This window comes from Betta splendens, chromosome 22 (genome assembly GCF_900634795.4).
Source record: "Betta splendens chromosome 22, fBetSpl5.4, whole genome shotgun sequence".
NCBI classification, from domain to species: Eukaryota; Metazoa; Chordata; class Actinopteri; order Anabantiformes; family Osphronemidae; genus Betta; species Betta splendens.
In genome coordinates, this window is record NC_040900.2 from 12778631 (window position 1) to 12850719 (window position 72089).

The window sequence follows — 72089 nt, forward strand, 5'->3', positions numbered from 1 at the left end:
CAAAAACTATGGAGGCCTTAACCAGTCTTTTACGAATCGTGTTTTGAACATTCATTTCAAAAATCATGAATCACTTTAAACAATGTGTAAGAAGTAAAAACTACCTGGTTTTGTTCCAAGTTGTTACCAGGTTTCTTTAAAGCGGTGAATATTTAATTGCCACTGGACTTCGAGAGCATGAGAATCTGGAAGTGTGTCATGGGTGAATTTGTTATTTTCACTCAGTCCGTGAGCGTTAGCAGCTCTGACTCTGAAGCATCAGTTCTGTCCTCCAGCATCATGCAGCTGCTCCATCACTGCGATTTAAACAAATTTCACACTTAATGACTTGACTCTTATCTCTACCCCACCTCAACAAAGACCTCTAAACCTCCTGCTTCATCCCCAGACAACATAGGAAGCAGAAGGGAAGAGACAGAGAAAAATGACTAAACTCCATATATTAAGTCCTGGCTGGAGACGAGAGTGGAGAGAAGATGTCACAAAGAGAGAGGAAGAAACTATTTTTATGGTATTTGCGCTTGCAAAGTCCCTGAACGCCGCTGCTCGCATCAGCCATGGGGGAAATGCTGGTTTGATATCCAGGAGAGCGTTTCTCCACACAACACTTGGCTCCGAGTCGAAGTGTCGAAGCTCAACTATCACATGAAATACTTCCAAAATATGGATCTGTCATCATACCACGCTTAGCGCTGCTGCTCAGAGCTTCTGCTCCTTAAAAGAAAGACATTCTAACGTGTTAATGTTACGTTTGTCACAATTTCAGCAAAAAGTAAAGTTCAAAGCCAACTTTTTAATTATTTATATCTAAATATACAGTAACAACACAGTAACTAAGCAGAAACAGTGACAGCTGTTTTGCTGAGTCATGTGACCAGACCTGTAGCATTAAAGAGTCATTTGAATCCATTTTCCACCAAATAAAATCTGCCCCGTGTCATAAAACCTACTTGACAAAACTTAACACTGTCTATAGTTTAAGCTTTATGTCCAATAACTGCGGTGTTTTGCTTAAATAAACAACAAGAAAATGTTAATAATAACGTTAATAATAATAATTATAATAAAAACATGAATAAATAAAATAAAAATATAAATATTGAAAAAACTGAAGCATGAATACGGTGGAATCAGTTCTGCAGATATGTGCATAATGCTCAATTACTAAAGTAACCTCCACCCCCTCAGTGATGTAAACCTTTTTAGTTACATTTGGAAGACAAAGCAGACTCAACCTACCACAAAGTGAAAACAATACTTCCTAGTTTGCACTCAAACAAAATTTTGGACAAGTACTTTGAGTCTAATTAGTGAGGATGGCTCACATTCCTCCGTTGCGGCCCCATGCTGTGATCTTGGCTGATGAGATGGATAGATTTTAACATGAGCTATTACTTCAATCCATCTTCCTCCTTATATGCTGCCTGGAACAGCAGAGGAGCAGGTTAGGTGGAGACAGGCCTGCTGCTTCCTGTCCTCGGAGAGCCAGAGAGGCTGAAGCGCTGATAAGTGAACACACACACACACACACACACACACAAACACACACACACACACACACACACACACACACACACACACACGCACGCACACACACTCACACACTCACACATTTTACTGTACAACCACACTATACATCACAGTGAAACACTTCGTAAAATGCCTCCTACACACGCAGCTCATGGCGGCATTTCCCCAAACACTGATCTAAGGTCTTCAGGTGCTGTAAAACAATTACACACACCATCATTTCTCTTGTAAAATGTCAGTAGTAACTTGTTTTTAAACACAAGCTGCATGATTTAATAAAGGCATCTTTCTGTAATTGCAGTCATTAAAATGTGGATGGACGACTCCATGAATCTTCTATGCTTTTCTTGTGGTAGCAAATGTCTGTAGAGTATTAACTGCTCATTATTATATTTATAGATACATATAATGTTTAGAAAATATAGCTTGTATTTGATTGATAAATTCAAAAAGAAAAAAATCAGTATAAGTTATAACATTGACAAAAGCAGGTGACTATAGTGTTAAAGTTGACCCCTTACGGCGTGGCCCCACTTTCATCCATAAGAATCAATCCACAGTTATTATTTCTAAATTCTTTCTAAATTAATATTTATACATAAGTCTACACACCTATTAAAATGCTTGGTCTTTGAGATATAATAGCAGCTAAATCACTTATTCACTAATCACTAAATAATGTGTCTGTCTATACGTCACTTCTTGAATTGGCTAAATCATCATCATCATGCTGTGTGTGTAAAACTGTGTGAATGTAGAGTCCCACAGCTTCTACTCCCACTGTCCAACTTTTGAACCAGTTCCTTTTCCACAGGCAGCCCCCCCCCCCCCCCCCCCCCCCCCCCCCCCACTATGACTTTTCACTCTGCTCTACTCAATTTAATCCATCAGCACAGTTAATTCCTGATCTTTCTCAACTATTTGAATGACCCTTCCAGCTGCCTACGACCTCTGCACCACACAGCCTGATGACTGATCTATTGCCACTGCCACACTTCACCTTTGGCCCAAACCCCCAACACCTTTGCATGCTGCTCACCATGTATGTACAGTAACTGGGTTAGCACTGGCCTAAGGTTACCTGCCTCTTACTTACAGTCAGGCTGCGCGGGGTCGACCGGGGCACAGGTCCTAGGCAATGTCCTGTTTTAAAGGACATCCATATTCTCTGCATTGTGAAAGAGAAAAGAGAAGGGGAGGGTGACTAAGGAATCAGACTTCAACTTGACCCTGACACCCTTCTCCCTGGCTCGATGATCAAAACACAGAACCATCTGCCCCTCACTGTGGGGTTGGTGTAGAGCGCGGGGTTAATATACACTTAGGGAGCACATTACAGACAGCAATTATGTTTTATTCTCAGACAGAATCCTATTATTTGATACTGGAGTTGCAACAGATAGAAAGGGGGCAGTCACATGTCTGTCTGTTATTCCTGTGCAACAACATTTCGCAGGGCAGGGCAAGCGAGGTGGAAGATATAATGGTGAGAGAGGGCACAAAGGGATTATGAGAAAGGGGACGGGTGAGGCGAGGCTGCAGGGTTGGGAAAGAAGAGACCTGAGCCAGAAGGGGCCGACTTCCTGCTTCAATATTCAATAGGGAGGACAATGTGTTTGAAGGCATAATACGAAGAAGCAGTACGATATATAAAATATATATCTAAAGAAATGCAGGACCAAGAAAAAGCCAGAACCTCTGATATGTTGGAAAACCTCTTGTCTATTGGTAACAGATTGTTCCAGTTGATTATGGTGGAGCACCAGGTACTGTCCAATCTGAAACGAGGGGAAGAGGATCTTGATTTATAAACTTTAGCACACTTACTAGACACCATGACCTGGTGAGATGCCGCCATCCTAATTATACTCAGTGGTTTGTCTCAGTCTGGAGCAGAGGAACCAGAATCGTGGGGGCAGATGGATGTGTGGTGTGTGAAATGCTTGTGATATGTTATTGTGAGACAAGCTGCCTGGAAACTCTCACATGTTCACTGGAGAATATTCAGATTTCATGACATGATTCAAGCTCAACAAGTAAGAACTGAAGGAACTCACCAAGGACCTACAATCATTGCCCTAATTATTAGAACGCCGACTGTATCCAGGCAAAACGTAGCAGCTGAAGTCTCAGCAAATCTCTGGGTGATGTTTCTCCTTCAGCTTCTCATCTCCCACACATTGCTGAAAAAGAAAACCTAGAAAATGTATTGCTTAAGGAGGCTGAACTTTAAAGATCATCATTTACTGTGAGCAATTTGGAATGGAAAGCTTCATATTGTCAGAACAACCTTATATATGTTACACAGATGAAAAATCCTTTATAATCCTTTTCTTTTAAACATTTCATTTAATCAGATTAACCTACAGTAATCTGTGACGACCCACAGTGGACAGAGTCAAAGTGCGGCGGTTTCTCAGTATCACACGCCCATGGAGACTGTGTCTGCTCCACGACTACCTACAGTACGTCATAAATAGGCAAAAACAGTTAAATGTTCTGTGGCTCTGTGTCTCAGAACATGTCTCAGTGTAAATGTCATTCTTGTGGAGCATGTGATGTGCTTTTCTATATACAGTGTAATGAACCTTCCAGGTTAAGAAAGAAGAAAATGGAGGAATTCTATCTGTAGTTTTTAAAGCCTTTAAGCTTTAAAGGATCTCTATTTTGCAAAATCAATTTTTTAGACATTCTGGTTCAAAATTCAAACCATTTCCTTCCCATTGTTCTAAAAGTGAATCAAACAATGGCCTACTAACTGTAGCCACGTCTCATTCTGAGCTCTGGGTTCAGCATTTTGAGTTCTATCCAGATCTTCTCTCCAGTTGACCACAACAGCTCCCGTACTGGTGCTGGATCAAGAGTGTCTCACCATAACATTGTTCTGTGGCCTTGAGGTGGGACGTTGCCTGGGGCTCCCCACCGGTCCTCAGTGTTGGCTGAATGAGCACGGTCTCCCTGTGGAATCACTGGCGACCTCCTCGTCCCAAGTACAACACAGCAGCCTCACTCAAAGAGAATACTGCCCAAGGCCGGTTCACCATCGGGACCCTCCTGTTAGATTCAGACAATCCCCCCCCCAGGGCTGACTGTCCTGCCTTAATGGCACAAATGTTCTGTGGGTCTGAAGCATTAGAAGAAAGTCATGTTGTGTCAGAAGGAGGTTGGCTTGGTTGTGGTTGTGGTTTCTATTGAGAAAGAAACAAAAGGCAGCCAAATAAGCTCAGAAACTAAGTTTGGTTCATTCACAAAGAGGGTCAATGCAAGTCCCTTAGTGCATACAACAGTTAGCAGCAGTTCTGTTGACTAGGTTCTTTTTTTCATTTTATTACAGATATAATGAAATAAAAGAGCTAATGCTAAAAAGAAGCACATCATATTAAGACTGAGCACTGATGAACATGTCCTGTCCCTGTGGACACTCTGCTTCCTTTGGAAAAGGAGTGTGAGCGATGAAGCCGACAGTCTTCCTGTTCTTTTTCCTATCATTCCAACAACAAATACAAAGACACACACACACACATACTCACAAGAAGAACCAACAGGGAGATTCTCCTATTTCACTCTCTCCGAGAAAAATAAACTGATAAAATTAAATGTGTGTACATTTTATCATTCCTGCTATCGTCTTTGAAAATAGCAGGTAGTGGAGTGTTTAACATTCTCTTGTCAAGCGTCCTCCTGCTGGGACAATAAATGCCTGTCCAGTTTTGCTCACAGCGGCAGCTGCAGATTACAAACAGCGGGAGCACGCCAGAGTCTGAACACAATACCGATAAGGACTCGTGTCTTAGCGCCGCCGCATTGGCTGGCGTCTCCTCATGCCAGGACCCCGCTGCTTTCTAATATTTACCCAAAACTAGAATGGCAAATGTAGCATAACCTCAGCCGCACGCACGCACACCTGGAACCAACATGCATGCGTTTCAATGTTTTTGTCTTTTGCGGGAGGGAGGCTTAAATTACAGCACGCCGACAACACAGTGAAATTTTTATTGCATCTTTTCATCGAGGAGTTTCAGGAGGAGGTAGGTGTGGATGATTGCGACTGCTGAAGAGTTGTTATTGTACTTTTCGGGGTGTAAGGTGGCCGAGATTGAGTTTTCCCTTTTTTTCAGATGAGAATGGAGGGTGAAATGCAGATTTACTGTCTAAGCTGTGACAATTGAATAGCCAGGGAATGTAGCAAGCCACAGGAGGAGGCCACTGACACAGCACATTACTCACAACGGCAAAACAAAGGCCATGTGATTTAGATTTAAAATGAATGAAAAGGAAAAGTGTCTTATTTGACTGTTTTATAGCAAAATCTCTGTGTCATTACAGAATATAGAAACAGAAACAGTTCACATTACTCTGGTATTGTTTTTTAACGATGTGTCAGGTTATTTTTGTCATGGTGTTGGGTTTAACCACTTATAAAAAAGAAGTTTTTTCTTTGTTGAAGAACAATATATGGATTGTTACAGTCAGACTTTTATGCTGAATGTGTTTAGCTGATTTCAGATCCTGCAGGCAAAAATGTTTCCCTTTGGCTCGGTCTCCTCCAGCTCCTCTTCAGGGGGAAAGATCTCCACCATGTTACTGTAACTGAGTTCTAGATTTGTGGCACCATCCAGCCACTTTCTCCAACTCAGTAAAAGTACATATGCATTTCAAATCAAGCGGCATGCTGTAATCTAAAAAGGAGGCGAGAACATGACCTACAACAGGTACAGGGCGCGTGGATTCCCTCCGTGGCTCCGTCCGCCCACACTCAGCGTACAAACAACCAACGAAGAAGAAAACCAGTCGGATGCTGCCGAGGTACACGGCGGCTCTCACCCCAGCAGCTGTTCAAGTCGTATGCGACAACACACAAAGTCCTGAGACAATGCAGAAACGTCACAGCTGCTGCAGATTTGCATCGCTTTCAGACGCCTCCACTGCCTTTAATAGTTTCTTCTGTGAACAGTTGAAGTTTTTTCCAGGACTTTAGCTCCAGGTTTATTCATTCAGAGTTGGCAGTGAACCAGCCATGTTTGCAGAGCGCACATGCTGCATTGGCAAGAACGAACGAACGAACGAACGAATGCATGAATTAATGAATGAATGAACATCCACCCCGTCTTTTCCTTTCTGTCTACATGCTGGACCTGCATGAAGCCTGACCCATCAGCACCTTAAGCTTCACTTAGAACACTTTGGGTCCTTTCCTGCCCCACACCATCACAATAATGACAATTGTCACAAACACAGAAAACCAACTGCTTGGGGAAGCTGTTATCAAGTTATTGGCCCGTGGTCCTGCAGAGGGTTGGCATCTGTATCATGAGAGCGGTGGTTAGGCTACTGCTGTGAGGCTTTCACACTCCACCAGATCACCAATCTGTCCCCAGCAAACACATGGGCAGCAGCTGCCTGCCATGCCAGCCGACGGCTACACATCCACGCTAAATGACAACAGGCTGGCCGGGAAGAAAATGTGTACCTCCCTCTGCCAGCAGAAAAGATGGTAGTGTTGTGTTTAAGTGCTGCTGTGGGAGCATAGCTGTGGCGCCCAAGAGGTCAGAGCTGGAGAGAAGGTGGGGTTGCAGACAGTGTGTGCGTGTGTGTGTGTGGGGGGGGTCTTTACACTTTAAGAGGCTGAAACAATCAATAGCAAGCCACCAGCCACCACAGGAGCCCCTGAGGCCCCAGACATAACCAGAATTACTGGATATGTCTTCTTTAAAGGAACAGGAAGGGAAGGGGGGGTGGGGCGGCCTGTTCCCGGTTTATTAGGAAGGTGGCGGCACGTAGCCATTGCGGACAGAGGTGGATGAAACGAGAGAGAAAGAAGAGAGAAATGCCCCGATGACGGTATTTAGAATGGGACTGGGTCAGGAAGTCACTAACCACATGCAAAGTTAAACTAAACACAACACTAATCTGTGTCTGTTTTAAAACTGTCAAAGCTTACCAGCAAACTAAAACCTACATTTGTTTTATTTTGATTACACTGCAACTCAGTAATGACTTCAAACATCTTACAATGACATTTAAGTTTTGGATGTGAGGTCACTTGATAAATTATGAACTGCAATATGCAGACAGACTCACTCTTATAAATGCTATTTGTATTTTTTGACTGCAAATATGAATGTTTTGGTAACCATGTAAAATGGTGTTTCAATCATGATCAAAAAGCCAAAGGTAGACAATATAGTTTATTACAGTGGATCTGACTTCATCAAATACATTTAAACATGAATATCGATTGGGGCGTAACAGGCAGAGGCTCACACAAGGTAAAACTTAAAAGTAAGTGGCAGAGAAAGCAAGTGATGAGTGCAGAGTTCAGGGTTCAGGGTTTGGTTTTCTTGGGTCTGCCTCTGGGTTTCTGGGCGAGTCCAGGTGACGTCTGAGTGCCCATCTCTACCAGTCTGGATCTGGGGTCACCTTGTGTGGCACTGCTGGCCGCTTTTCTTGGTTTAGCAGCTTTTTTCGGACTCTTCTTCAACCCATTTACTTCTGCAGGTTAAAAAAAATGGTTGAGCAGGACTTTAAAGTACTATATGACACAACAATCGCATCGTAAAGCACATTTTGTCAAACCTCACTTTTCATTAACCAAACTTAATAAATAACTGTTTTTTTAAATACAGTCTGATTCTGACAATTAACAAATCTCTATTAGGGGGAAAACACTGGCCAGTTCAGGAGCTAGAGCTCCTAATGATAGGACAGCCAAAAGGAAACTTGCAACAAAGACACATTTTAATTCTAAAGTATTGAAATGTTATAAAAAAATTAAAAAACTGTTTGATATGGTACCTTTTTTCTTTGAGACGCGTGATTTCTTTTCAGGAGTTCCATCAGTCTCAGTCTCTTCATCTGCTGCTTTTTTTCTCTTTTGCACTTTCTGGAAGAAAAGAAGTTGTTGCATCACTTCAATGCAGTAATCTCCAACAGTTACTAAATACAAGTGTAATATGTTCCTCTGAATTAACTTAATTAAAAGCAGAAAATTCATCAAAGCTCAAAGCCAGTAGCTTAATTTACCAAATGAAGACAAGGCCTTGACTTGGAGCGGAGGTAAACCTTGTGTGTTAAACCCAACATCCACCAAAAACTCAGACATTACAATATTAAGATATTTCATTCTGTTTTCCACTGTTTTGAACACAAGGCAACCAACAAACCTTCATATGGTGCAATGAATGTTTTAAAGGTGGGGGGGTCACGGGAGGTTTCTAAAAACTGCTGCTCACTACAGCGAAGCCTGTTCCATTAAATGTGATTTTATCGCTGTACATGTAAATGTTAGCCACTGTGTTGACCTTTGCAGCAGCTGATGCAGCGTCTGATACAGCCCCAACAGCAGGTGTGAACTTCAGCTTGCCGTCATCTTTAGCCTGGATGGCCTTAAGTCCAGACTGTAGGATGGAGCGCAACTTGGCATAGGGTGGTTTGTCTTGGTAGCCCAGAGATTTCACCTCCTCCATGAACTTCTGAATTTCATCTGCAATGCATTAGAGATACACTAAACCAAATGCCTACAAATATTTCTACATCTCTTAGCATCAGTGTTAGTTCATCAGATTAGACAGATGTGTTACAGAACATAAGTCCATTAACAAAAAGTAATTAGGACAATACATATTCAGTAATCAGTGACTAAATGAATAATATATACTTAATAATAAGTATAATATTAATATAATAATAATAACTATAATAACATACAACTAACCAAAACCCCCAAAAGTGATTACAATAATAAAACATTTAGGCCACATTTTCTCACTCCAATCCAACAATATAATGTGTCTCTGTGACATCTGGCCACAGGATGTTAGCAGCAGATCTTTGAAGTCAATGAACATCCCACAGTTTACAGATGTAGGGTGTTTGGGATTTTCGTGTCACAATGGCATCTGCATTAGCCGGAGCCCAGGTTTCCTAGCAGAACAACGTCAAGCTCATCTTATGTCCAGGTAAGTGATGCACACACACCCAGACATTCATTGTAAACCCTGCTGAATGAACTGTAAATAAATTAAATTGAATTGAATGTGTGTTTTTCTTACCTGGCTTGTCTTGAGAGGAGAAGCACATGGTCATAAACTGGGAGATGCTTTCTTGACATCTGTAAGACAAACAAGTGAAATAATTTATCCAACAAAGACAAACTATTTAAAAATGTAACTTGTATACTATACTGAAAGGATAAAGTTGCTAAATAGGGTTAAGACCAACACCTGACTTTGGAGTCTCTGACATAAATGGGGTCCTGCAGCTTGTCCTCCCATGGCAGCCGACCACAAAGCCACTGAACCATGCAGTAGCCCAGTATCTCCAAATCACTTCTTCTGCATGGAGCTAGAACAAAATCACCATCTCATGACAATTTCACTTTTGGTAATGCCCTTAATAACAATACAAAAACTTTTTTTTGAATACAACTGTAGCTCAAGATAAAGTCTGTATTGTCTTACATGCTCCTTTGTGGGCGTCAATGCTTGTGAACTCGATGGTACCGTCGTGACATTTTTTGGGGTCTTCCTTGTAGTCTTTGAGGACACCATCAGGTGAGAACCTATATGCCAGCCCATAATCTACTAAATAAACCTGTTGTGTACACAAACACCCAATAAACTTTAATGTTATTTAGTGTGCTGATTAACTACAAATGACAATTTTTTTTAAAAGACATGCATTTAATTCAGGGCGTTTAAAGAAGCATAATTAACATATGTAATAAGTTATAATTCATAATTACTTACTTTAATTATTTTACAAATTACCTTTAATGATATAAATTACTGTGGATGAATACATTAATTTACTTCGCACCAGCTCATCTTATTATCATACTACTGACCTGATTGGGATCACTGTGACTCAACATGAGATTTGATGCTTTGATGTCGGCATGCACATACTCATGGTCATGGATGTACTCCAGAATGTCCAGCTAAACAAAGAAACCATTTTATACATCTGATCAGACTTCCTGTTTTCTGCCCAAATCCTTAATTCAAAAGGAGCATAAACTATAATTTGGTTTATCCCACCTGAGAGCCAGTGCCAATTGTCTATAATTATATATATAATTAAATTAAAATAACCTTTTCTATAATTTAGGATTCAAAAAAAATAGTTATTAGTAGAAGATTCACAATCATCAATGATAATTGTCTATAAGCAGATATTTAAAAATGTTTTTGAATTAATTATGGGGTACAACTCTGTTTCCAGGGACCAATAACCAATTTGAAAAAACAGTCTAAAATAATTGGTTACCAATCATACAATATTGTAAGATATTGTTGGGGATTAACAGTAATTCAGATAACAAGGTTATCATAACTGTAAGTAATACCAGTGACTTTTTAATTAGTAGTGGATTACACTATATCTAGTGTGTGTTTGATCACATGATTCTTACCTCTACACACTTTTCTCTTAGTACTTATAGCTATTAACAGCTAATGCTAATCAAACAACACACACTTTGGCTCTTAGCTGCCAATGATATTTTAAAGCAGCCTTTGTCTGCTACACACAGTTGTGCTTAATCAATCACAAATACTGGATTATTGTGTATGAGTACAAACAAATATTACACAGCCTCACACGGCACCAATTATGTTGGAAACAGTAGGAGCACGAATTAGAATAATTGGTATTATGCCATCTGAAAGGAGGTATATTAAAATGTTTCCAACCAGGCGAAGGCCAAGCTGAAGAACCAGTTTTCTGGGAAATCTCTTTCCACATTCTTCAAACTTCTTCTGCAGGTCGGTGCCAAGTCTGTCAATAACCATGAACCTGTACCTAGAACAGACAGCGACAACATCTATACTTATCTTTAATAAAAGCAGTAGTCAGGTTATGAATGAGCAAAAAAAGAGGACGAAAAATGGAATCTGGACCTTGACCTTTTGGGTGGTCCTGATCAACATCTTACCTTTGTCCTCCTTTTTCATGAAGACCTGAGCCCCAGTAATTAGGAACACCAAGATTTTTCAACTTGTGAGACTTCATCCAGTTCTGAACTGCAACACAGGAGAAAATACACAGACATTTTTTTGGTGAAACATCCTGTGAACAACATGCTAACTAGTGCTGCTATTAAGTAGACGAAGGCCATGATGCTCCATGTAAAGTGTAAAAATCCACCGGGGGGGGAGCACAGTCGCAAGCTTTTCTGCTGCTGGGACAAATATTTACCAACAAGAAACTCCAGCATGAATAAAACATAAGCCTTTGGTTGCTTAGTAATATAATCATTAATTGTCAGGGGAGATTGACATTTGTATTATTATTATAGAAAATGCAAAGCTGTGGCCTGGGGGCCAGCAGAGCTGTAACCAAAAGCTTCCATCCTCCACAGGGTCCCTTCATGCCTCAGCTACAGGATCGTCTTCTTTAATTAACAAAGTTCGTTTTCTTTTACTTGGTTGCCCCAATGGTGAGAGACTCTGCCATGTGATGATCACAAGGGTAACACCAGCCTGGCGACATGCAACTAAGAGTGTGTGTGTGTGTGTCTGTTTGTGAATTGTCTTACTCAGTTCAGGTTTCGCAGCTCGCATGTAAAACTTGAGCTCAGAGAACAGTGGTCCGTTGTCACTGGGCTCCTGTAGACAAACAGGAGAGATTCATGTTTGTTTTTAATGTGTGTAGATAAAAATTGTTTGTTCTGAACTTGCTTGATAATCAATTTAAACATATCAGAGTTGCACAGGTAGGTAAAAGGTGGAGGTAAAGAGACATGGACGCAAACTGGAAGCTGGTAAAATGTGCTTTTGCTAGTTACGGTATAACTAGGATGTAGCAACTAAAGGATTGCTTGTCAAGCTAATCAAACATTTGTAAAGTCATTTGAGTTAGCTGTTCTTGATTATTGCTCAAAATTCCCCAAAACTTTGATAAAACTTAGGCTGACATTAGAAGTATAATTTCTACAAATTCACTACTGAGCAGCAAGATAGATTAAACCGACTGTTTCTGAGTCAGCCTGTCACGAATGAGGAAAAGGGTAAAAGATTAATTGACATGCTGTTAAAACAGTTTAAATTACTTAATTATTGTGTGAATGTTTCTTACATCTTTCTTACTACTTACTACCCAGATGTTAAGACATGGTGGCGTGCATCAAACTGGTTGGCTGGTCAATAGATGCAGATGACAATGTTTAAATTTGCAGTTCTGTAATCGTCATGTCACGCTGTTACAGCTTTTCTCCCGCCCACCCATCTAACCATCAGTACAGTATTAGGTCTTTTAAATGTGCAGTCAGTGGCATTAAGTCAGGTCTGTAGCATGTCTGAAATGTAACGTTTGGGTGTTTTCTGATGATTGCAGGGTGAGACCTTGGGGCGAATGTGCTAGAACACCCACTCCTGGGAAGACTGGCAACTATACATCTTCTTTTTCTTGCACTGCTTCTTACCTTCCCACACTTAAACCGGTGGTTTCTTCCATTAAAGAGTTTTTTTTCTCTCCACGCTTCCCTAAAGTCTGCTCATCCGGAATTTGTTGTGCTTTCTATATAACTGTATTTTTGAGTTCTGTAAGGTCTGAAACCTTATCTTGTAATGTTCCTTGAGATGCTATAGTTGTGATCTGTTGCTATGTAAATGAACCAAATTGAATTCCTCACTGTTTAACACTGAATTCACTAAACACTGAACGTTTTACACAAATTGTAATACTGATGAACGGCAATAATTGCTTTACTTAGACTATTACTTTTTATATTCCCTCTCGGCATTGTGTTAATGTACACCTGAATGTTTCAGGCTTGCAAACACTAGAAACATCAGCTTTTATACACATGTGTATACCAACTGATTATTAATCAAGGCCTGATGATTGGCAGCACCTAGCTGCAAGTCATTCTCTTAAAACTGTCATAGAACCAGCTCATTACAAGAAACACATAATTAAAAGAGGAGGCACCAATAGAACTAGATAATAGGTATGACAGAAAAGAGACGTTTACATACACACTAAAGACGGAAGTTCCTTACAATAGTTTTTTTTCGTGAGATGCAGATTAAGTGGATGTTAATATTCTATAAACTAGACATTTTTCCACTTTCTTCGTAGTGGCCGTGCTCCTGCTGCTTTCCTCTCTTCCTTTGACTCTGCTGTTACGTGACTTATAGCTTCTGAACACACCAGACCTATATATGCATTCAACAGAGTAAACCTCATCAATTGCTCACTGGGGTCTGGGGCAACAATCAGAGAATACTTTTTCTGTAAACTGTTTTGCAGTAATATTACAATTAAGTGGTGGAATTACACAAAGATGCCCTGCGATGGACTGGCGACCCATCCAGGGTGTACCCTGCCTCCCGCCTATAGCCAGCTGAGATAGGCTCCAGCACCCCCGCGACCCTGCATATGGGATTCAGCGGTTTGGAAAATGGATGGATGGAATTACACAAAGATCAAACGCAAAGAAGGAACCTTACCACTTTGATGACGTAGCGTGCATTAGCACCTACAGGTTTTGCAGAATTCTCATCAGCTACATAGAAACAAAACAGATAGAAAGTACTTGTAAATACTAAAATGACAGATTTGCAAATTTCACCAAGTTTCTTCACTTTTACATAACATATGATCTACCTTCACCATAAGCATGATGTCATTTTCAAAACAAAATCTGCTACAATAATAGTAGCAACCTGATAATAATAACTGTCAGGTTCATAAAAAACATGCCATGTTCATTTGCTCAGTCAAGAATGTCAAATGACCAGGCTCTTGCATACTATATGTGCCTCGAGAATGCTGGGGAAATTTTATAGTGGTGGGTGAGCAGCCTTTGGTTTGTTTCAGTTTCCTTTTCTCTTGCAAGAAATGAATCCACATAACAGACAGTTAAACTTTGTTCACTCTAACTGAAAATATTTTTCCAACAACATGCCTCAATGATCTGCATAATGTGAATGAACTTTGCGATCCCTGACCCAATTATTCTTACCCAAATATATAAGACCAAAGCCTCCCTGGCCAATCGGAGCCCCCAGTTTCCAGGCCTTCTTCCCAGTGTCAGTCAAAACCTCTCCAGGAGGGAACTCCTCTGCCAGTTTTCTCTTAGCCGGAGCTTTTCCTTTTGCTGCCGCCTTCGATTTGGGAGGCATCTGAAATAAACAGTCCACAACAAAACCACAACAAGACAAAAGTTAGGTTTTCAAAGCAAACATAAACAGGGTAATCTGTACTACATACACATTATTGATGTCCACCCAAACCCTGCCTGCCCCTGGTAGAAGACAAAGAGAGCTGGGCGCTACATAAAATCATTCTAATATTGATGGTACACACAACACAACAAAGGGCAAATAAGAACTAAGAAAGTGAAGTTGAATACAGAGCAACATTTTCTTGCATAGAGAAACACTACCATGGATGAATGTCTGAAAATGTGAAGTCCATGTCTACTCTTTTAGGAGTCTGCCCCCAGGTACAGGTGTCTTTCAGAGACACCTAAAGGTTTCCTCTTCAGCTTTTCATGTGACACCTCTAGGTTGTAGTACATACACTCTTATTACTATGTCTCAGTCTCATTATTATGACATCATCTCACTTTAAGTCCCTTCTCTCTTCAAATCGACCCGTAAAGTAGGTTTGACATTTTTGTGTTTCTTAGGCTGAGCTGTCTGTACGACTCTGTGCCTGTATACAGGAATGGAAAAACTGTTCAATACAGTACTAGATTTAAACAAACAGCATTTTACTATGATTATCCAAAAACCAGCCTTAGTAAAAACTTTGTACAAAATCTGTTTATTATCACATTATCAGCACATTATCACAAGAACTCCAACAACCTGCCATATTTGACTTTCTATCACATACAGTATTGCAGTCATAGCAATATATATATTACTTACTTATAATGCCATTCATAGCCTGGGACACTAATTCTAGTAATGACAGGAACAGGTTTTATTCAAGAAGTTGCACAGTGAATATTATCATACATCGGAAATTGTGTGTTTAGTACTCTGACTTCACCGTGGAGTGAGTCCAACAGCTCTTTTCATCAGCATCAACACTGTTACCGTAAACATCGTAACAATCTCGCACTTTTGTGATGGCGGGGTTGACCGCGGAAATGCAAACGACAGCTCACTTGACCTCAGACAAATGACGCCATCAGCGCAGGATTAATTTATGTGAACGACAACTACGAAGCACAAACACAGATGCTACCAACTACACTGCGTTTGCGTATTCTATGTGCTTTTTTGTTATAAAAGTTAGCCAGGACACACAAAGTTCACTGTGTGCTACTACTCACCTACACTGTTCAGACACTGCCTTAATGTTTATGTTTGGTGAATACGTCGTTGGTTAATGCTAAAGATCTGTATGTTCAAGCTACATGTAACGGCCTCAAACCTCCAAAACAAAAACATGTGGTACGTCGAAACTGATGTTGAACTGTAGAAAAGTTGGTTTCTAGCAATCAAGCTAACTGCGAAGGTCTAAGTACCATCGATCTCTTCCGTTAGCATTAGCTGCGTACCGACGCACAACAACAAACTGCTGAACACCCGCTAAACTAACCGTTAACTCACCTAGTACGAGTTCGACTGAAATATAAGATAACGACGTACCTTTTCTTGTCGAATGCTAAAAGGTTATGACGAACAAACTTCCCGCAAAACTATCGGTCCGGAAGTGGCGTCGTGACACTTTGCTACTCTATTGGTCATACGCTGCCTACGTTAGACCACAGACAGCCACCAACCCTAACAAATCGTGCCTTCGCGTAGCCGGAGTATGCCCCGGCTGCAGACATGACAAGATGGCGGGCGACTCCTCATAAACCGGAAGTTGTCTACCTCCAGTTATCATAACTGATTTATAGGGCACACCCTGTCCCGGGATTTCACGAGTAGGGAGAGATGGAAACTTAATTTAGCCTTTAGCCGTATGAATAATGATTTAAATATTACTTGTGAAACACGTAGAGTGCTCCAGAGAAAAGACATATGTCAAAATTATGTACAGCACATCTATTTTAAAAAAGAAACTGAGATATGTGCAACTTTTTATTTATTTTGTTTATTTTATTTATTATAAAAATGTGTTCACTTTTTATGAAAAGTATACAGTATATGTAAGGTGTATCATATTACGTAAGATGTATTTTGGAGCAGTTTAGAGCAGTGTAACTTTATATACAAATAAAGAAATGTGCTTGTGCCACTATTTACTGACACCGTTCATCTGATCTGACATGGTTTTCCACAAAAGAAAAACAAGTAAGGCAATATTGCACATTAAACCGGAGTAAAGCAGTATTTTTTATTTACTATTCCTGACAGTCTTGTTCCTAATTTATTACTGACTAGTATGGAAATGCTGAACCTCAACAGGTATGTGTGCAAATTCTAAATGTGTCATATGATACAAATATATTGGGTTTTGCTTGCAACCCAGCACTCGACTCATGAATAAGATATTGTTCCTTTAGTGTCTTGTTTCTTCCAAGTGCCACAGAGTGAAGAGAGCAGCACTTCACATCGAAGAGAGCTGTTAGTGCAGCAGTTGGTGCTGTCAACTGTTGCACACATTGCTGCTCCCTTTTTAAATCACAATGACTTTAGAAAGTGTTGCCATGGCTCCAGTCTGGAGATACTGCGGTTTGTTGACATGTTGATCTGCTCTCGTAATTCTGAAAACCCTACGGTGGCGTGCTAAACAGAGAGATGACCCGCTGCAGTGACAAAGAAAATGAGGGGCTCAGTGATGACGGAGCGGAGAAATCAAACGAGAACCAGAAGAAAAGAAGCAAAGGGGAAAAACGTGTTTCCTTCCCACCAGATGAACACATTGTGTCTGGCTTTGCTGAGCAAAGGAGCACAGACCCAAAGGGTGAGCTGCTGTTAACTACCTATTATTCTTTTATAAATAAGAAGGTTGATTAGTGATAATATTCTTGTCTCATATTGTAAGAACCTTCACTTACACTCATTTCAACAAGAATGCCAAATCGTTACATACTGTAATGCCGGTATGTCCACAAACTCTATGAAAGGCTTCTCATTCTCAAGAACATTTACTTTGGATAAAATGACTAATTCTCATACTGATAGCATTCAGCCAACTACAATTTTAATTGCAATGCAAATGCAAAATGCTTCAGTGGGCACGTGGTTGTGTTGTCTGAGGAACTAGTAAGTGAAAGCAGATACCGCGGGGAAACAGTACGGAATGGATGAGTTCCTGAACAGGATAAGGGCCAGAGTGTAGTGGGTTAGTAGGTAGACTGGAACAGAACACATGTAAGAAACACTCAACATTGGTACAACACCAAAGAGAGACCAAGGCTTCCTGTCTGTTTGGCCCAAAAACCTTTAGTAAATGACAGCTCAAACCCTTTTTTGCATGCAGTTAGGTTAATGTACAGGTTTAATGTGGCGCTGTACAGTATACAGTATGGTTATTTGTCTATATCTATTGGCTCTGTATGTGAGACCTGTCCAGGATGTAACCCCACTTTATGATGACCAACATAATGAATGGATTGATGTTTTTTAATGGAAATATTGATGTTTTAATTTTTTAAATCCCTATAGTCTATCACCTAAAATTGTTTATCCCATAAAGCTGTGGTTGATAAATGTAAATGCCTAATTAGTGGATTTATTGATACTTATCCACTAATGTCTTTCATGGCATGTTTCCCACAGAGTGAACACATTCTGGCATATCTGAGCCGCCTAACCATTTCTAAATGTTGCTTGTGGTTCATTGGGATGCAGAGACATTAAAGCACTGTATGGTATTATCCCACTGCTTTAGCTGACAGCTGCCTCACCTTGACCGAGATAATGGCAGCCTACCAGAGGAACTGCAGCATCCACCAGGTTGAACCCAAACCACACATCCTGCAGCAGCTCCAGGTAAGATGTTGACATGAAATGAACATGAACATGTGTGTGTGTGTGTGTGTGTGTGTGTGTGTGTTATACTTTGAACTGATGAGCTGTTTGATGTGTTTTATGTTATTAACCACAACAAAAGGTAAATAAGAAATGTTTTTCATATCTAAATAGTGTGATCTCAAGTAGAAATGAAGAAGGTATTTAAAGGCCTATGTCTAGTCAGCGTCACAGTGGCTGAGGGCCAGCAAAAGGGTCAGTCTGAAGTTCTGCTGGTCCTTGTGTACTTGGATGATGGAACAGTGATCTGTGAGGTGTTTAAAGCTCAGACTTTTCATAGTCAGTCTGGTGGTGTATTCACAGATGCTTTGTTCAGCTTCTACAGCTTCAGCTGTATTTATCCTGAGATTAAACACGGGAATTCTAGTTAGTACTAATGAATTGACCTGTGAAAGAAATGGTTCCACTGGGTTTTAGTTTAGGGTTGGCAGAGCAAGAAAGATGAAGACAAGTGCACATCACCACTTTTCAGAATTGCACAAATGAACAAAACCAATTTCTACCATTTATTAGTTTCCGTTTCACTTCAGAATTATGTGATACATTGTGTTATCACATAAAATGCATTATCACGTGTGTTTGTGATGCGACACAATGTGCAGGCAACTGTACATATGCGTGTCTGCTGCTGCTCTTGTTTCTGCCTGAGCATCGTTGCCCTTTGAGTGAACATACGCCTGTCCTTAGACAGAGTCATCTCAGTGGCGTCAAGGTCAACATCAAGTTTTTTTTATTGTTGTTATAAAATCACACAGGTTTGAGAAAATGACGAACTGTAATATTAAGACTCATTGTGGAATTTCATATTTGTCATGGTTTACACCAACAGGAAGCTGACCATAAAAGAGAAAGACAGGTAGTGGGTTCATGCACCAAACCTCTGAAATAAAAAAGTTGTGTGTTCAGTGCAGCGCTTGATGTCATTCCCTGGGGTAACGTTTAAATTCACATACGATCTTTCTATTTTGTGACTAAATAGTTAACTTAAAACAGCAACAACAAACAATAACTTGACTGAGACACTTTTCTCAGAGTATTTTATGGACAGGATTCACACAAACGTGTACATTGTTTTACCGTATATGAGTTTCGGACTTTATTGACTGTACTGTAGATGCAGTGACTCTCTGTGACATGGCCACATTCCATCTTTGTCTCCCTCACACCCAGCGTGATGCTCTCTTATGTCCCCGTACCGCACTTGAAACCCATATTCTCCCATTTATAATTCATTTTGTGTACATACTTTACTTAAACCAGGCGTGTTAAAACACGCTGCTCTCTCTCCTCCCTCACCTCCCACATACCCACCCCACCCGGCATAAATTTCATCAGAGATCAAGGGGAATTATTTGTAGAGAATTAGAGCCTTGGCAGTGTTTATATTAAGCATAGAGCCACTGTATTATCTCTGAGGTGCTAATGAATCTCGCTTTAATGGAAACGAATGTAGGTGGTCCTCCTGAAAGAGTAAAATATGTACGGTTAAATGGTTAAGTATTAGCAATATTTATACCAAAAGGGCTGCGAGTGAATGAATTCATAATAAGACCACGCAAAAGGAAAAGACGCCTAAAGAGCAAATTTATTAAATTAGGTCTTTTCAGGCGAGGGCGATTCCCTGAGGACTGGCACTGAAGACTATTTAAAGCAGTTTTATTGTACCCTTGGGCTCCTTTGCTCCCCTTTGAAATGTTGTAAGTGAATAAAACAGCATTGCTGTTGGTGACATCTTCATAGGAGTGGTAAACAATAATAGTTTGGAGCCAGCAGGGTCTAAGGCCACAACACTTAAACTCTGGAATTTAACTGTGCAAACTGTGACGTCTGTGAGATTCTGTTCGTCTCCACACGAATGTTTTGGCGAGAGGGAACTGCTTAACTGCAGCCATTTACATTCAAATGGGCAAGTAACTGCGAGACACAACGGGAGCCACATGTGGTACTGTAAGAGAGAGAGAGAGTCGGCCTCGAGAGGTGGCGTCGAGTCCAACTCATCTAGATGTCGTTACGCAGCTATGAAATAATGGATAATGGCCATAAAAAGCAGATCCTAGTGAGAAGAAGTTCACGCTGATTGTGAAGTTTCTCACCCAGTGTTTGGGAAGTAACCCGCTTCCCATGGGTTTAGTTAGGCGACTGTGGGTAGTCAGACATGTGGCGCAGCGTCGGGCTACTGTTTGTATAGGTTCGTGTCCTTTGGCTGTGTTCGTCCCTCGGGATCATCGGATCCACCCGAGCTGTAACTGTTATGATATGATTCAACTGGACGAGGCAGCAGAGATGTAATGATGTGAAGGCAGTTTGTTAGCGTGGTCAATGACCGTTCTTCAGCCTGTTTTTCATCTTTTGACCACTCAGCAGTGACATTTCATGAGGTATGACTCACTGACTCACGTATCACTGATATATTGGACTGTTCATCACTGCAGGATTTAATTCTTCAGTTCTTTTTAGAATAAGCACCCTTTTTTCTATTCAGCAGCTGCCCGGCCTGAATATCTGTACTGTAGCTGAAACTCCACCAGATACTGTCAACCAGCAGCTCGTCCTGTGCCGGTCGGTTTGAGATGTTCTCCAGGTGACATAACTTAATCTTCTCCAAATACTATCACCTAGAGGATGTTTGTGGTATTGACAACAAACAGACCACCTTCATTTTCAGGTCAGTGAATTCACAGCTGATTTGTCGGTGTCAGAGCTTCATCATCTTTCAGAGCCTTTAAAAACACGCAAATAAAAGTGTATTTTAGTTAATCTGTTCTAAAACATTAACAAACCACATGAAGTAGATTTTAGTTTGTTAAAATGACAAATATTTTAACAAACTTTACTTTTTGTTTAAACCTCTTTATGTGTATCACACTTTACAACGTCTTACATTGTTCATGCATCGGTTTGGTTGGAGTTACAGCAAAGTTACTTTGCTAATGAGCTTGTTGCTTGTTTATTAATTGAAAATGTATTTTGCTTTGCAGATAAATAAATCTAGGCCTGTGTGATTTATAAATTGATTTAAATCAAGTTAGCTTCCACCCCCTGTTTGAATTCTTTCTGTGATATTTGGGGAATGTAAGCTTGGAATTAGTTGCATGTTGGCAGATCTTCTAATGAACAGCTTTACGGTTGTTTCAGGTTGTTGTTTCAGGTTGTTGCAGATTATTCAGTTGAGTGGACTGCAGAGAAATCAATTACCACAACTTAACGTTCCTTTTATTCAGCGGCTGAAGTGAAAAACAGTATTACGTGACAAGGAGTTTCTGTTAAATTCAAAAGGGTCAAAATCAATTTCCCAAAATGTTTTTTTCCTGGGATAAATCCCCTGAGGAGGAGGAGGGGGAGGAGGAAGAAGGAGGAGGAGGAGGAGGAAGAGAGGACATCTCCAGAAATGAAAAGACATAAGAAAATGTGTTTTTACAGACCACTGCTGCTTTCTCTGCTCTTTTGATTAGCATTAATGCTGCACTGAAAGTTTGCCAGCACAACTGTAGCACCCCCCTCCCCACACACACACACACACACACCCACACACACACACACACACACACACACACACAGGAAGCTATATCTCTCCCTGCCGGTGTGATTCTGAAGGGAGGATTTTTTTCCTTTAAATTAAATGCATGCTGATTGTTATTGCGGCACCCTCCCGTGTGTGGAATAGTCAGCAGCGAGGTAAATGTCACTAAGTAAGTGCTACACTATTTTCCTTAGTGGTTGTTAGCGGTGTCTGCATGCAAAATAAAGGCACAAAGAGAGCGGGAGAGGAGGAGGAGGTGGAGGAGGTGGAGGAGCGTCTGAACGTGGGGGCTGATCAGAAAACAGCGGGGGGACCGGACATATGTTGCTCCTCTCGTTACAGGACGAGGCGCCAATAATGAGGCGCTTTAGTGGCACATCTGAAATGGCAAAGAGCCGCAGCCGCAGCCCATCGCTGGAAGAATCAGAAAGAGAAGCCGAGGCCTAATGGGTCGGGATGACACTCCGACTCCGACTGTGTCGCTCCATACGCAGCGCTGCTTTAAGTCACGCGGGGAACAGGCGGAAAAAAGGCAAAATCTTGTCCAAATGTACGAAAGTCACGTTTACATTTTGCGCCTATTGTTGAATTGTGAGCAGTCGCAGTTAAAGTGACAGATGTATGTGATGCACTACTGGAGGTGCACTATATGCCTTAAATTTAATTTGCACACCCGGTAGGTCGAACGCGTGAGATGAGTGGGTTTTGTAAGTGGGATAATATCACAGGCCCAGACTCAGTGACAGCTCACACACACAGGAGACGACCTGTCACCAGCCAGGCTTTACATCTGTCAGTCTCATGCATATGGAAACAATATGCTAATGGTGTGATTTGTGCTCACATTTGAATTATTTGTAACGCTGCCTTTACTCCATAATTACTCCAAATGAATGCATTTGTAGCATATGCGATTTGGAATCAGCCACAAATTCGGCATTTGAGAAGGAATCTTAGCCTTTTATGACACAAAGCGATTCACACATGACCATTGTGACCTTTAGGATGTACGTTCACACCTCTAGGTTTTTTGTGGTAGTTGTTGTATTTTATACATTACAGTAAATCACTCACTCATCATCTAAACTGCTTCATCCTTGTCACGGTTGCAGACAACTGTCACTCATCAATCATATTATCAAAGTTAATCCACATGAGCAGAAATTAGTAAGAGATGCTTTTTAAAAAGTGTGTGTAGAACTGGGAATTTAAATATTACTGTATGTATTAGGGGCTTACCCTCCTGCTACCTGGTAACTCAGCAGTCAGCGACATATGTACCAAGATTGTCCAATCTCCAGTGTTTTCTCCTAAACACACATCCTACATTCAAACTTTTCAAAATGTTCAAATTATTGGAAATTTTGAATTCTCCTATGCAAAATTTTTACATCTTAAATTTCAGTGGAAATATGTAAAAATGTATTTTTAATATGGTATGTGAAATGTGTTTTGCATTATGTGAAGCCTTGCATTTTCAAAATTGTGTTATTGTTATTTTAATAATGTTTTTTATTTCATTAGTCATCGCTACAAAAATCGTAGTGGATGATTTTGCCAGATTTATACATTTGTGGCTGTGTGAGGACAGAACTAATATGACCTGTTTCACAAGTTTTCATTATAATTTAAACAACTACTATTCTTTGTATTTCTTGTAATCAATTACAATAATAGCAAAGGAAGATGGGATATCACCCACCTCTGCATCTTCAGCTGCAAGTTAAATGGAGCCAACGCTGTATCTACACACAGTGAAGCACCAAGGCTGCAGTGTTTGTGCACATACACACACAACATTCCTGAACATTATATGTATTTAAGGAGCAATATGTTCTATACAAAGTGCCATTAATTAAGTCACTAACATTGACTATCAACAATATCAAAAGTACTGTGGACAAAAAAGGCAGTGACACAAGCAAATATCTACAAGTCAATTAGAATTTTATGTACAGGTTCAGATCTCTCTTTTAATGACAAATGAAGTTCCTAATTTTGCCTGTGCTCTTTCTAGACACTGCAGCTTTAATTGCTAATTGTTAACAGAGAATGAATATATTTGCATATTAATCACTTCCCAATTTACATTTTTAATTTGCTGCCTTCAAAGGGTGTGAGATAAAAAGTCATGTATTTTAAATAATTTATACTTTGCAGAAAACACGCTAAAAGGAAAACGTGGCGATTTTAACTCAAGTGCTCTGAGAATACGTATACGTAGAAATAAAAAATATATATATAAATAACAGTTTGCAGCACAAAGCCATGCAGAGAACCTGATCTGCTCTGGACAGTTAGTGGAGAATGGTGAATGCACCACAGATTCCTTCTGTGGTTAAGTTAAGTTTGGAAGCCAAATCTCTTCCTCTGTCTTTTCTCCTCTCCCGTTTCTTTTTTATCGGCCCATTTTGTGACACATCAGTCGGTTTGGCAGCCAGCGCCTTCTGTTTCCGTCAGCAGTGAGTGGGGAGGGAGCGTGCAAGTTCAGAAATTCATTAAGATGAAAAACAGCCGCTGCAGTGTTTTCTAGTGAGGACGATGAAATGCTGTGAATTTGGTTTGTAATATGCGCAGATATTCAGCGGCCGCACATTGTTACTGAGCGTTTTTCTCTGGCTCGGTGCCACAAATCAAACCAGCCTCCTGAGCAGTAAACAGTCGGACACCTGCTCACAGCAACACTCATTTGGTTGTTGTTGTGTTGTTTGTTATATTTGCTACAGACAATAACAAAATCAGAGGTGATGAATGCAAACAAATCAGTGGAAGAAGAAACCGGACACACTGTACATGCCTTCACTCCAGCGGGGAGCTGTGTGGGATTGCCAAGTTCACAGTGCTGAAGCCTTCAGTCTCCTGATGCTCGCTTTTAATCACGATCGTACATTAATATAGCTCAGGGGTTCAAGTAGATACACACCGACGACTGAAGAAGTGTTGTTAATACTTTACTGTTTTGTAAAATCTAGTCTCTCTTTGTGATGTCATGAAGGGATCAGTATCATTTAGTTGATAATGCAGGTTATGGATGCTCCAGACATACAGTAGGTTAGTTTATTTTTTTATATTAACAATGAATGCCTATTTCAGGTTTGTTACATAAAATATATTTTTATCATGGCAGTATACAGTATGTTCTGTTACAGTTTTGATGCACTGTTTAATTGTGTTTTTATGTATAAAATATCAAATCACTAGATGCTTTATTAAAGATTATAAAATTATTGTTATGGTAAATTAATGCATCAGGCAGAATAATAACAAACAATAATTTCATTTATTTCTAAAATTGAAAAAACCTAAATACATGAAGCTCAGAGGAGGAAAAATTGTATCTCTGTTTTTCTGTTTTCTTCCTCTGTAGTGATCCCTCTTTTTAAAGGAAGGCAATAAAGCACAAACCACACACACACACACACACACACACACACACACACACACACACACACACACACACACACACACACACACACGGCATGTACTGTATATGCGCACAAGGTGTTCCTGTGAATGTGTGTCAGTTAAGATGATTATGGAGGAAATTCAGCCACCTTGACAAATTACACAAGAGCCTCTTGTAAACATAAATAGTGCAATTTATGTCCTATTGATATGTTTAATTCTTCTCTCAGGAGCACACTGGCCGCTGTCCTTTTGTCTCCCCACTCTTGCTTCCGTGCAGGGAGTCGTGGAGAGGCTCTTCCAAATTCGCACTATAAATCATATTTCACAACAACAGAGTCGCTTGTGGTGGTTCAGTGAAGCAGCCAACATGACTGTAGGAGGAGCAGTCTCAGAGCCAGGGTGGGATTGACGTGGTGTAAAGAAGGTGATGTGGCCGAGGCCGCTGTAGGCTTTCAGGTCAACAACCCACCACATTTTCTAAATTCCAACTTGAGTTTGAAGTTTATTACTCAATATACTGCTGTTATTAATCAAGACTGTGGACAAACATTGGCAAACGTGTGTTCTTTCTTTCTGTTCTGTTGTTCTCTGCTGATTGACCTTTGCCCTTATATTCTTATGATATCTCAATAACATATGCTTTATTGTGTGCAAAGGCTTTTATTGCACAATATGAGAAATATTTCAAAATAATTTAATGACTCGAAAGGTAAACTTTACAAAGGTTTCAATAGCAGAACCAATAACTCATTTTTGAAGCAGAGCCTGCTTATTAAAACTCCAAACCATCTTTATATTTTACTTCAGTCCCAGTCAGAATGACCCACTGTTAGACAAATGCATATCTTACAATCATCTGTAAAAGGGAGGCTTAGAAAAAAGTCTTTGTTGTTTTCCACCATCCACACAAATCTGCCACCTCTGGTGACTGATGCAGTCAAATTAGATGTATGTGGAACACTGGCTCTGCCAAATGAACACATCAACTGATGACCAGCTGTTTCTAATTATTATACACTGGTTAATTAGGATGCCGTGTCACCATCAACGGTGGCATTAAACTGTGTGAAATTCATAATTCATGCTCCGGCGTCCAATAAGCTTCCCTAATCAAAGCGGTACAGTGCGGCATGGATGGAGAGGCCGTCCAAAAAGAGACTGGGAAGGTGGAAGATGCACTGACGCTGCCAAATGTGTGTGTGTGTGTGTGTGCGTGTGTGTGCGTGTGTGTGCGTGTGTGCGTGTGTGTGTGTGTGTGTGTGTGTGTGTGTGTGTGTGTGTGTGTGTGTGTGTGCGTGCGTGTGTGTGTGTGTGCGTGTGTGCGTGCGTGCGCGCGTGCGTGTGTGTGTGTGTGTGTGTGTGTGTGTGTGTACGTGTGTGCACGCGTGTGTGTGCGTGTGTGTGTTCGCGCCTCTCGCTAACACCCCCTGCCTCTGCCCCCCCCCCTCCCTCTCTCAGCAGGGTGTGTGTGTAGGTGGCAGTGTGAAGTGTCTAGATCTCAAAGGTAAGCTGAACGCCTCACTCCATCATTATTACTTACGACTGAGGTCTTTGTGACAAAGCAAAGCGCTGAATTATTTAGCAACATGTTCTGCATTCATTGTAACAGCTCTAAAAATAATTTTAATAAACGTAGTAATTTCACAATTTGGACTCAATCTTGCACCATTTATTTCAGTTTTTAATATATTAAAAAAAGCTCCAATGCAGATGTTTCTGTGAGTGAGGAATCACTCGTCTAACTAGTTAGTGATGAAAATAATTTTGCGTCTGACTGTTGAAGCATCCTAATTGTCATTTCATAAGACTAATACCTGAAGGGCTGTGTTGTGTCTGAGAAGCTGATTTCAAAGCTCATGCTTCCCCTAAACCTGATCAACATTTATTGCATTTATCTAACCTGCACCTGGTTCTCTCCTTTCTTACGGTAAATCATCAAGGTCTAGAAGTTTGGTTTCTGTTGTTCTTAATTAACAAATCTCACATACACACTTTATTCCAAATTGTCTTAATATCTTAAAAGCTCAGAAATATTATAATACTGTACATTCTAGGTCATAATGTGAAGAGTTGTCATATTAAAAGAAATACAAACAAACAAAGGAGAATGTGTCTACATAAGGACAGACACATGACAAAGGATCTATTTTCAGTTTTTATCTGTTGAAACATCTCTGTGGGTTTGAATCTGGTTCCAGTTTCACTAAATCTCCCTAAACCGCTGTACAGCAGCAGCCGCGTCTGCATCCAGCAGCACTATAAAGTTGTGTGTGATGCCATGATGAGTTTCACCGTCGTCACACACTGATGACATCTGACTGCGGGTGTTGCTGCCTTATTATCTTCCCAACACAGAGCGGATTAGAAAAATGGGATTTCAGATGGCTCTCCCTTCCACCCTGCATGCCCTCTGCCATCATTCAGTTAAGTGATTATTGTTAAAACAGACGGGGAAAGTATCATTTTGGAAATAATTATGATAGTAATTATCATTTCCCCCTTCTTGGCTGAGAAGATAAGAATTAACCCAGAAGAGAGAGCGCAGGGCTAGGGGGGGAGGGTGGAGGGTGAGGGGTGGGGGGCCGGGATTTGTTTGATCAGTTACAGTTTGACTTGTGATCAGGGGCTGGGAAGCCACAGTAATCAGATTTCAAAACCAAAATGCATAAAATAAAATAAGAAGCCTGATATACGGGGGGATGATACAGTCCAGTGATCACAGCAGTAAGAGTGGTCCCTAATAATCGTCCCTACAAAATACGGTCGCTTGAGAAAAGGTGGAGGCGAAAGAAGCAAACAAAAAGGATTTTTAAAAGGAAAAAGTTAATTTCACATATGTTTGTACAGATGAGATAAAAGGTACAGTAAAACTGCGATCATGAGACTGTGGTAATTAAAGGTCAAGATGAAAATAACCCAAAAGATTAAGAATTATTAAGGCAAGTTATTGTTTGTGCCAAAAACACACAATGGACATATATATGCAGTAGATATTACATATTAAATGTATAAAGCATGAAATGTACAGTTCAGTACGCAGGCGATAGAAGGATGACAGGATTATTACCTTCACATTTATCGTGAATTTTTACCTTGTTACAGTTGCTCTGAGCACAAAAAGAAATGAAAAGGGAACTAAGCCCACCCACATGATTATAAATAACTCTGTTGTGTATTTGTAATAAAAGAAATGAGGCGACGATGAACAGCGGTAGTGCAAAGAACAGTGGCTTCCAGATGAGCAGTTCACCTGACACACCTTCACGCCATTGCTGTTTAAAACCACGGTGATAAAAGGTTTTAAAGTTTTGAATAACAACATCAATCTGCAGCTCTAGCGTGCCTTTAGGCCAAACTACTCATTACTTAAGGATTTATTGTCACTGTAGTACTGTAAAACAATCACATTTATTCCTCAGCTGCCACTGAGCAGCAACATCACGAAATATAAGAATGAACAAGATAATAGAAATGAACCATAATGATAGATATAGTATAATAAACAAGTGTGTTACGAGGAAAAGTCCATATGTAACTTATATAAAACAGAGTAATGAATTTACCTTGTGCTGCTGGGTCAGTGTTAAACTAACAATCAATCATGTTATCAAAGGCAGTTATCAGGTTAATATGGACGAAAATTACAAAATAAACAAAAATGATTAAAAATGCAGGAAGAAGTAGAGCTTTTTTATAATCACCTGATATCACGTCTGTATGTGGACTTGTTTAATATTAAATTATACCTTGTTAGATTATTTACTGTGTTCAGGGTTTTCTTAGTGTATTGTAAAAAACTCCTGTTCTTTCTCTGGCTCTGATTAAGTTTCTTTACTTTATTAAAAGAAAATGCACATATATGGTACAGACAAACACACACACACATACACACACACACGCACGCACACACACACACACACACACAAACACAGTTCTGTCACGATCTGCTATGAAGGAAATTATTTGATTATTTGGCGTGGGTTTTGCTGAAATGTTCATATCAGGGAGAAGGGATGAGACACATTTAGAGCCGTGCTGTTTTGCCTGTTATCAAATAGCCTCCAATTATCCTGTGTTTGATTGCTCGCCTCCATCAAGGTGAGAGATTAGACCACCGCTCCTGTGAAGCTCTGGAAGTTGTCCTGAAATCGCTGCACTTTGATTTCATCAATCTACAGGCAACCCAACTGGAGGAAAATGTGAGTTTTATGAGCCAAACTTATTTTCCTCATCTTCATCTTCCAATTCCAATACAATTTCATATTCAGGTCTTACCTTGTATCAGATTAGAGGCAATTTTTCTCCTTCCAAAAGAACTTCATAACATTCCTGTCAAATCTGGGGCTTCACTTTCTTCATTTTTTTCTCTTCCAGGGAGCAGCGTCCTTGCTGGATATGATTTCGTACTATGAATCTACAACCCATCTTGACATTTCTGACAACAGCAGTATGGGAACATCCGGTTGGAAGGCCCTCGCTCATTTGATAAAACAGGTTGGCTGACACAGTGGAATGTAATCTGCTTGTGCTCTTTGTCCAGTGGATAATATAGATCCTGGAAAGTGAGTTTGTTGCAATTACAGGGACGGAAGATGGAGGAGAGAGCAAACAGGGAGCAAAAAGCAAACGCTGGGTTACTGCAGCATCATCACAGGCAGGAATTAATGTACATGTGGTAAAATAGATTGTTATGAACCAATAAACAAGACCTGTTTTGAATCTATAATGACTGGACGTCCGTCCTGCAGCGAGCTCGTGTTTTGGTTTTATCTGTTCACTCACGTCTTCCTTGGCTAATTAGCTTGTTCCTGCCAGCACTGCTTTGAGTTTTGTTCAGAGCTCTGTCTCAGTAATCCTCCTTTTTCCATGTTTGTTACATTTTGTAGTATTAGACTCTTTAAATGACGTATGTAAAATCATTTGTCTTCATTTGCCAAATTATAAGAAATTCACGGCATCTTAAATAACAATCAGATAGTTGAATATGGTCACATAAATGCTAAAACTATTTCCTTTTGATGTGTTGCGAAATACAAATGTTGAGTCTAAAACTGAAATCAGTGATTATTGCACAGCTACTGTACCAACTAGTACAGGTACAACTTTACTGATGCAAACGGAATGTTTGACATGTTATCTGACGGGAATCAGCTGTTTCACTGTGTTTCTCCACATTGTGTTTCAGAGCGTGAGTCTGTCCAGACTGGACTTGTGTAACGTGCCCATAGTAGCCGGTCCAGCCCAGTGTATTTCTAAGGCGCTGTCGTCCAGCAGGCTCACAGTACTGAACCTTTGTAACGCCCAGCTCAGCGGCGTGCCGCTGTACACACTGGGTATGACGCACACCAGCATGCAAGCTCCTTTGTGTGTGTGTGTGTGTGTGTGTGTGTGTGTGTGTGTGTGTGTGTGTGTGTGTGTGTGTGTGTGTGTGTGTGTGTGTCCTGTGGCCAGCAGGACCAGATTTTGAACTGTGACCCTCTCTGCAGGCCTGGACCCGGATTAGAGACCTCATCTCTTACCTGTCACTTTACACACCACTACACACGTCTATAAAAGATGTCACAGCCAGGACACACACAATGGATGTCAGTACCATCACAGAACATCAACACCATATTACAAACTATTCAAATCTGCATATGAAGAAAAGTTCAGAGGCTTTTGCATATCCTCTGGAAACTGTGACAGTGGAGAAGTGTGGTGGTCAGTGGGCCACATGGAACACAGTGATTAAGGTGAAGCTACAGGCACACAATATGTGAACAAACAAATCGGTTCACAAGAATAAACACAAACATATAAAGTGTGACAGCGAGTAAAAGTCACCATGAGGCCATGAAATACAGGTTATAATCAGCATCATTGTTTGAAAATCAAACATAAATAAATATCTGACAGAGATGATGTCTGTTTGTGACATTTCCCTGAGCTCACGGGATGTTGTCTCATTTCAGCCACAAGCCCATTCTCTGACACTGAGACTTGTTCCTCAAACATTTTCAGCTCCTTTTTGGCTCTCCTTGATATTTTGGGACCTTACAGTCCCCCCCTTCCATCTAGTCCCCCCCCCCCTCCATTCTTTTTGTTTCTACCACACTTTCTGCCACTTCTCCTTCCCTCCCAACAGGGGGTCCCGTCTAAGGATCATTGCCTTCGATCGTAGGGGCCTCTGATTGAGGGATTGGGCTCTCTTGCTGGAGTTGACTGGATCAATCCAACCAATTCCACTATTTGGTTCCCACTGTGCCTGATGACAATGTTGGCATTCTGCATGAAGCCCGACAGGCTTGATGAAATCTGCAGCATCGATCTGGATGCAAGGCAGTGAGGACCCAGGCAAAACGGGCACATGTACCACAGTACAGTACGCACTTAGAAAGAAGGATGGACGGATGAATGGAGTTAGGCCTTTACTGTATGTTTATCTTTAGATTTCAGAGAGCAAACCTATAACATTAATGTATTTAATATAAATGTTATCAATATCCCCTTTCTGCCAGCTCCTTCTCTGCCTTAGGTGTCCGTCAATTAAGTAAATACAGAAATGTACTGTAGACGAGGCGTTATCCAGTCTCTACAAGTCATGGTGTGAGCCAATCATAGAAATGCTGTAGTCTCTTCGCTCAGAGAATCGGGGATTACACTCATAACACTAACATTTCATTATTCATGCCTAAATCACACAGTAACCACAGTAAAACAACAACTCACCTAAATTGCTAAAATCATATTCAAAGATTTTGCAGTTTCTTTGAGAACTGTTTTGTTTCTCTCTTACCTATAGTTGGTGCATTGAAGACAAACAGAACATTGCATGAACTCCACCTTGCCAACAATCTGCTGAACAGTTACCAGGATGCCCTGCAGCTGGGAGACCTGCTTCGATACAACAACACTTTACAGACACTAGAACTTAGCAACAATGTTGTAGCGGATGCTGGTAAGTGGCTCATTTTTGATGCGCAATGGCTTTTAACCCAACACTTTTCATGTTATATACATGTGTTTTATAATAGGAAACCTTGTCTTCTTCCAAATGCTACGTCAACAGACCAAAGTCCTGAATTTCCCCCATTGAACATAATGTTATTTTCTCTCATTGTTTTGGACAGAGACACATTTCTAACTTGTTGCTGTGGCCACAATTTTTAGTTCCTAAACATAAAACCCTAAACATCTAAACTTTTCTACTGACCGAGCAATACAGTAAAAGCTTGAGTTTCCGCCTTTCAATACTGGTTTCTATGACAACAGCCACCTATTATAATCAAGGTCAGATCATGTTTATAAAAAATTTGACTGACAGGTCAAACTCCTGATAAACAGTGTCCACAGAAGCTCTATGCAGCCTTACTGTTGACCTACTGTAACCTCCTTGGGTGTAAGCAGGCTGGTGATGTTTAGGTCAAACAATATTTGTTTTGGTGCACAGATTTGCACAGTGTCTAAGATATGGTATTTTTGGTCTATGGGGTTTAGGAATTCAGTAATTATTGTGTATCTGTAACACTGTTACCAAGGCAGCTAAAATTCTTAATTATGTCCTGGGTTCACAGTTCAGCTTCCAGCTGCGATTCAGCTGTGATCCATGCAGCAAGTCTAGGTTAATCCATCTGTATAAACTGAGTGAGCTCAAGTAAAACTTAAGCTTACAGACACTAGTTGAGCATGTTCTACTAACTGTAATCATCTAATCTTTTTTTGTTTTTTATCTTTGATTGTTTCTAGGTTTGGAAGAGTTGTGTGATGGCTTGAAATGGCAGACAACTGGTCTCCAAGTGTTACTGCTCAGAAACAACCAGATTACTGCAAAAGGCATGGAGCATCTTGCCAGGACTCTGGTAAATAACAAATACTATTTTTTGTTTATGATACACCCGAGAAATACTGCAGAGCCACTGCTTCTGAGGGGACGCAAAATAATGCAGGAAATTAGTAGTGTTACTGAGTGTTACTGGTTTGACTACAAAGAGATGACTTGACATGACACTGACATAGCTTTTCTAAAAGCGAGGTCTACCACTAACCTGACTCTAACCCATACAACCAAAATACTTCTAGCAAGGTTTGTCACAGACCAATTTACATAATCTGATACAAGTCAAGAGGTGACTGGATTTTTCATTTGTGAGGAACAGAGAACTGGTGGTGTGTAAATACTGAAAGCAGAGGGGAAGGTACAGGTGAGTTGGGTCTGGTGATGGGAGTGGAAGACACAGGGGGAAAAATCGGGAAGTGGGAGCAGCAGGATGCAAAGGGGTGTGGTTTGAGACATGGGGGCCTGGCTAGAGTGAGAGATTTAGAGAGAGAGAAACTGGGCAAAGCCAGACCAGTGATGCTGATGTTACAAATTCACTTACATGTATGTCTACGGTGACACAGAACACAAATACATAAAGGATACATACACATACACAAAAGACTAAAACACTAAGGCAATGAAACAAAAAAATAAAATAAAGTCTATCTAAAAAATGGACCCTAACAAAATATCTACAATATTGTTTGATCAATTGTTACTAAAAGGTAGTAGTGGACAGTGAGAAAAAAACAAGAAGACAACAAAAGTGACAGCAATTACAGCTAAATAAAGCTAATAAAGAAAATGATTGGTTTTCCTCCTTCTGACCAGGAAGTGACCAGAACAGTTGTATTTGCTAAGCTCTAATGAAAAGGCGTTGGGCCTCATCCAGAGAATTCCCTCTGTGTAAAATATCCCGCCTCCACACATTTCATTGTACACTCCTAATAACATGCATTCCTTGGGCTTGATTGTCAGCATAAACTGCACCTTCCTGTTATGTGAGTGGCGATTGTGAAAGTCAAAAGGCTAGAAATTAAAGGCCTGCCTCTCTCTCTCACACACACACACACACACACACACACACACACACACACACACACACACACACACACACACACACACACACACAAACACACACACACACACACATCCCATGTTTCCTTCAGTGCCACAAAAGAAGGAACAGTTTGATTAAATAATAGATGTGTGTTAAGGAGGGCTGCTCATGTGTCCTGCCAGTCAGGACGATAAGTAGATGTCCTTGCAGGCCATAATGATGATAATTAGATCCCTAGCTGGTTGTGTCAAATATGATGGCAAGGAGAGCTGTTATTAACCTTTGTGGTTGGTGTATGTGCTTTTCCACTCTGTCCCACAGGCTCAATAGCAGCTTGTCCTTGGATGGACTTAGACGTGAAGGGAGCACAGATTTTGGCCAACATCTATTGGACTTAAACTTTCAGAATACTACAAGCTGATAATTCCTAAATTTACTCTTAGTCCTAAAAGGGAAAGATTGGTCTGAGGTGAAGATGTCATTCAGGGCTCCATGTGCCGCTTCTTTTTTTAGTTTAAAGCAAGTGTTTCATGTGTGAAGACATACTGTGTTTTTGTTGGTTTCACACTCCTACTCCTCTCCAACTTCTCACTCCAACCCTCCTATGGTTTACATTTGACAGGCTTCAACCATGCTTGACTCTTACACACTCTCAACCACGCATTCACCTCTTTAATTGTCTGCTATTATCCCTCGTGCATACCCGTTCGAGAAAACCTCCTCCCCTCTTCACAAGAAAAGCTGCTTGCCACGCGTTGAGTGTGCTGGTGCTTCTCTGTGCTCAGCGAAAAGAAGAAAGACGGGAGGGAGGCTTCCTTTCCACCCCCGTGCTCTGTCTCTTCAGTGCAGTGACCAGATGAGTTTTATAGGGGTGGTGAGGCGAGGGGGTAACCATGGGTGGCAACATGGGCCCCACGTGCACCCTACTCCCCCAGCTTTATGCACCAGCTAATCAACCTTCAATGCTAATGTGGCTCTGGAGGTGAAAACAGAACTTCTGAGAATTTAACTTGAGAAAAAACATTATGAAAAGGAATAATAATCACAGCTTAATAATGATAATTAAAATTCCTTAGCCTACTGTGGCCCTCGGGCCTAGTTTGTCTGTCCTCATGTGTGGGGTAGCAAGACGCAGAGCTAGTCAGGAAGCTGGCCCCCGCTGACTTTGTTACCTCACCCCCAGCTACATCATTTAACACTCATCCACTTAGGGCCATGAGGGGCATCCTCTCTATGGGGGGGGAATGGAAGGACGTTGGTCTCATCCACTGTCCCACCGGGAGTTAAATGTCCCTCAGTGCCTCTTAAAGGGTAGGGGGTGCAATCTAATTGAGTTTAGTGTCCTCCCGTTATCCCTCACATTTCATGGGTCTATAAGGCGGAACTTGGCCGGTTAATGCACTAATATGTGTATCATCACTGTGGTGTTGTCTCATTGATGTGATAGTGGTGCACGGAGTCCTAGTGAGTTTGTTTTGGTTGTGTCTTTGGGAATCCCTTCGTTAGTTTGCATGGTTTTCATCATGACGTCTACCTGTAAGTTTCATCATTAGTTATAAGTCTAGGAGGTTTAGTTAGTGGGTTTGTCAGTTCGTCAGCCGAGAGCTATGTTTTATAACACAGGTCATCATTCCAGAAGAATATCTTACCTTACAAACAACAGTACCATTCCTGAAAAAGCAATCCTATCAACAAGTAACAAGCAATAGTTTATTCGTCAGCACTGTACAGGTAGCTTCACAGAAAGAATGACCTGGGCTTGATTAGGATTTCTGAACAGTCTTGTTGCTTGAACTGTAGGTATGAGCGTGAGATTGAGTGATTGTGTATGTGTGATAACCCCCAGAACACCTGCGGCCCTTACAAGGATTAAAGCTGTTCAAAAGATGTGTGACCATTAAGTGATAAGTTACCCTTCATTTACCATTCATCTATTTTTTTGTTCCAAATGTATCTGGATCTGGACAGTACCTGGCCCCATGTGCTGAAGCTCTCTATTCCTGTCTTGCAGCCAGTGCTGAAGGTCCTGCAGGTCCTAGATTTGGGGGAGAACCTCCTGGGGAACGAGGGCATTCATGTCATCAGGGAGTCTCTGATGGTGAACTGCTCTGTGCAGCAGCTTAGCCTGACCCAAGCTAACATCACTTGTGAAGGTACGATCCATCTGGCGAATATTTATTTAAAAATAATATGCAAAGTGAAAAAAGACCTTTGAAGAATAGCTTTTATCTATCTTCAGTGTTCAGCAAGATGATATAAAGTAATTGCATTCATTACAAAAAAATGGACTAGACAAACATGGAGGACAAAAGCTGTGGTTAGTGTGGTTAGTTAGTTTGTGGTGCAAACAGGAAAAAAAACACTGTGAAACTGTTATATAGTTTATAGTTGGCTTGGTTTGGTTGGCAATTCATGTTTTGTCATAGTTAAAAAATAGAAATAGTTATACTTCCAACATACTACACCGGTTATTAATTTGTGTATTTTTTGTTGTAATTGTATATGGGCTAAAGCACTTAATATAAAGTATTCTAACAAAAATGTAAATGCTGTAATTTGATTCTTTTAATAAATCATAACTTGGATGGATATGATACTGGCGTGACCACAGTGCACACGTCTGATGTTGCTCAGTGGTACAAGGCGCCACTCGGGGAGTTTGTGTGTTTGCTCAGACAGATAAAAAATTAGAGGGAACATTGCTGGTCAGTGAAAGAGAGAAAGAATGTCATCTTATCATCCATACTAGCTTTAAAAACAGCTTGAGGCAGTAAGATATATTCATTGAGCCTCCTTGATAAACTGCCACATTTTGAGTTTGCAAGTTCAATAGTGTTAAGCTACTGTACCTGCCAGCTACATCTTGTTCCCTCCTGTGGTTAAGGTGCTGTAGCCTTGGCAGAGTTCCTTGTTGAGAACCATCAGATAAAGAGGCTGGACCTCCGTATGAATGATGTGAGGCTTGGAGGCCTCATGGCGTTGTCTGTAGCACTGAAGATAAACAACTCTCTTGTCCATCTGGATTTGGACTTCATACCGTCACAGGAGCAGGTAGGTGTAAGATAATTAAGATAAAACAGTGTACATGTGGATACTTCATTGATCCCCTTGGGGAAATTGTGTCCTCTGTGTTTGACCCATCCCCCATGGGGCAGCAGTGGGCTGCAACACATGGCGGAGCTAGAGTGAAATGTCTTGCTCAAGGACACACCTGGTGCCAGAGACAGGGGTTGAACCTGGGATGTTCTACTTACTGTCACAATGCTCTACCCATCGAGCTACCAAGCCACAGGCCATAGACTTATAGATTTGAAGATGTAGCTACGAGCTCCTTAAGATATGATGGAGGGACAATAACTGATTTCTGGTTATTGAACCAAAAGTGTGTATTAACTTTCGCCATGCGTTCCTGTTTCTTTGTCCCCTTGGTTGCTCTTATGCTGCCAGTCAGTCCTGTGAGTGTTGCTCAGTCTGTTTTTCTGTCTTTTGGTTCTGTTTTGCTGCTCATTCACCATATGTCCTGTCCTGTTAGAAGTACTGTCTTGCTTCACTATTTGTTGTTTTGGGCTTTTAAGGTTCAAGTGTATTTTTCCTGCGTTGCATTAATTTTTACTGTCAGTGGACTCACCTAAGCTTATATTAAAATGACTGTGCCTGAGTAGCGATAATCAAAATGCATTGTACTGTTAAAGGGAGCTAGATTGTTGATTATCTCTGTGGTGGTGGTGGTGGTGGTTCAGCCTTGACTTCAATAGAAACACTGACTTAGCGTTTAGTCAGTCCAGTCAGAGATGTTAACGTAGGACGGTGTTTCCAACATGGCAACCAACATAGTGGCTAGATGTTTGGCAATATAAGTGAATAGTGAACCTTACTTGCTTATGGAAATCCATCAGCAAACCCCTGACCTTCTTCAGTTAATCTTAACTGAAGAAGCCTGTAGCCATATTTTGGTTATCATAACCCAAATCACAGTACAATATGTCACAAAATTGAGTCCACCACTCCCCGCCTTTATTGGTCATTCTGAACAAAAACAAAAAAAATTCAAATAACATACATTGGGTCACAATGCTAAAAAATGCGGTCCCTGGAAAGCCCCTTGGTTAATTATTAGCTGCTCCTGGTGTAGTATCCATGCATAGAAAGTATCTGATTGTATACATTGGGTTTTTCAAGAAAAAAAATCTCACACCGAAGCTGTAGAAGGCTCAATAACCCATGTATCATATACAGTATGATATGCTTTAAGTTATAGGGTTAAATCTTATTATGTGACAATAATGAAAGAATTACAATGTAAAGTAGTGACTTCAGTTATTAGTTTTTTTATGCTCTGCAAAGATTTTTAGCGTAGTGTTCGTTGGTTTATTTGTCCTCGATAAACTGTGTTTGGAACTTGTCTACCCTCTATACCTGATTGCGTCTGGTTTGGTTTACGGCTGCATCGAACATGGACATGGCCCCTCAAAATAAAATCACACAGAAATTAATGTCTAAACCATTGGCTACTAAAGTGAATACAATCTAAGTGAAAATGTCCAAATTAGGTCCAAGCACACCGCCCTTACTAATGGGCGTAGAGTTGACCAGAGCTTTACAGGCTGCCACTAGAGTCCTCTTCCAATCCTGATGTTGTGTAATTGATCGAAAAATGGAAATTTTAAAATTTAGAAATTGGAAACCTCAGATGAAATCAAATATAGTGAATGAGTTCATCAGCTGATACATGGATCTTGTGAGGCTTTGTTTTGTCAGTTGCTTCATTCAAATGTATAGAAAACATTAACTAGTCTTTTTAATCACGATCTTTTCTATTTGAGGCCGTTCATTGGCCTCGGGCCACAGGTGAATTCTCCTCTAATTGAAATGAGCAGATATTGGAGATTTAGGGATTAAGACACTGTTCTTTGTGATACATACAGAGTCAACATGGTCAACAAATTTTCACTTAGATACACAAGCGTGTCTCAGTTCATCAGTATTTTTTTTCTCTCTACCTTCCACTGCTGCAGAGGCCTGAGGAAAACGATGCCATAACTTTAATACATGCCCCTGCTGGATTTACAAAATAATTACCCACACTTGCCATCTGTTTGTCATGATTTTATCTCAGCGAACTTATTTGCATATTAAAGCATTAATTAAAATCTCCAAGGAGCTGGATGCTTACTTTAAAATTAACTCTGAAGGCGATCTGTGCTCAGCTTCCAAAGTTGTTTTCTATTTGTTTGCAGTGGTTTTCTGTTTGTCTGTGCGTTGTTTACACGATTAAGTCTGATTTTTATGAATATCTCCTCTGGCTAAATTCAAGCAACAAGATGTGCCAGATTTTGGAGGGGCTGCTTTTAAGACCCATGACGCTTCTGTGAATGTGTGTCATTAAAACTGACACTTTCTTCTTCTTCCTCACTTTTTGCACATGCACATGCACCAAAGCCTCCATTCTGGTGGCTCTGTTTTCATGCTCCTCTAAGCCACCAAGAGACATGATTAGCATTTCCCCCATTGTTGGGTGTTAGCATGGCTGGGTATTTTAAGGGGAATGGTAATAAGGGAATTTTTAAGCTCTGTCAGGTTTTAGAGTCACACAGCTGGGATTTGTCTTGGCGTGGCATATCCAGGTGGGAGGAGTGACGATTGTATTAAAAAGCAAATCTTTCCATCAGAAAACAGTGGGTGGCCAGATCAAATGTTCTCGCTCAGTCACATTCTTCGGGTCGCCAAGGAATACGTGAAAATTTTATTCTTCTGAAGGAAAAAAAGTGTGGGTGTGAATGTGAGTAAGTGACGGGTGGTTGGGGGGAGGGGGTTATGACAGCACGTCGTGTGTGATAGAGTGGCTTACATGCGTGTGTGTTTTGATGGCCATGGGGGGGTGGGGGTGGGGGGCAAGGAAGATGCGAATATTTATAAGGCGAGAAGAGAAGGTGGTAACTGGAGAGGAAATCTGGGTCCTCATGTCCTTGTTTATAAGCGTCTAATTTTTCTGTCTGTTGCCATGCTGCTCCATTTGATCACTGGCCTGTTTGCTGTTAATTATTAATTATTTACCCATCTAAAATATTCATGCACCCTGGCCCTAGTGGAAAGCAGCCTTTCCAAGGGGCAAGTTCTCTCTGTAGCCACTGCAGTTCTGATCTGTTTATACACTGTTCCAACAAAGGAGAGAAGTTTATTTTACAACTTCACTCCTTTGTCCAACGCAAGCATCCTCTTTACAGCCCAGTGACAATGATGGTGTCCTCTCCTTAATGTTGGTTGGCAGTAGGGATCAGTGTAGCTGACAGGTAATGATAATTCAACTGTTCCGTGTTTGTGTCTTTATGACTGAAGGGCACTGCACAAAACCAATCCAGGATTATATTTTTATTTCAGATATGCTGGGTGAAGATGCTGTATGTATCACTTTGATGCATGAAAGCAGCATCAGTTAATCCTAGTCTGGTTACCATGACGATGTGTCGCCTGTGTTGTGATTAAACCTACCCTGGCTTCTTTAAGACCAGTCTCAGGTGCAAAAAAAAGATTAAATGAAGAAGAAATAAATTACTATGGAGATTGCCTGTTAGCCTGGTTGAAAGGTTAACATCAAATTTAGTCTAGTGGCCTACAGTATCTTCTAGTTTAGGTGACAGCCAACAAAGTTGGACTATGTTGGAGCAACAAAAAACAGTTGATTCAGATGGTTTTACAGCAAAGCTATTCTTAATTTCCATATCGGATGATATGGAAATCAATCTCTAGGTAACAATCACCTTCTCTACAACGATTAGCTCAAATTTCAGTGGCTACATTCAGTAAGACATATATCAAAAAGAACTAGACTTGTAAGGAAGGACATGGCTAAATGTCCTGGTACACAGTGATGGAAGAAAAAAGATCAAATGTGTCAGCAACAGTGAGAGTTGGCAGCTTAGTTTGCGGTGTCTAGATCACATCTCTGTGAAAGTGAGAGAAAGATACATGTGTTTGTTGGGTCTGTGGAGAAGTTGCTGTGGGAAATGCACTGCGCAGAGGGCAGCGTTTGAAGGAGCACGGATCCTTCTTTCAGGAGCAGCGTGAAACAAAGAGTCCTCCGCTCTCCTCGTCATGGTCAGTCCCAGTTGGCCAGGTGACAGGACAGCCTGACCATGCATGTAGGCAGCACTCAGGTTTCAGCTCGCATCATGATGACACTGCTGCTCTGGGGAATATGATACGTAGGCAGACAACAGCAATCAGGCAGAAAAAAACATCTGAGTAAAGCCTCAGAGGGCAGCGGGGAACGGCTCAGAGACGCTGTGTTGGGGAGGAGGGCCAGGCTTCACGGACCCACAGCAAATAACACCAAGATGCAAACATTAGCTTCTAATATTCTTCATGTCACAAAGGTGACCCTACACATGTGTCAGGCACGGTCTGGATTTACTCTCTAGTGTGTGCGTGGCAGGTTTCCTGGGGAGCTGAAATCAAGGCTAGTCCTGAGATTCATATCGGGCAATGGTATATTAATATTCAGTGTCAATAAACTCCAGTTGTGTCCCTCACTAACACATATTACTTGTGGATAGTGGTGAGGCGTGGGATGCTGAGGGGAACTCTGGGGGTGGTGTTGGGGGTGGGGGGGTATACCCTGTCTCTCTGCAAACAACAAAAGCAGCAACATACTCCTTGCTGCACTCCTGATGTTCAAAAACAAGCATATTTGCCAGCTGTGTAATTTACTGTGGCTCTCATTTGCATATTAAAGCCTTAATTAGCCCCTCTGAGCGCATGTGTGAGTCTGTATATGTATGTTTGTGTGTGAGTAAGGGGTTGGGGGGATGTAGTGTAATCACTTGGACGTGTAGTCAGGGGAAGGGGGAATCAGCATTTCGGGGGTGGTTTGGGGCCGGAGGGAAGCAGAGTCACTTCCTGCCCCAGTTGCCCCCATGGACCGTCTGTCTCTGATATGGTGGAGCGCTTTGATGAATAACACTTGAGAGCTCTTCTTGTAAATTTTCACTCTCACTCTTCCAAACCAGGAGGTGCGACCTGAACTATCACAGGAAGGAGGGATGTTTATCCTCACTGCCACTGATGCTGATGGAAAACTTGCAAGGAAACTCTGTGCTTAGTGTTTTTACTGGTAAATTTAAATGTAATACAACTTACACAGTTTAATTATAACTCAGTTAAATTATAATTTTTCTTTCAAGTACTTTTTCTATTTTTTGAAACGAGACCCACCTGAATAGAACAGAACCACAGAACATCACCACGCATAAACCCATATATATGGATTATATATGAAAAGTATATGTTTCATGGTTTCTTTACCCTGTAGTCATTATTACTTATTATTAAGGCCATAACATTCTTAGAATGTTACATATAGTTCCAGTGGTCACATAAAGTTGCTTCATCAAAACTTTCTTCATTTAGCAGCTGCTGTTGAGAGACACCAGCCAGTGCTTATTCAACATACTGTATCTGAGAAGCCACAAGGTTGTTTTATGCAAAGGAAGTTATTGTCAGTGGTCATAGCTCAGTAAGTCCACATTCCCCATTCAGACATGCAAGACACTCACTCGAACAACTTGGCATAATGACCAAAACACTGGAAGTTCTGCAATTGATATGGGCCTCCTCTGCATAAGAGGGGGCATATGTATATGAGCTCTGGATAAGTGGGGGTATCGGATCACATCGCCTTTCAACGGGCATGTCCTGAGACACCACGCTCAAATAGTCACCCATCAGCAGCTGGCAGCTTTCATCCGACTACCAAGGAGCCCCATGCGTGTCTATCTCCCTTGCTCCCATCATCCGCAAGCCACATCCTCTTCACTTTTGAATGGCAGGCTGACTGCAGAAATTGCTCCTGTCCACCATGTGTAGTGAATACGTATGAATATGAAAAATCTTGGCAAGGCTTCAACCACCTTCAAAAGTGAGAACCCCTCTCTCAGCATGCACAAACCCCCTCAACATCCCTTCTTTTTTCTCCACTCATGAATCGATCATCCCATCCCTGTATGAAGGGATGTCAGTAAAGGAAGTGGTGAATGATCTTCCATGGTTGGGCACCAAAGTCACCAACTATAGGCAAAACTTCCAACACTTTAGCTTTGTGGGGGTTAGGGTAAGACTCGAGACAGAAAAACGACTGAGTTGTCCCACTGTGACGTTTTATCTTTTTTTATTCTTTATTTCTGCTATACCATCCCTCACACAGGGAACACCACTGTAGATTGCAGATCAATATTGGTCTGTGATGATCAGCACTTAATTATTTGGTCCCAGACCATATCAGTAGAAATTTGATTTGTTTTAAAGATTGACTTGAGGCCTCCTCATATTTGAAATACATTAAATACATACATTTTAATCTTTAGAGCCTCTTGAATTTGGAAATTCAGGAGACTTATATATTTTCATTGTCTCCATCGATCGATAAAAAAAATTGGGAAAAGCTGTTGAACTAACGAGTCAAACCGGCTTTTTGGACCCAAATGTAAAGAAAAAGGTCAGTTCACACAAAGTCAATTATATTAACACTGAAATGAAATCACAGCAATAAATACAAAGACACTGGTAATAGCCATCCAGCTCAACCAAAAAAATCACAGGGCAGGAAATCAGAATAGTACAAAAAAAAAATACAAACTCAAAATCATCCAATGACTGTGCTAAACAGAAAAAATAACCCCAAAAATCACAGCAAAAGCTGTAAATGTCACCAAACGTGCAGCAAACAACTGGGCTAACACCAAAGATAACAAATTCTACCAAAACTGACGATGAAGAAGCAACAGCTAGAGATTAGGGAACTAGGACAAACTGAATGAGTGAATTGGGACACACTGGCAAAGTAACTAACAACATGGGTGAGTATCAATAGAGACGGTCAAGCCAATTATGTAGTTCACAACTGTTTGGTGCAAGTCCCACCTGAAAGGAATGCCTGTGAGAGACTACAGACTAATTTGAAGCATCCTGAATAGTTTACCAAACAAACCAGGAAGTGCCAGGATTTAAAAGACAAAGACACAGATCAGCAAATAAGAATAACAAATGTGTCACATGTTTACAATAATACTGTAAAATATAAGTCTAAACTAAATTAGCAACAATTGACCTCAAAATTCAAGATTAAATCATTGGTTTCTGTAGATCTGAATAACTGACCCAACCAACACAAACCCCAACTAGAAGCTTGTGTCTTCCTGGTTGCCAGCCATGTCTGGTCTAAGCACCATGGAGAGGAAGTAATTGGATTTGTTCTCACCTGGCAGGCCTGGCCTGTCCGCTCGGCTTAGGGATGAAGACGTCAGTGTGACAGGGACCCTGGGAGAGGATCAGCAGGTGTCCTGGAAGCCACTAATAAAGCTGTGGTCATGCCACGGCCACGCCACCATGGCTGCAGCCAGCTGTTACCTCTGCTCCCTCTGCTCCCATGTCTGTGTCCATTCCACAGCTTGCGCAGTGAAGGGGTGACATGGTGAATGAGGAGTGGGGCCGCCTTATTAAAACAGATGCCAGTCCCCCCTTTGCTTTGTTGGAAAGGTCAGAGAAACCTTCCCCAAATACTCCTCTGTGGTTCCAGGCAATACTGGCATCAGACACCATGCATTTCCCATGATGCACTGGGTCACTCGGCATCTTATTAAAGCACTGACAGGAGTGCAGCCAAAGTCAGGATTTGTAGGCTTCACTGCAGTTGCCCTACAGTTCACCCCATCAAGTATCAATTAGTTATACCCTCTGTGCTGAATTATGGGTTATCTTGATGCCATGTGTAGAGAAACTCACCAATTGATGTCCAACAGCTTTGATAAATGAGCTTGGACAAGTTATTTGACTGCTTTGTGTTGATAATGTCCATGATTGTGTATTTATGTTTATATTATAACATATAGTGAATAAACATCAGGCCTACTCCAATATAGTATTATGCTAATGAATGTGATTGAATGTAGAATTTGGAGCATATTTATTATTTTTATTTTATTACATGAGGCAGCGCTTTAATGCGGCTGATGCCTGTTTGCTCATGGTGGAGAACATGTAAGAAGTGACCATGTTTCTCTGCTGGTCCTGGGTCTCAGGCTGTTCTGTTGTCCTTCTTCTGGACTGCCTTGTTGAAGGCCCATCTGGGGCCACAGGTCTTAAAGGATGCTGTCCTCCTCCAGTCTCCTCCTAACAGCTGTTAAGGCATCACCGGTGGGAATGATGGTGAACAGTGATGTTACATCAAAGGATACCATGGTTACTTCGGTATTGAGGTGCAGCAATCTATCTTTGATTTAAAACTTCTCAGAGTTTTGGATGTGATGTCCCACCCATGGTGGCTAGTGGCACATTGTACGTTTGTGACAGAGTTAATGCTGTTGACTAGGGGCCCCCACGTTCTAAATCTTAGGAATTCCATAAATGCAGGGAGTGGCCTCCCCAGGACACAGACAGTGCTATATTATTCTGTCAATGGCCTGTTTCCAGTTCTTTGATCTTATCCTTGTAGCTGTTGGTTGGGTCTCTTCGGGTTCTCGTAGGTGTGTTGGTAGGTGTATGCTCCTCTCCTGCACAGTAGGGTTGAATAGTGGTGGCTGAGCGACGGCCAGGGCTGCAGAGACTTTAGGTTCCTCAACTTCCGCCACTGGTAAAATGTTGTTCAGTGTGGCTGTGATGATATCCACCATAGGGACCTCCTTGTTAGGAAATGATTAGGTTGATTAGTAAAGCTAGAGTAAAACAGGAGGTAAAAGACAGGACATGGACTGGACTAAGTGTAAGACTTATTGCTTGTGTACAGACCTACATTAGAAGTGTAGTGTCTTCTTTCTTCAGTTGTATGGATTTATTGCTGCATTGGAAGTAACTTGAACAAATTGCAACCTACTGATTATAGTACATGTATTGCACATGTTCAAAGGTATTTGCATATATATACTGTATTGGTGGCCTGGTGGTTCAGTGGGTAGAGTGTTGTTCTGGGAAGCAGGAGGTTGTCTGACTTATCTCGTATTATGTATTAACGAGTGCATCTCATAATTGCTGCATTAGGTGCTGATGACCAGTAACTGCCTTCAGTTAATTCCTAACGTTTCATCCCGTGGCTGCGTCCAAAACCCACGAGTTAAACACAAACGACGTTGTAAAGCCAAACTTTAATTCTGACCTTTCATATTCCAGTTTTAAGGTGCAACTAAATGCCACAGTGCACAAGACTTTGGGGGGTGGCACGCTGTAACGCAGAGCAGATATGACTTTTAAAAAGTCTGTAATTTAGCCACGCTCATAGAAAACACAGAGACAACACTTATGGCACGGTTCTCAACAAGGTTTCTCTCAAGGAGTGCATTTGGGAAATGTCATGGACATGGAGGGTTTTTTATCAAACCCATCATTGCATAATCACCCAGTCACAGGCAGCACCACTGCCTCTGTGGACTTACTCAAAATCATTAAACGCCTCAAAGGTTTGGCAATGAGCAAGGTCAGGAACGCAGGAGAGCCCCGTCCAGTCAATAAGCTTTGGAAAGAAACAAGTACAGGAAGCAGTTTAGGTCCCAAACTGTTTTTTAATTAAACTGACAGAACAATACTTCAAATCAACTAAAGGGGTTAATGGAAGTCATGCATATGTTTGGATCTATTGTGGATGTAGACGAAATGAGAAATAGAGCAGATGACAGAGGAGAGTGGTTCAGTAACTTTGTGTTGGATTGAGTTCTGCTCAGGAGTTAATACGAATCTGAACCATATACAGGGAATAAGAAGAAGGCTTTATTGCAATGGTAGGATAATAATTGTAGTAATAATTATCAGTTCAGTCTTGAGAGGCAAGTGGAGCTACAAGGAGGCCTCTTCCAGCAGGGCTAGTAAGGTCTGTACTTCTATTGATTTAGGACCAGGCTACTCTGGCACTGAAGTATTATAATGGTAATAGTTTCAACCATTGTTGCAACATCCATAACCCAAAGCCATGGGATTTAACCTGCTGCAGGCAGAACAACTAAACCTAGCAAATAAAGGCTGGATGGGGAGATCATGGCCTAGGTCTCTGATCCTGTTAACTACAGAATCACCAGCGTTGGGCCCTTCATGATCACATGCAGCGTTAAAGATAAAAGATAAATGAAGAGATTAGATAAATGAGTAGGATGGAGAGAAGGAGCAAAGAAGTTACTGCTGGTTGGCTTGTTGCTGTGTCTGCACCTCTCAGGACCTGTCATATTGAGGATAATGATCGGCTTCGAATTACCAGACATAGCTCCGTCCAGGTCTGAAGAAAAATGGCCAGTTCTAGTGATGTGTCCCCTGCTGCATGACGAGGTTCAGCTGATGATGATGATGATGATGATGGGCTCAGTGCTGGACATTCGCATTCCTGTAAACATGCTTTACTTTTCACTGCCCTCCACCTGTAAAGGTTTAAAAGCTCCAGAAGTTTACACAGTCAATTGTTATTGATCAGATGTGTCAGTACCATCTACTTACTGTGTGTTTTCACAATATTTGTATGGCGCTCAGCGATAACGTCATTGCCCTTTATTATATTATAATAATATATTATATTATATTACTTTAAATAAAGTCACAGGCCTATTGCATCTGTCAGTCAGTCGAGAGGCGGGGTTTACCAGGGACCAACCACTCACACACCTACTGGAACACACACCTATGGCCAGTTAAGGTGCCTGCATGTCAGTGTACAGACACAAGGAAAACATGCAGACTCCAGAGTTCAGCGACCTGTTGATGTACAATGTGTAATTCATGCGCAGCACAATCAACTCCAACCTCTTAAACAACAGTCCTAGTTATTACGATGAACACTTTAACCTTTACGTTTTTCTGTTCATGGGCCATGTGAAATCTGTTTATATTGCACATTTATGTTACTACTACAAAGATTTGGGGAGAAAATATGTAATATGAAAAAACAAAAAGATACATTTTCTTATGCCATGAAAATTGCATTTTAATACGTGTCGCACAATCAAACGTAAAATCCTAATTCGTTTATAGTATGTTTACACTAATGTGTACAAATCGTATTGAAAGGTTGGACAGCTGCATTCATTCGAATGGATTTAGTCTTTGTCTATTGTATTCAAAGCATTGTCAACCTGCTCAGTCAAATTCCTTATGTAAAACAATATAGTTTTGTTTTTCTAGTAAAAATAAAAACACATTTTCCCTCTCCTCTCTGCCTCAGAAACATACACGTCTACCCAGGCTGTGATGGAGCAGATATTTGGTATTTGGTATACAACAGTGACATCTTCAGTCCTAGTGATGGACGACTGCAGAGTGAGCACAGGACAGCAAGAAAAGCAATGGAGGAATACGTGTGTGTGTGTGTGTGTGTGTGTGTGTGTGTGTGTGTGTGTGTGTGTGTGTGTGTGTGTGTGTGTGTGTGTTTAAAGGTAATTGTTGCAATTTATAGAAAAAAATTAGCATTTACTCATTCCATCAAGTAACAAAGTGTACACTAGTTCACTGATGTTGCTACATTTTATGTGATGTTAATAATCAAGTATTTATTTGCATTTTCCCACTCACACATATTTACAAAACAAACCATCATCAACACATCATTTATTCACCTCCGCAGTCCACAATAGAAAGTAGAAACACATCATTTGTGGGGAGTTTACTTTTTCAGTAATCACAGGCAGTACAACATATGCTACACAACTAGTAAAATTACTTGTCCAAGATGGTCTAAAACAAAAAATAAAAATAAAAATAAATAGTCCTTTTACAATAGGTAGCATTTTAATTAGCTTACATGTATTATAGGAAATTTAAAAAGTGAATATAACGGCAGAAGATAATTAAATATAACAAATAACTCTGTACAGACTACATCATACATCAGTATAAGTCATTTGATTCTAGGAATCTACGCTCTTAAGTGAAGAAATCAAAAGCATTTACTGAACTGTCATTTAGCAAAAGTACCAAAGCCGTACATGTAGATCAAACACTACTTTACTCCAAGGACAATATTTGTACTTTGCCACCTGTCAGGTAGATATAATATTTAATGGTTACACCTTATGGCCATAGCAAAGACCTACTAGTAATTATTACTCTGTAATGATTTGTCATCATGCACATTAAACTCAGCACGTTGAGTCTTTTATTACATAGGGCTGGATATTCATATGTATGTAAAGCATTTACAGTTTTATAATAAGCATAATGCTTTATTATAATTAAATAAAATATATCATTTGTTTTATAAACATTTTATATCTATGTACTAGTAACTCAGTGTAGTAATTCAGTGTCATCCAGTCTGAACAGAAAACATGAACCACAACAGACAGTAAAATCAGGTGCATTATTATTATTATTACTATTATTAACATAAAGACTAGTAACCCAGTAATAGGCACCGATAATTGTATGGAACTGTACTGCTGAAAGTCGAACTGAGGCTCAGAAAGAGTCATTTTCATTTAAAAGGCATCGCATGTAGGAAACGGAACACACTTCCAAATTTAAAGCACATGCTGAGTGTTGATCAGGCTCAACAATATGACTAAAAAAAGACACAACATGCCACTCGCATTATACTTGAAACTGGCATCTGAGATGTCATTTACATATATTAGCATATAAAGTAATTGGCACAGATGCCAAGGAAGCAGCCGCAAACAGATTAATTGTCATCAAGCAGTTGTGGCGACGTAGTTAAAAATGAGCTGCTTTTAAGGCACCAATTATCAGAGAATTTCCAAAGTAAATTTTTACATCACATCAGCGATTCACACACACATACACTGTACATAATATGCATAGTATGAGCATCCAAAATGTATAAATATTGTAAATAGCTGTCTGTTGTCTTTCAACTTGTGCCTTTGAAATCAGGCCGCGACGCATCCTGCTCTGAAAACAAGCACATGTGCCTTTGTTTAGCTCGAGACGAGAACAAACGACAAATTGTCACCCACACTCATTGTGAGAATGTGTAATGAATTTTCACAGACAGAATTAAGAATGCCTCTGCTGGGACTTCCATATGCTGTTTTCCTCTTCTGTTTTTTTTCTTATGAACATATTTTAATGCTGCCTGAGCCCTGATTTGGGGCACAGGTATTGTTATGCTGTGTTATGTCTGTGTGCGTGTTGGGGGGAGGAGGGAGGGGGGGTAATTGTTAAAACTGATCTGCAATCAAACCTGCACTTATTTACATATGGCCAAATTTTAAAAAACGCATTCAGACTGACCGACCATGTTGACCACACAGTGCACGTGTCCCGAACCAGGCTAATACATACAGTAGGAGGCCTATGCTAATAGGCTGATTTATCCTAATAATAATAGCAGCTCCATTTATTAGTTTGTCTGCTGTCAGACCTAAAAATGAGCTAGTTTATTCCATCTTCACCACACAGGCAGGCAGGCAGGCAGGCAGAGAGGCAGACAGACAGATAGACAGACAGACAGACAGACCCAGACAGACAGACCCAGACAGTCAGACAGGCAGGCAGGCAGGCAGGCAGGCAGACAGACAGACAGACAGACAGACAGACAGACAGGCAGGCAGGCAGGCAGGCAGGCAGGCAGGCAGACAGACAGGCAGGCAGGCAGGCAGGCAGACAGACAGACAGACAGACAGACAGACAGACAGACAGACAGACAGACAGACAGACAGACAAGGTGGGCATAGAGGGCTGCAGTCATTGCGCAAAGAAACACTAAGCTCCTCAACTAGGACCTCCCTAATGTGCTGTTAACATTTTATATATATGTGTATTTGAACAAACTTGATTCTTTCTTATTTGAGACTAAATATGAAGCTTTTAAGTTTAAGCATGGATATGCTTAAACCGGTCCCCAGCATTTGTACTGCATCCTTTTACAGTAATCATTTGGTCTACATGTAATTGGTTTTCCTCAATGACCTATCTTTATAGTTTTATCCACAATTTTTACTAAAGCAGTTTTGTCTATACTTGATTCAGTCACTGTAGTGAGTGATGGGTGTGATTACAATTTGAATTCATAATACGATTCTGAATTATTTAGAATAATAATTGCGCACAGAGAATGTGCCAGCTTTCCGAATCGTAATTTTGTAATCACAATTTTCCTACTATTGTAACACACACACACACACATGGCAACTTGTCAAATGCAGGCCTTGACCCACGCAGGAGAATTTTTGATGTGGCAGAAAATAGATGAAAATGTAAGGAAACAGTAAATGTGTGGTGACACCAAGTCTGGCACCAAGTCAGAAAACAACAATTAGTTTTTGCACAAGGTGTGTGTGTGTGTGTGTGTGTGTGTGTGTGTGTGTGTGTGTGTGTGTGTGTGTGTGTGTGTGTGTGTGTGTGTGTGCGTGTGTGTGTGATTACAGACTTGCAGATGCATCAACATTTGAATTAAATCACACGGTGTATGTTTGTGCATTGAGGCTTATATTTCTACATATACATATCTATGAGCGTGTGTGTTTATACTCCTTAATGACTTTCTAATTCAGGGCCAGCAGGAACCTGCCTTTATCTCTATTAGTTTAGTAGCCTGGCAAACAAAGAGAGTCTGTGGTCATGGCACGGAGCCAAAAGAAAACTCAGGCATAAAAGTACTTGTCCATCTGCGTCTCCCCCGCCCTCGTTCCTCTTCTCTGGGTGTGAATCGCTCTGCGCCTCCATGTCGCTAAAGAAATAAAAACATCTTGATTTCAGGCTCAGCTCCTCTCGCACAAGCTAAATGTATTGATTGTTCCACTTGCAGATCAAATGTGCTGGTGTGTGTGTTTCTGTGAAATCAGTAAATTAGTTTTGCTTTGCTAAGAGTCTGACACCTTTCATGTAGTAAAGAAAACATATTAAGGCATGAAATTCCCATGAGATATGTGGAAATTTTATACATCAAAATGTACAAATGAATCTCTCACTCACTCACTTACTACCACTTTAGTCTTTGTGAGGATTGGGCTGCAGCCTTTCCCAGCTGTGAGCCGGTGGACAAACTAGACAGTAAAATGTCAGGTGCATCTCAAAAAATGTGAATATCACAAAATAAAAAATGTAATTTATTTCTGTAAGTGAATTAATTAAAAGGTTTAACTCATATTGTACATTTATTTATTTTATTTTATTGTGAAGTCTTACAGCTAATGAGAAGGCAAAATTCCCTATCCCAGTAAACAAGAACATTAAAAAAGTTCAGTGTTATAAACTCACTCTAATCAGGTAATTAATTCAAAGCACCTGCAAAGGTTTTCTGAGCCTTTAAACAGGCTCAGTGTGTTTCAGGGAGACACAATCATCACACTACAGAGTGCTGTATCCAAGCACGTCAAAGGGAAAATGAGTGGAAGAAAAATGGAAAAAACAAAAAGGCCGCTGTGAGAGGCTTGTGACATGAAGATCATTCAATCCTAAGTCGTGAACTGATGCTGGAGTCAGTGCTTCAATATTCACCACACACGGACACATGCAGGAATCCTTGTGTTTGGTTGGTTAGTGAACTCACCTGACCTAATGCCCTTAGAGAAACAAAATGACCTGAAACTCAATAGATTTGTGCAGCTTTCTAAAGGAGGCCAGTTCCTGGAACAAACAACGTGTCGATGGCCTTCAGTGGCCTGTCTGAATGTGGGCTTCAGCCTCTAACAGAGGGAGCTGTGTTTAGGATGAGCCGTGGTCCCTGCACATATGAGGTGGGAGGTTAGATCAAAGCTCCATGTGAAAGATGTCAGTCATAAATATGAGCCGCACATCATTATGTAACGTCTGTCCTCTTGCTGTAGCGGTTTGTTGCAATAATCAGCTGATCCATTGTTGTGCTGGTTTTGCCAGCCCTTAAGCTCGGCTCCTCCAGTCGAGGCGATGTTCAAACAGATGAGAGCGAACTACATCAGAAAAGCCCTGCATTGTGGTTGGTGTGATTCCCAGCACCATCTCTCTTCCCCCCACCAGCACAGGAAAATAAAAAGATGGAGCCCTTTAAAACTTATTATGTTGTTATTATTATGTTATTATTATGTTTTTTTTTTACAAATTGAACCAACTGAGTGCATTGAAAGGTTGTTTTGGTGCTTAGTGGCTTCTGTAAAATATGAAGACCAGAGTTCTGCATGTGTTTGTTCTAACCTGCACCCAAAGCTCGCTAACAACCTGACCTGTTCCTGTTCGTCCCAGATCCAACCAGCTCATTTACTGAAACCATTCCTGAGCAGAGTGACGTATCTACTGCGCAGCTTCCTGGAGGTGATGCTGCTCCAGCTCAGTTAGTGTGTTACATGGGAACTACAGTGCCAGGTCTTGGTATTAAGAAAGTGACCTGCACTGTTTTGCTAATGCTACTCTCCATCCGGCAGCGTCTGTGACCTATGACCTCTCTATCAACCGTCGCACACACACAGGACGAAGCAGAAGGTTGCGTTGCTGCTCTCCACATGCCCACCTCTCACCAATCCAGCTTCCCCCCCTCTGACATCCTCCACCCCTGGTGTTGGCAACCGGCGACTGGATGTGTGTGTGAGTGTGTGTGTCAGGCAGGCTGCTGCGTGGTGAGCGTGCCCTCTGTCATTCATGCAGAGCAGCCCTGTCCAGCTGTCACTTCCTGACAGGCCAATAATCAATCTCTTTATTAACTGCTCTGCTGCAGACCACTGCCACTGAGAGGAGGGGGGAGTAGATAGAGGACGCGAGGAGGGAAAAGTTGCTTGGGCTGTAGCTTTCTGGGATGCTGGGCATGGCTGACAGCATCATACGCGTGTTCGCGGTGATAATTAATGAGGCAGGAAAGTGCATCAGTGATTTCGGTGGCCTGCAGCCAGTTAGGAGTCAGCTCACTGCTTGTGTCCTTTCATCCAGTCTGTTTTACTCCCGTGTTCTTCTCTTGTTCTCCGTCCGCTCTCTCTGCTTTAGTTCTGTAGCAAACTTGATACACTTTGACACGCTGTTGTTTAAACATTGAGTTTGTCTTTTGTCAGCTGCCAACGGAAAGGGAGGAAAAAGCAAATTTGGGACATGTAGGACATTACTATGAGAAGAATGGGAGACCAAGCAGGTGGAAGGAAGCAAGTTGCCATCAAAGTATATTAAAACAGTTTATCACAAGAGGAAGCTGTTGGGTGAAATGATCAGACATCGATGTGAGGGGCAGGATCGTCATAAGGTGCACAGTGGAAGGAAGTCTTAGAAGTATAATTCTGTCTCATTGAGTTTTTGGCATTTTTGACAAAGTCGCTCATTCGTTATTAGCAAAGGAAATGCAATAAAGTACAAATTCAGGAAATAAAGCTACCGATCTATTCTGTTCCCTAACTTTTTATTTCATGCACTTTAATTGTAACTTAAATTCACAAATAATGGGAAAGAAAATAGGATTGGTCCTGTGGTGAATGGAGCATACAAATGAGTCTGAGTGCTTCATTATTGTTTCAGTTGTTGCAAAATTAGAAACTTACTAACTAAAATTTACTATAAGACTAAAACTGACAAAGATACTAGTCTTTAAAATGAACTTCCGAGCACCAAACGCGTGTGGATCCAAATGCTTAAGACTTAGAAACAAGCAATCATAATTCAATATGATCAAATCCAAAATATTTAACAAAGGCTCAACAAAGACTCATTTCTAAGCAGCCATACAGTCTATGGAGTCAAACAAGAGTTAAAGATCAGGAAATACCAGAGGACCCAGACCTCCAGGTCCACCCCCAGAATAGCAGGGAGGGAAGTTGTTCCTCATCACTCATCAGGAGATCTGGGTTATTGTTCTGATCACAACGCCTGTTAATATGTGTTCATGTGTGTGTTACCAACAGGATGAGTTTCTGTCAGACACTCAGACAAGGCTTCAGGCAGAGATCACACAGCGCTGCCTCATCAACGCCAGGCTGCGTGGTCCTGCTGAGGAAACTTCTGAAACTTCGACGGCTGATGCTCACGGACTGCCTGACAACACAACCGCAGCCTGAGACACACACACACACACGTATGCAGATGCACACACACTCACACAAACACACACACACTTGCAGAAACATGCACGCACATACATGCACGCACACACACACACACACACATATATACACGCACACTCACACGGACGCACACTTACACACACACACACACACACACACACACACACACACACACACACACACACACACACACACACAGATGCCCATATGAACTAAATCACACAGACGCCACAAATAGTGAACTAGCAGATGTATATAAATAATAATTGTATTGCAAATAATGCTATAATAATAATAACCATAAAGCTGGTGATAAAGGCAGACTACAGCTCCCTAATGATGCTCCAGACTCCCAGCTGCTTCCTGCCTTATGTTACGAGTGGAAGCCCACTTCAAACATGAATCACCTGATAATGAAGAGAGCACTACCCTTAAACACACACACCTCCAGCCACCACTCCCCCATCCTCCCCCCATCCTCCCCCGTCCTCCTCGTTCCGTCTGTGTGTGTAGCACTTAATGATGATGAACTTCTCACTGATTCATTGCAGGACACTCTTAGTACAGTACGTGTGTGTGACTATGAGAGAGGCAGGTGTTGTTTCATCTGCATCAGACCAGATGACGAATCACAGGCCTGCATTCAACTCGTTTGAAGCTGAAGAGGACAAAATGTCTGTAGGCAGGAATGCCACAGCACCCCCGAAGGCTGGAGGCCTTCGGGGGTGCTGTGTTTTGTCTTGTTTGGGTTTATGCACCTCTACTTAAGTCATCATGGAAAAACATTTGGACCTGCTTCATATGTTCAGTATTAAAGAATTGTTTGTCATTCACCTTCTGTTGGTTTGTTCACTTCTTTTCACATTTGGTCTGATGTTGTTCTCATATGTGTAGTTCTGTTTTTCTCCACCTGTTTGTTTCATGTCTCATGTTTCTTCCTTTTATCCTCAAGGCCGTGTATGATGGTCTTTGTCCTCTGGTTTGTTGTATGTCTTCATGTTTATTTTCTCATCTACAGTATATCCTTGTTAGTTCTATGTCTAGTTTACTGGTGTTTAACTTTGAGCCTGATTTGAAGTTCTTGCATTGTTGTGTTCACAGTTTATTCGCCTCCTGTAGAACAGTGAATATCATTTTGGTTTAATTTGCTACTTTGTTTAAGTTGTTTGACCTTTGCCAAGTTTTCTGTTCCTTATTACTCATATAATTTCCACCTTACGTTTGTATGTCTGAAGGCTGTCTTTCTTTACTCTGTTTGTGTGTTTTGAGTCTGATTTCTTGATCTTTTTTCTTTATTGTGATTTGTGTATACTATACAGTAGTAACAGCTCATAGTAGCTGTGGTAGCTGGTAACATTAAAGCTGAAATTATGCGTTGAAATACATTAACTTCTATGTGTGGGAAGATTCAGACAGACTTTAACTGTTTAAATGTTTACATGCTGGTCAAACATTTGTGTTCAAGCATTGTCACTGCACTGTGGAACCTTGGGCCTTTTTACATCACCTGGAACAGAGCTATTCATTGACAGATGAAATCAGACGAGTGGATATTTGGGGGGATTTTTGCATTCCTTGATTTACACCCAGTGCACCCATTTATAATCCTTTTCAGATAAAACTCTGGAGCCTCAGCCCAGCGAGTGTGTGCAGCTAACAGCTAGCATGCAGCTGCCAGTGTTACTTCATCTCCTTCCCCAAGCTCAGGTTTATCTGATATCTGAGCTTTGTGTGTTTGCCCATGTCTTCCTTCTCCTCAGCCCCCTTCATCATACAGTAACACATGTGGGCATGGCAGCATCCCAACCCTTTCCAAACATTATGGCCCCACGGCTGGTTTTGGGTCCAAGTTTGAGCTCACTCATTGGATTCCTCATCCATTCATGGCTCCCCCAACCCTCTCTGAAGCCTGGGTGGTCTGAACCCAGTCCAGTCTTGATGGCGGAGACAGAGGAGGCAGATGCTGCGGCACTGGGGAATGTGAAGTGTCTCTGAAAAGACTGGGTCTACTCCATCATAGTTAAGGAGTATAGGCAAGGTAATACACACTTCTTTAGTGACTACACACCGTACAGTACAATCATGTAGTCACCAAATAACTAGACTCACACTGTTAATTGCTAAAACCAAGTCTTGTGTGTTTAAATCAGTGGTTAGTTACATACTGTGATCCTTTCATGGCATCTTCTTCCATAGTGTCTCAATTCACATTATTTTATTATTATACAAACGAGTTATGTGCCATTACTATTCATTTACAGATTATGCCACACAATTAACCACCACTCCAGGATGTAAATCTATAGTATCTCTATTCTACACCAGAGCCACATGGTGCTAAGTTTAGGTTTCAACTTAACTAAGTACCTTTTTTCACCTCTACGTAGACAGCGGAACAACTAGCCTCCATGTTTACAACCGACAGGACTTGTCCAAAGTATTTAATATTATAGTAAAGCTTTGTGAGGTTCTTACATTTGACCACACTGTCTCTATGAGTGTTGGCATATTTGACGTGCATTATGATGTGGTTTTCTACGAAAATGCAATTGATAAAAATAACACTTAAATCCCAAAGGACAGAACTGTAATTAACTGTGAGCAGAACATATGATGTTATTGTATATGATGTGTTTGATGCTGATATTTGCTAGTGATGACAGCGTAGATTGCTGCTATTTAATTGATGCATAGGACAAAGTTTACAGTGTTTCTCCTTGTGCCTCTTTTTTCCTGCGCACTGATGTAAAGAACAGTTTACCACTGGCTGTAATCAGTCATCACCGTCTGATATTATGGGGAAGCAATTAGGCGAGACAGCTGTGTACGTTACTAATAAACAATGGCTGAGCGAAGCCTCCTCCAATGCTCTCATCCATCACCCAGAAATGTTCTTGACTTTTCCAAGTTCTCTTTCTCTTTTCACTGCACAGACACAAGCACGCGCGAGCGCTGTGTTTCCACTGGTTCAGATGAGTTTCTGGCTGATGCTCATAGCCTCCCCGCTGAAAGTGTGGCTGACTGTTCTCCTCCTCCTCCTCTTCGTCTTTCCCCCTTGTCAACACAATCACTCCATCCATCTGTCCTGAGGCCCTGGCCCCGCGAGGGGGCGGATCCACCCCCTCTCAGTGCCTTGTGGGCGCTCTCGCTCCTCTGCTCTACCTCCCATTGCACGCACACACACACACACACACACACACACACACACACACACACACACACACACACACACACACACACACACACACACACACACACACCACACACACACACACAAACACCAAACTTTGATTTAATTAGTTACATCCACTAACTAAACTCTCAACTTCAACATTCATTGAATATATTACTGTTACCAATATTTTAAGATGACACAATTTCATCTTAATTTGTTTGCTGTTGAATCTGTCCTGTACAGAAGCATCGTAAAGATAAACTAAATTAAAGAATTTCATGAAGTGAACACATTCTGAATGCTGAAGTATTGGATTTATCCCTAAGAAAGTCCTGGAAGTTGATGATACCTCAACAACAAAGTCAAAAAAACGGTACACAGTTTAGAAATTTAGATGTGCAGAAGATACAGATGCTGTTGAATCAATATAGGCAAAAGCTGAAAAAAACTTCATTCTACTTCATTTCATGAAATGATTCCCAAAATTATCCTAAACTGGCTGAATAGCAATTGGAACCTTTTAAAATTATCTGTGGGTGATACCTAAAGGCTTACACCAGTAGAATTCTCAATATATATTTTTTTAATTCTATTCTTTTATTTTAAAACAACTTATAACAAGTAGTAGACTCTCTGGGCTGATTATCAATCTGAAATGCATTAAGTAATCATAATTATCCTGCCAAAAGATGAGTTCTCAGTTTTTATTTGTACTAATTAAGAACATGTTTTACAATTTTGAAAAGATTTGGTGTCTGTGGTGTACGAATTCATATAACCTCCTTTCTTTATTGAATCATGATGTCATAATTAAATTTTTCAATATGTAAAGATGAATAAGGCCTGTAACAGTAGACATGAAACATAACTGTGTGTACATATTTTTAACAGACAATTGCCATTTTCTCTCTGCCCTATGAAGACACATTAAAAAGCTGAAGATAATGGAAACTACTGCTGTGGCGTAGGTCTTTCTTAGTTGTAGTGAACTAAACATAATTATAAGGCACCAACAGTGTTTTTTAGATTAAAATTTAAAAGTCATATGAGGACAATTGAATTGTGTTTGAGCAACTCAACATTATAACATTAAGATCAATAAAAACAATTTATCTCCATCCTGTTCCTCAGCAGTTGTGTAATTTCAACAGATACTTTATATAGAATATAATAGAATATGTTTGGTTCAATATCTGTATGTTACAGATGGAAATGAGCTGCTGTGCTGTAGTAACAGGCTACTGCTGTAGCTGCAGTGAACCGGAGGTATGGAAGCAACTGCGACACGTGGTGGTTGAAAGGAAACCTGCATAAATGGAGGAACCTCAGGAACTCTGTGGTTTAAGGGAAAATATATAGGTCTGCAGACTTATGGAGTCAAATCGAGGTCTTTTGTATTTGAAACACAAAGTTAGATGAAATACAAGATTTATTGAAAAAAACCCTCTGTAAATAGGCCAATAATCTGCCAATCCAGTTTGCTCATTGATAATAAATCTTCCATATGCAAAAAAAACAGCTTTTGTTTTCCATTGGATTCGGTTCTTGGTCCAGTACTGTTCTGTCTATACATGTCTCCTCTTGGTAATATTATAAGGAAATACTCTATACTCTAATACTATGCAGATGAACCTGACTTATTTCTGTCTATGAAACCATATGAGACCCATTAGTCAAACTTCAAACTTGTTTAAAAGACATCAAATCCTAAATATCCTATAACTTGATTTAAAAAAAATTCAGATGATGGCAAGGTTTTTATAATTGGCCCTAAAAATCATATACAGTAGATCATATTGAATCAGATGGTTACTGTGAATTACATAATCTTAATTTAAGGCGAGGAACCTTGGCGTCATCTTCAACCAGGATCTTTCAGTTATGATGAGTTATTAAAAAAAATAAAATGTGGTTGTTCCGTTGTGATGAAATTTGTTGACTGTCCTTTGTTATTTGTGATTTCGATGACTGCATTATCTTGGTAAGTCACATGAAATGAGTGATTGTGAGTCCAGATGTGGTTGTATACAGCTACATCTGGGTTTCTGCAGTTAAGCGCCACAAGCACAGGATAGAGAGCACACTGGTCTTTGACTGTGTTGATTTCAAACCTTCTCTGCAAAGAGTCCAATAAAGGCAAAGATCACAGGAAAAGGATTAAATTACTGTATCTCAACATGTGTCAACAATATGCTGGAGTTCTGCGAAACTGACCTAGCAGACAGAACTGCAGCTACTTTAGTTATAGCAGATATAACTGTGCTGCATCTAGACAGCAACATATTTTTATTTTTTTATTGTCATATTTTTTTTAAATCTTTAATTATTTGTCAACCTATATTAACAATAATGCAAAAATCCTTATCATACTTCTGCTATTTATTGTTTAATTGTGGGAAATTATGACTCAAGAGATGACTCAATTAAACTCAGTCAGAGTAATGAATGAATTGTTTCTTCTTTTTGATTGTCTCATCGATGATGAATCATACCTCACAGATTGAGAACTGTAGCAGCTGACCTCCCACTTTGTGGACATACAGACCTGGCTGTGTAGCTTTAAGAGTTAAGGCTCATGGTTGGAATTCAAAAAGGAGTAAACTAAGCAACTGTTTTTTGTTCCCATTGGCAATAAACATTATCATATATCAACACCATACCCACCCTGCCCCCTCCCGATGAGCTGTGGATGTTTGGATTGAAGAAGCATGGATTAGGGCTACGGGATAATTATAATACAAGCAAACCAATGTTCATTTCTTCCTTCTCTCATTTCTTGTCAGATGGCACCACATACAGGCATCTAGTTGTTATTACACAACTTTACACGCAGCTCAACTCTAACACTTCCTGTTCATGCAGCCTATCGAGTGTTGCATAACCAATTTATCAGTGTAAAGGTGGAGTTGCCTCTCAATTTAATTCAGTTAAAACAAATAAAAAACATTTAAACCACACACACCAAGTGAAAAACAAAATTATTGATCCTGTAAATGTTACGAACTTTCGGCGAGAGGAGCTGCTGTGGAGGCGGAACGATTAATTAGCGCCCGCCCTGAGCGCGCATATACTGCTCTTTGAGCTTCTATGGGCTCAGTGCGCGTGCACACAGTTGCAAGCACGTCGCGCTACAAACACTCGGTTTGCTCTTAACACGATTCCCTGGTCGCGTCTGCCGACCAGGTCACGAGGAAAAGGGAAACGGGAAGAACCCAATCGCAAACGCCCCCCCCCACACACACACACACGCGGAACTGAAATAAATGAGCAATTTATTCAGTATTAAAACACACAACTCACTGCTAAGGCAGGGTTGATAATAATAAACACACACTCAGAGATACACTTAAATTCACTGCATGGGGCAAGATTAAAGCTTAGACCTAAAACTGAACTGGAAATCACTGCTAGCAGGAACAGAAGTAATAACTACACTATATAATTACGCTCTGTAATCCACAAGACAAGATGAAAACACAAGACGATGACTCAAGACAACTAAACAGCACTGTACTCTGCCGGCTAAACTAAACACGATCCGTTGACAAACCTAAACAGACAAATCTTTACTAATGACAAGGACACAAAACCAAAACTCCACGACTACAAAATAATCCTCTCTTTAACTTTAGTAATTTAGGCATAGCTTCTTATCTTACAACCCACAACACACCAGCAATGAATGAAACAAAAGACAAAGCTTAAATACCACTTAACACAGGTGAAAAAAATTAATCATCACAGGAAATGAGGAAACCACAAATGCAAGAAGGCCACGGGGAACAACAACAGGGCTGATTGCCTCATTAAATGTTATAGTGTTAAGCTGTGTACTGTAAATTTTACAAGAAATTATGTTTTTATATTAACTTCAAAATGTTGCATAAAATACATATATTATATACATATTTGCCAATTTGATATCATCATTTGTCCAAGTAAAGTTTTCATACAAATAATAAATAATGGTAAATAAGCTAGTAAAAACAAACTATTGCAAAATGAATACGCGGTGAGACCAAGCTACTGTACAGACAATGAGTAGGCTGGAATTGGTGTCAGGGTTAGGGTTAGGGTTAATCCACAGTCAGGCACAGACAGTCACAGCAAACAATGGTGCAAAAGGGCTAAGCAAAAACATGGTCGAGACCCAAATCCAGACCCAGGTGCATCGACAGTGATGGAGCAGGGCATGAACAAGGGGTATGTGGACGTCTTTCTCGAGAGCCAGTGAGAGCAGGCATTGATAACCTTACTGGAATGGAGTGAGACTGGTGGTGGCACAGGGCAAGGTGTTGTGTGCTGACTCTAGCCAAATCATCTGCTGACTCCACGTGGATGGGTAAACACAGGCCTGCTCCCAGCTGTTGGTTGGTGTGCTTGGTCTCCCCATTACTGTAGATTCGAGATGGTGACCTGATGACAAACTGACCTCGGCTTCCAGCAGAGGGCAGAACTCCTGCCAGAATCTGGACACAAACTGAGGGCCTCGATCTGACACAACGTTCCTGGGGAAACCATTCAGTCTGAAGATGTGCACCAGGACGGCCTGTGCGGTAGCTTGGGGAGAGAAACAATGTGGGTTAGTTAACAGTCATTACTATGGTGTTAGCCCTTGCCTGAGGGAGACCGGTAACAAAATCCATGCAATGTGCAATGTGAGACCAGGGAAGGTGGGGAACTGGATGAGGCTGGGAGATGGGAGGAACAGGAGGGACAGCCTGCAATGTACTCCTTGACATCTTTGAGGACGGTCCAGAATCTCTTTGAGGCCAAACAAGAGTCCTCCTCCATCTCTCCCTTCCCGAACTCTTTCCAGGCCGAGTTTTTGCCTCCACAACAGTCCAAGGCTGCAGCACGCATAGCTCAAAGGTACTCCAGGTTTTTGTGATCTGTGAACACTAGGAGCAGATGCTCTGCGCACTCTAGCCAATCTTGCCACTCATTTAAAGCTGCCTTGACTGCCAAGGGAAGGACCTGGAAGGGGCCTCCCCACCATTTGGAGTCCCAGTGCTTCCTCCTGAACTCCTTGATGATCACCCAGTCCCCTGGTTGGATGGGATACACTGGTCCTGTTGCCTGTTTTCACCTGTTGGGAAATCTGAATTGTGCTAAGCACATGTCATGCATCCCCCTTTTTGACAAATGGTCCGACTCTTGTGTCAACTCTGCAAAGTGAGGGAAAAAGTGTTTGGGAAGGCCCAGCTTGCCATCAGGCCCAAATCAGACTCCATGGCTACAGGCTACATCTGCCAGAATCTGCGTTCCAGTGAGGTAGAAAATGTTTGAAGCACAGGAAGCGATGAGGAGGAAAGGGTAGGGAGAGTTGGAGTGGAAATGAGGATCAGGAGAGGGAACAAAGATGGGGAAAGGGAGTGGTTGCCGGGCAGCGACTTTCGCAGCAACGCCGGCAGTTACATGTCAGAAGAAACAAAGTCGGCACTGATGGTGTGAGTTGGGCAGTTACAAACAGCAATACCTGCAGGTAGCAGAACAACATCCAGCAAGACAAGTGTGACACCAAAAGCATTTCTGGAGTCTGTGTAGATGGTAACATCTCTGCTAGCTTTAGTTAACGTGATTAACAGCCTGAGCAGAGTAGTGTCTTAGTAAAGCACCAGACTTTAAAACGGCATGAGAAGAGCAGACTGCACACTTGCCCGAAAATTGGTCCGAAGCAGGGGCTCTAGTGGTGGAGTCCTGAACACAGTGAGGCTCACCATTGTCAGGGCCTAATTTTTCATCCACTGTCTCGGTGAAAGGTCGAGTAGGGTCAGGCAGACCCAAAGTAGGAGCAGACTGAAAAGCAAGCTTAAGGTGGGTGAACGCTTGTTCAGCTTCAGACGTCTATGTGAGAGAAGAAGTGGAGGATGAAGACGTCTGCATCAGAACCCTTTTTTTGATTTTGAACATCACAAAATCATGTAAATGTAACAACTTCAACAAGTTACTTCAATATTTTATGTAACGCAGCATAACAAAAATGGTTTTAGATAACAAAATGTCCAGAGCTGAAGGTGGCAAATGAGCAACTTCACAACTTGGACTACGGCAAAGGAAAGTACCCGTTCAGTGTGTGGAAGAAGGTAAGCTTGCCATCTATTGAATAAAAAAAGTTTGTAGCCATATACTGTGCTCTTCGGCATTTTAAATGTTTTAGATATTTAATTAGCCAAAGTACGTATCCGAGCATGTTAATGTGACTGCACCTTTGCTCACAAGCTAACCTAGCTAGCTTCCGCTGAGAACGTGCTAATATTAAATAAGCTTGTTTGTACTGAAATCATTTTTACTTTAGAGCTATTAAACGGCGGTCTTTGCTCAGTTAGGAGTGAGATTTTTTTATGGATCTCCTGCTGGATTTCATTGCGCACGCGGAATATTTAAATTTCAAATAACCGACATCAGTGTTGTCCCTTGGTCGGTTTGGATGTGACAGGGATTTTACAAGTCAGCGGCATTCGTTTAGGTTGGTGCAATATTTTCTGCCATACTGTATGCTTTCCCTCCGCAGGTATTAAACAAAGAAATACTGGAAACGGAAATTTGTTTAACAGAAGTAAGTAAGGTAATTTACAAGAGCCTAAGAATGGTGTTTGAGTTATTTCACTCTACATATGTTACAGTGCATATCATATTACCGTAAATATATTATTTGTTTGACACAGGGTAAAGCAAAATATTTGTAAAACGTACTTAAATATATTTTATTAAGCCTTAACATTCGTACCTTTTTGTGAGATTGTGTACTCATTTCACACCACATCACTAATTTGTCTCTTGTCTCTTAATTTATTACAGCTAAACTTGTCTACTCCTTATGTTCACCCCATTCTGGAGCTTTTTTTTTTTTTTGCGGCAGCTTTGCTCAAACTGGAATATTTTGTACATGTGCCGGGCCCAAAACTTTGCATACAAAAGTTTCAAGAGTTTCAGGAGGAGCTGCATTATTTGTTGTGCTCAGCCACATTTCCTCACACTGGAAACATTGAAGCTGTTTTTTCAGAAACATGGTTCCACACCTGATAAATTAGTGATAGTAGAACTTGCCACAGCCCTCTGCACGTCTCACCCTGTTGTAAAAACTATATAGAAGGGTGGCTCTTTGAGCATATCACATCTCCGAAACAAGTTTTACAGAAAAACCTTTAATGTCATTGAGCCAATCGAGTACATACTCAATAAAAAGGAAGAGAAAAGCTTTCAGTATGTGCCTACTGTATACTGAAGAGCTTGCAACAGCTCTTCAATAAGAAAGACATGGATAAAGTTGTTGAAAACTACAGCACACCAGTGTCAATGGATAACTGCAGAACAGCATACTTATGAATCATTTCAGGATGGCTCATATTTTAAGGAAAATAGTTTTCTTTCAGGGGGTGATTTGAAAATCTTGCTAACTTTGTACATTGATGACTTTGAGGTATGCAATCCACTGGGTAATTCTCGCAGAAAATACAAACTCTGTGGAATCTATTCGACTCTGAGTAATCTGCCTCCGGGCTCACATTCAGAACTTTTTTCTATTCACCTGGCAATATTATGCAAATCTGATGATCTGAAAAGTTATGGGTATGATGATGTCTTGCATCCGCTTATCCAGGATCTAAAAATCCTTGAGCAAGATGGACTTTTTGTGCCATTGTAAAAGTGTTAATGGCATGATTCAAGTTGTAGCAGATAACCTCAGTGCTCACAGTATAACTGGTTTCAATGAGAGCTTCACTGCTGGAAACATTTGCAGATTCTGCCCAGCAACACGAACAGATATCCAAGAGAGAGAAGATCAGAATCATTTGATCTGAGGACAAAAGAACTGCATGAGTCTCATGTCAATTCAGCTTAGCAAAAAATTCAAGTAGTTTTGGGGTCAAAAGACAGTGTGCAATTACTAAACACCTTGCCTTCTTTAGTGTTCAGACAGGTTATCCTCCTGATATCATGCATGATGTGTTTGAGGGCATTTTGCCTGTGGAGCTTGCACATTGTTTGTCATTGTTGATATCCAAGAAATAATTCACTCTTGATGTTCTAAACAAATCAATCGTGAGTTTTCCTTTCAAATGGTCATACAAGACCAACAAGCCTCAACTGATCCCCCACAAATTCTCGAAAATAATAAGAGGCAGTGCCCATGAGAACTGGGCACTGATAAGATTCCTCCCATTCATCATTGGGCATACTTAAAGCCCTATGTGTTTATCTCAATGAAGATCCTGGCAACCTTGTGAAAGAATGGGTGGTAAGAATTATTCCATGTAAATATTGAATTTGATAGTGAATTATATATGCTTTATAAATTGGAATGTTATAGTATCATACTTAGTATTTTTTGTTTGGTTTTTGTTTTTTTTTATTTTAGATTTCAGATCGTGGACACCTTGAAGAAGCCATGATAGAGACAATGCTGGGAATTTTTCATTCGCAAAGATGCAGAGGCAGTTGATGACCCTGAAAATGTAGCGATCGTTCTGGAGGGTGTTCAAGTCCTGGATAAGTTGGGTTGTGTCAATCTTGCTGTGGTGATGTTCTTTGCTCATATATATGCTCTCAACCTCAGCTACCCTCCAGAGCTGCGATACACTTTTGAAGTGTTGCAAAAAATCATCATGGAGCTTGATGGAAACAAACTCTCCAAAAAAAAACCCAAGTACTAAAAACTCTACTTTCACGTCATGGTGATGAGACCTGACGTTTGCTTTTGGAGGCATTGCACGACAGGATGCTGTGTTTTTCTACAGTGTTTTGCTTGCTAATTGTAATTAGACATGGTTGTAGTTTGTTGGTCTACAAGTGGTCTTTGTCAATTTTGGGCATTGTTCACACTTTTTTTAGTTTTGAGACTGTTTTAATGGTTGGCCATTAAAGGAAATAATTCACTCTTGATGTTCTAAACAAATCAATCGTGAGTTTTCCTTTCAAATGGTCATACAAGACCAACAAGCCTCAAATGATCCCCCACAAATTCTCGAAAATAATAAGAGGGAATGCCCATGAGAACTGGGCACTGATAAGATTCCTCCCATTCATCATTGGGCATCTGGTGCCAGAAGATGAATTGGGCTTGTCCAACTAAAAACGTGGATCTTATTGAGCTTAATGACCTAGCAGATGATTACCCTCTAGCAGGAGCGGCTTCTGACGTTATCACGCCATTCAATGGTCATTATCAGTGGTTATCAGCCCATACGTATGAGTCGGTAGGTGCCCATCGACCTGCTGGCAGCGGTGAATAGGTACAGTAGGTCGTTGTCATTTATCCGTAAGGTTGATCACGGCTCAGATGATTTAACCAGCAGAGTCAGTAGGGGCGCTGTTGAGTGGTTTTTGTTCCGACGGGAGGATTGAAGTTTTTGATTTTGATTTATTAGCGAGCATAACTTAGCAAGTAGCTAGCAGTATTGTGTTAGCTAACTGTAACCTGAACCCCCCACCCGTTATCCAGCCCTAACCCTAACCACAATAACCTCTAAAGCTGCTTAACATAGCAACTTAGCTAGCTGTTAGCTGTTAGCGAGGAGGCAGAGCAGGCACCTACTGGCCCGTACGAATGCACTATTCAAATAAAAGTTCTGAACAGCCCATTCGTTATGACTGATAACATCCGAAAGGGGGTGCTAGCAGACTACTTTGTTGGATCTCTCAGAATGTTGACCTTGAAATGATACATACATGTTTTAGGTATGTCTTTTTAATTTCGAGAATCTGATCTGTGCACTCATGAAATTAACAGCTGTAATTATGTCTAAAGTTAGTAACAATCAATGAAAATAAGCACATTTAGATTGTACTTGTCTATGTATCTATTGTTTTTTTGTTTGTTTGTTTGTTTTTAATTCACAGAGTGCTGTGAAACGGCTGCTCCAGTGAAACTGAGAATTATCCTTGGAGAAAACAATTCCCAGAGACTTACCTTACAAGACGAGATTCCAAACACTGTTGGTGAACTTGTTCAGCACATACTGTAAAGAGGGAGTGTGAAGTAGAAGCCCCCTTCAGGCTGCAGTTTATGGATGCAAAGTTTGACATAGAAGTTTGAGTTTACTAACCTGACTTCAGTGTTAGACATCCAGGACAAAAGTACCTTAAAGCTAATCTTTGATTCAGTTACCTCTGCCCCGCCTGATGGATCCCCACCCCCTTCCTATTCCACTCCTTCAAATTCATCTTCTAGTAATAGTCATTCACTTTAATTGTATGATATGATACATTTTGTGTACCCCTGAATCCACCAGTTCAAGATCCTCTGGATGGCCTGTTGTTTTTCAAGTTCCACAGTTTCCATATGATTGTGAGATCTAGCTGGAAAAAGCTAATGCTGCATTTAAAGAAAGTGGCACTTCATTGAATCCAGCTGTTAGACTCAAAACTGCCATTCTGGATGGGTTAGCTGAAGCAATTCTTCAGTATAAAGTGTACCCCTCAGACAAGGATTTTGAGGAGGTTGCTTAAGCCCTTGTACCATCCCATCCATGTTTGAAGGAACCAGGCTCTCCAACTGGATATGGTGGCTGGAAGTGGAGTACAAGCTTGCCAACTACAGGAGGTAGCTTAAGCAGCTTGGGTGCCCAGAAGTAGAGGTGAATTCCTTAACAAATAAACCTGCAGACAAATGCAGTCCTGCTTATGGTGTCAAGAAGCCCAGGAAAGCTGAAGTAAATTTCTGCCCCAACTACCATTGTGGTGAATCTACAGAGACACTTGAAAAGATAAGAGAGGCACTTCTTTCAGAAGTAAGGAAAAAGGACAATGACCAAACAGTGGCAGCGAAGATAGAGAAGACTTTCGCACACAGAAGGCACGAAGTCATTCGAGATGCACCCCTCATCACAGAGTTCAAAGTCAGATGGCCTGCCCTCCTTTCTTGTTTCTGAGGTTGGTCAATAAAATGTCTATGTGTATATATATATAAGCTCCCTTCTCACCCTACGCAGGTGGTCTCATCCGCTTTCCAAGCTCGGGTCCTCTGCCAGAGGCCAGGGAGCTTGAGGGTTCTGCGCAGTATCCTTGCTGTTCCTAGGACTGCACTTTTCTGGACTGAGATGTCGGATGTTTTTCCAGGGATCTGTTGTAGCCACTCCTCCAGTTTGCAGAACAGCAGTGGGTACAGTGCATCTCCATGGTATATGCCACATTTGATGGATACATGGGCAAGTGGCTTCCCATTGGCTTCAAGGGTGGTTCTCCACAACCTCATCAAGTTTGCAGGCCCTTAGAGTTCTATTGACGTTGTACAGCTCCAAGCATTCAGTGATCCATGTGTGTGGCTTGGAGTCATAGGCTTTCTTGTAGTCAATCCAGGCTGTGCACAGTCTTGGGCGACTGTCAACCAGGAGTTGGTGTTTGGCTCCTCTGGTATCCTTACCAATGCTCTTCTGTGCTCCACAACCTCATGGCTTGTCCATGTTTCTCATGGCTCCTGTGGTTTCTCTTGTAGCCAAGCACCTCTAGGATCACTGTTGCTGAAGCATATATCAGCTCATTGGTTTCCTCGATTGTTGTGGTAGGGATCACTCTCAATGCTGCATTGACATCTTCCATGAGACTTTCTGATGGTACTTCACTTAGTTGTTGTAGTTGTCTTCGGGGTTGCCTGTTCAATCTCACCATGATCTTATCTTTCAGGTCAGTCACTGAGCTACTAGTTGCTTTGCCGTCAGCCTTGAATGTGGGTTTCTCCGTCCCTGACTAGGGTTACTTGAGTAGTAGCATTCCAACAGAGTCTTGTTCTTGCATCTGAGCCATTTCTTTCTTGCTCCAGGAGCCCACTTCTCGCCAAGGTGCTGGTAATGTGAATGTGATCCCAAACAAAAGCCAAACAAAATATATTATGTATCAACAAAAAGTATTGTTTACCCATTTGACACTTGACAGTTAGTGCATTGAAAGCTTGTGTACTTTTTCTTTTTAATTTAAGCTGATGGCTGAATTTAGGAGGATTACAACAGTTAGTTTGCTGCAAAGGTTCTTCTCCATGCTGGATGCTTATTCTTCAGACCTGAAAAAGGCGGTATTCAAGAACAAAAGACTAAGAGCATCATGGTTCCCATAACCCAGGTATGATAATTTATATATGTATAAGTGTATGTATATATATCTATACGTGTATATATACATATGTGTATACGTATATATGTGTACACGTGTTTGTGTATGTGTGTGTGTGTGTGTATATATATATATATATATATATATATATATATATATATATATATATATATATATATAGTGTGTGTGTGTGTGTGTGTGTGTGTGTGTGTGTGTGTGTGTGTCCTATATGTGTAGTATAATTATTTTTTGTTGTTTAGCCTAAAGACCAACTCCATTGATGTCAGAAGAGTGCATACTTAAAGCCCTATGTGTTTATCTCGATGAATATAGTGAATTATATACGCTTTAAAAATTGGAATGTTATAGTATCATACTTAGTATTTTTTGTTTGTTTTTTGTTTGTTTTTTTATTTTAGATTTCAGATCGTGGACACCTTGAAGAAGCCATGATAGAGACAATGCTGGTAATTTTTTCATTCGCAAAGATGCAGAGGCAGTTGATGACCCTGAAAATGTAGTGATCGTTCTGGAGGGTGTTCAAGTCCTGGATAAGTTGGGTTGTGTCAATCTTGCTGTGGTGAGGTTCTTTGCTCATATATATGCTCTCAACCTCAGCTACCCTCCAGAGCTGCGATACACTTTTGAAGTCTTGCAAAAAATCATCATGGAGCTTGATGGAAACAAACTCTCCAAAAAAAAAACAAGTACTAAAAACTCTACTTTCACGTCATGGTGACGAGACCTGACGTTTGCTTTTGGAGGCATTGCACGACAGGATGCTGTGTTTTTCTACAGTGTTTTGCTTGCTAATTGTAATTAGACATGGTTGTAGTTTGTTGGTCTACAAGTGGTCTTTGTCAATTTTGGGCATTGTTCACACATTTTTTAGTTTTGAGACTGTTTTAATGGTTACATTTGTAGTTCAGGAGAGATTTTCTTTTGACATTTTATGAATTTTACAGTGAGCATTACAGAGCATTTGAGCTCACACCACAACAATTAAACAAGCAAATTAAAAATTGTTTGAAAAATTCGCACAATGCTGTGCATGTAAAAGACTGGACGTTAGTGACATTTTGTATCAGCCTTTGACAATTTAAAACTGTTTCATGGTTTTTATGAAGCTTATAAAGTATTGTAACAAATCCAATGTGCTTTGTGTCTTCTATCCAACTTACACACCAGCCTGGTATATTTGTTAGTTTGCAGAATAGAAATGCTGTTTTAAAAATGACTTTATTTCTATGTAATTTTGAAAAGATAATCTTGGCACGAAACATTTCTGATGAATTTATATCAGTTGTGTTAGTATAGCATAATTAATTTAAAATGATGTTCATCCAACAGGTTTTTTTGAGTGTGCCATCAGCTGTAATTACAATGCCCCATAAAAACAAACCTTACTGAACCTTGTCTGAATAAACTAATTTAAACAGGCTCTCTTTGTTGCCTGCAACATCCAATGTTTCAGTAGTGTCAAGGTGTCTGCAGTAACACCATCTATGACTTCCTTTCAGGGGGTGTTCATGTTTACATGCTCTCGAAACAAACAACATATGCTAGAATGTCTGTAAATGTAACATGTAACATGCTAGTTGTTTTGCTTAAGCTAAATGCTTGTTAGCCCTAGCATGCTAGCTGGAAAATGCTGATGTCATTCAGCTGCTA

The 72089-nt window shown here is 40.8% G+C and overlaps 2 protein-coding genes across 9 annotated transcripts; one reads left to right on the top strand and one right to left on the bottom strand.

The window, feature by feature from the left end:
• Positions 1 to 7705: 7705 nt before the first annotated feature.
• vrk1 (VRK serine/threonine kinase 1) lies at positions 7706 to 16293 on the bottom strand. 2 transcript variants are annotated; one of them, XM_029139011.3, is made up of 13 exons: positions 16140 to 16293; positions 14498 to 14657; positions 13983 to 14038; positions 12068 to 12137; positions 11465 to 11552; positions 11223 to 11331; positions 10376 to 10468; positions 9990 to 10122; positions 9753 to 9873; positions 9582 to 9640; positions 8832 to 9013; positions 8326 to 8413; positions 7706 to 8022 (listed from the first exon to the last, which is right to left on the bottom strand). In XM_029139011.3, exons 2-13 carry the CDS (start codon positions 14655 to 14657, stop codon positions 7856 to 7858), a joined length of 1326 nt encoding a protein of 441 aa, XP_028994844.1. In that variant the 5' UTR covers positions 16140 to 16293; the 3' UTR covers positions 7706 to 7855. The 2 variants fall into 2 exon arrangements, with proteins under 2 accessions (XP_028994844.1, XP_055361723.1); XM_055505748.1 differs by lacking the exon at positions 16140 to 16293 and adding an exon at positions 15821 to 15969.
• Positions 16294 to 16335: 42 nt separating this feature from the next.
• On the top strand, positions 16336 to 59488 carry si:dkey-288a3.2 (protein phosphatase 1 regulatory subunit 37). Of its 7 annotated transcripts, XM_055505745.1 has the most exons (14): positions 16716 to 16790; positions 16881 to 16904; positions 17234 to 17403; positions 18334 to 18434; positions 26860 to 26905; positions 29500 to 29600; positions 29776 to 29895; positions 30587 to 30734; positions 32186 to 32341; positions 33130 to 33242; positions 36274 to 36415; positions 37147 to 37313; positions 55037 to 55206; positions 55747 to 59488. In XM_055505745.1, exons 2-13 carry the CDS (start codon positions 16882 to 16884, stop codon positions 55187 to 55189), a joined length of 1440 nt encoding a protein of 479 aa, XP_055361720.1. In that variant the 5' UTR covers positions 16716 to 16790; position 16881; the 3' UTR covers positions 55190 to 55206; positions 55747 to 59488. The 7 variants fall into 7 exon arrangements, with proteins under 7 accessions (XP_040925275.1, XP_055361721.1, XP_028994836.3 ...); XM_055505746.1 differs by lacking the exons at positions 55037 to 55206; positions 55747 to 59488 and adding an exon at positions 48448 to 48568 and having other exon boundaries at positions 16714 to 16790; XM_029139003.3 differs by having other exon boundaries at positions 16715 to 16790; positions 26863 to 26905; positions 55037 to 59488.
• Positions 59489 to 72089: the final 12601 nt, after the last annotated feature.

Coding starts and splice junctions, on each gene's coding strand:
- vrk1 (XM_029139011.3), bottom strand. CDS start 14,657: ATGCCTCCCAAATCGAAGGCGGCAGCAAAAGGAAAAGCTCCGGCTAAG. Junction 11,332..11,464: donor CATGAAAAAGGAGGACAAAG/GTAAGATGTTGA, acceptor TGTCTGTTCTAG/GTACAGGTTCATGGTTATTG. Junction 10,469..11,222: donor TTCAGCTTGGCCTTCGCCTG/GTTGGAAACATT, acceptor TTCTTTGTTTAG/CTGGACATTCTGGAGTACAT.
- si:dkey-288a3.2 (XM_055505744.1), top strand. CDS start 16,882: ATGGAAATGCTGAACCTCAACAG. Junction 29,601..29,775: donor CAACCCAACTGGAGGAAAAT/GTGAGTTTTATG, acceptor TTTCTCTTCCAG/GGAGCAGCGTCCTTGCTGGA. Junction 33,243..36,273: donor AGCATCTTGCCAGGACTCTG/GTAAATAACAAA, acceptor CCTGTCTTGCAG/CCAGTGCTGAAGGTCCTGCA.